This window comes from Panthera leo, chromosome B4 (genome assembly GCF_018350215.1).
Source record: "Panthera leo isolate Ple1 chromosome B4, P.leo_Ple1_pat1.1, whole genome shotgun sequence".
Lineage (NCBI taxonomy): Eukaryota > Metazoa > Chordata > Mammalia > Carnivora > Felidae > Panthera > Panthera leo.
Window position 1 is genome coordinate 117558817 of NC_056685.1, and position 72089 is coordinate 117630905.

General features: G+C 38.6%; 1 long non-coding RNA gene across 1 annotated transcript; it reads left to right on the forward strand.

The window, feature by feature from the left end:
• The first annotated feature begins 36464 nt into the window (after positions 1-36464).
• LOC122223783 lies at positions 36465-48282 on the forward strand. Its single transcript, XR_006204472.1, has 3 exons — positions 36465-36503; positions 47244-47277; positions 48203-48282. It is a non-coding gene; the product is annotated as an uncharacterized LOC122223783 (long non-coding RNA).
• The last annotated feature ends 23807 nt before the right edge of the window (positions 48283-72089 follow it).

The following is a 72089-nucleotide window of genomic DNA, read 5'->3' on the forward strand; positions in this document are numbered from 1 at the left end:
AGAATTGTTGTGCAGTACCAAATGAAATGTTATTTTTCACTATTAGAGGGGAAAATTTATGTATTTAATTCTTTGTACTTTTGGAAGAATATGGGAAAATGGTTCATTTCTATTAGTGGGAATATAAATTGGTACAACTATTTTGGAGGACAATTTGGCGACATCTCCTGTCCTTTTAAATGCACGTACCTTTTTTTTTTCCAGGAATTTTACTTCTTGAAGTTTATCTTACTGATAAATAAAAATATATGTGCAAGGATACTTATTATACCACTGTTTATGATAGTAAATAATAAATGATAATCTTTACAATGGAATTATGTAGTCATGAAAAGGAATGAGATTGATACACAGAAACGGAAAGACATCCAAGAATTATTATTATATTAAATAGTTGAAGAATAATAAATGATAGGCATCATGTATACACACATGCATATATATGTGTGTATACACACATATAGTTAAGTATATATAGACATAAAAATATGTAGTACCTTGTGTGTAACCAGCTTAATATGCTTCACTAACTTGGTACACAGATGAATATATCTCTGTTGTTTTTCCCACTAATTGCTTGTGTCCACCTTCCCTAATGAAGTGATTTATGCAGTGCAAAAGGGACACGTCAGTCCAGCTCCCAACACCAGGGGGCGCCAGCACAGCAGACTCTTCTCAGCCCTCTCCTGGCCTTCTCATTTCCTGTCTAAGAAGTACTGACTGGTCCTGGCACCAGCTGCCAGGTGACACTCACTTGTCCATGCTGTTGGAATGCCTCACTCCCCCAGGATCCTGAGAAGCTGTGATGGCCCATGTCTGTGCTGTGGAAGGATAGCTGCTTTTAGTTTGCACCCACAGGCTCAGTCCTTACTCTCCAGATCAAAGGCCAGTCTTAGACACGTTCCCTGCAGAGCCATTCAGTGGAGACCCTTGGCCCTGCTGCTGAACTGATACCCCCTTTCCCTCCTGGTGAGGCCTCCATATCCTTTCCTTATGGAACCACCCAACCAGTTTCCCTAACTTCAGGCAGAAGTTCGACTCTGCATTTCCTCTTTCCCAGAAGACAATAGAGACAGAGATCTTTTCCAGATTGGTCCATCTTCTCTTCACTTTCTGCATATCAAGGATAGGAATGGCTTTTGCTAAATCGCACAGGCCTGAATTGTCTCCTTACACTCTCATCCTAGGGGACTCTTGTGTCTGCTGGCCTTGCATTTGCCTAACTACAAGCAACTTTTTCTTTTCAGAATGAAGAGCTCTCCTTCAAGGTGACTTCTGGATCTGCCTTTTCAAACAGGTGACAACTTGGGGGATATGGATACTTATCCCTGCCTTATGATGCATTCCATTTATCTAGAATGTGAATATTTCTCATGCACACACATTTTATATTTATTTTTTTGTCGATGCCTGTATGTATAGAACCTTTCTGGAAGAACACTCAAGAAATTATTATTCTGTTTATATGAGGAGTAAGAATGGTGTAAGGGGGAAGACTTCTATTTTCTACCTTATCCCTTACTGTTTTGCTTTGATTTTTAAAAAGTTACTTTGTAATAAAAATTTTAAAAAGGCAAAGATAATTTCAAAAAATGAGAAATGAGAAAATATATTTCCCAGCATATGACAAATATTTAAAAATGATTATTTCCTTTCTCTAGCTGTAACTGGCAATTTGTCACCCTGTTATCTGGACAGGAGAGGCTGAGCAGGTCTAACATGTCCAATATTGAGCAAAGTGTTTCTCCATGACAGAAATATGAGAGAAGGGTCAAAAAGGACTTGCACTGTTTCAAAGTCGGCCAGTGTATATGAGTATTCTTTATCACAGTCTTTGCATACAGGGCTGCCATGTACAGCTGTGTAGGATGTGCACTGAATAAAAGTGTCACACCAAGGGATATGTTCATATAACAGACATAGTAAATTGGTATGTTTATCACTGCCTTTACCTAGAAGTTAAAAAAAGTATCCTGTTCAATAAAAATTATTATATTATGACAATTTCATACAGATGGAAGTAAAGCACATGGGTGCTGTAGAGGAGGTCTGTCATGACCCACTGCCAGAGTGATCATCTCCAACAATGATGGAGAAGTCCATTGTCTCCTCTTCTCTGACTTCCATTCACTTTCTTAGTTGTACTGTCATCTGCCACTGAATCCTTCTTCTGTCAGAGAAGGAGAAGAAAACAGAGGATGGCATATACTTTACTCTTCCCTGAGCCCTTTCCTTCTCAAACAAGGTACATTCAGAATTAGTGGATGCGTTTATTGTCATTTTCTGTGAACCAAGATAGAAGCTCTCCTGTGGTCCTTGCCTGTATCAGAGTTCTCTTAAATAGTATGTAAGTGAGTTTAAACAAGGTGATATTTTCGTACCTTCAGACACAAAATCTTCTACTTTCAAATTATTGTTGACTTTGAATGACAAGGAAGCTCAATAGGATTGAGAACCTTTGCTTGAGTTTATCATTTAGTGTATTTGTCAAAACATAAGACACATTGTTAGGACACTGCTTAGAACTTTCCAAAGCATGTTATTTTAATACATTGCTATGTATTAATATTTGTATATGTTGTTTAACTTTCGGGTAATTTATTTGTAATGGAAGCATTGATAGTTGTGCTTATGTCTTCATTGTGCAAATTTTGGTACTCAGGGTCTAAAAGACAAAATGCTACATGAATACCTATATTTTATGCATTAAAAGGAGTACAGTTCCAAGAGTCTGCCTTGCACAACTGTTAGTCTTATACAGGTACAACAGTTTAGTACTCTGGTAACAAGGCCCCAAAGTAGGATATTAAATAGATATGAGGTTATATCAATTAAGACTGTCAGTTGTAAGGGATAAAAACTTAAGTTGAACAGGCTTAAGCATAAAGGGAATTTATTGGCTCCTACAACAGAATAGCCCAGAAGCAGTGAAGGTTTCAGGACTGATTTGATCCAGAGGCTCAAACAGTGTAATGAGGACATAATCTTTCTTTAGGTGAGTTTCATTCTCAGGCTTTATGTGCCAGTAACACAACTGTAAAAAGCTCTTCTCCCTCAGTCTTATTGCATCTCTGTAAGACTAATCATGCGCCCATTCCTGAATCAATTACTGTAGCCAGAGAATATGATCTGTGTGCCCAGGAATGAATCACATACCCAAACCTGGAGCCATGGGGGAGTCAACTCTTCTGTAAATTCATGGTCTGAGATGGGAGGAAAGGTTCGTTCCCCAAACGAATGTTGGGATGTGGGTAACAGAAGAAAAGGCACAGGGAAGCAAAAAGAAACAGTGCCCACTTCAAAGGTGGAGAAGTCTAACCAAAGGAGGCTGGATAGTCTACATTTCCAGATGAACATTTCTCTTTAAGGTGTATAAGAACAGAAATAAAGAACAGCAGCTTGGGCATGCCTCGGGAATGTGCATTGGCATCACTGGTTATGTATGTCCTTCTGTTATGCATTCGTTGTTCATTAGATTTACTTAAATCTTAGTGACCTTTTTGTCTAGATCTGATGGAAAGCACTTACAACGTTTTTTTTATTTTTAAAATAATTTCCCTTTTTAACTTCTTTATTTTTTAATGTAAACATTTGCTTTCCCACCCTCCCCTCTCCCGCAATGCCCCTGCCCCTGCCCCATCCATCATATGTTTCTGTTGAAAACTTGGAAAAATCCCATAAACTCAAAAGAGATGAACAAAAACCACTCAGACTCAGCAACCTAAATATTTTCACTATTATCATCTTGGCATATTTCTTTTTTTTTCTGTTGCTTTATTTTGCATCAGAAATTATATGAATGATTTGGAAGGATTAATGAAATAATGATAATTCTCGGCTAGTAGCTTGGTATCTAGATATAAAGACTCAGATATAAAATGTTTCAAGAGCATTTAATGTATGAAAACAAACCTCAAAAGACAACTGCATTTTCTGATGCTGTGTTCTATCCTGCAGGCAAGACATTATTCTTTTTCAGGATATGAAAGGTTATTTCAGTGATATTGGCTTAAATCAAAGAGTCAGGTCAATCTGTCATATGTCCCTGAGTTTTCCAATCAACAGGATTTACAATATTATTAATCACATTTTTATGTTATTTTATCAGCTGTAGAGGTTCTGGATAGGGACCCTGTGAGAATATACAGTGTGTCATACATTTTTAATACACTTGATATTAGACCTTCCACAGACCTCCTTTCCATTCATATTGGTATATTCTTATATTAAATCATTTTTCGAATAACATGAAAGTAAAGCAGGCAGAATTCTGCTTTTACTTCTCTTGATGCTCTTTCCTCCTTTGCAAATGGGATCAAAGGTAATGAAAGGTTGCCTAAGTTATGTTAGCCTTGGGCCCTCATAGCCCAGTTTCTCATACTCATGAAGGGCACGGCTCTCTTTAGTTACTGAACAAGATACAAGTTCCTGTGTTCTTTAGACAAAATCCTGTATTAATTCCTGATGGCTCAGACCTTCCTTTCAATTTTGAATTACTGTTCCTAGGGTTTGGTGACCATTTAAGTAGAGACCATAAGTCATGCATATTTAGATTCATCTGTGGCAGTATTCTCTGGGTGCTACTTAAGCCCAGAATATCTCAACTTCATTCCTGTACCTTGATTTTTATGGCTACCTACCTGAATGCTGTCTCATTCCTGTTTGTTTAAGGCTTGGTTCCTTGAACAAATTCCTACGTGTTCAATCCCTTAGTACTACAGAATGTTAAGTTGAAAGTATCCTAAAAGGTACCTGATCACGGAATTTGTAAGCTACCAGCATTCTCTTTCTTTCCTCTTCCAACTTCTCAGTATATAACTTCATCGTCACCTACTTAGCCAATCTATAAGGTTCAAAGTCACCTTTGACTTCTTTATCAGCCTCTTCTGTCAGCCCTCTGCCAGCCCCAAACCAGTTGGTGTGAAGTTCTGCCAATTTCATTGCCATAGTGTCTATCAATCTCTGTCACCTACCTGTTTTTCCAGTGCCGCGTCTGATAACAGCGCCCACTCTTCCAGTGGGGAACCAGACCACCTTCATACTAAATCCCTGTGGTTCAGATAGAGTTGACCCAACTTGTCTCTCACTCTTTAAAACACTCATTGTCAATCCATGGGCTTTGTAGGACCTTTGAGAAAAGGTACTCCTCTTTCACTGGGGGTGCTAGTTGGAGCTGCTTTTGACCATTTTTCCAGCACTTGATTAGAGCCTGTCTGAAAGCAGAGCTAGGGAGAGTGAGAGGGAATTCCTAGAGACATGCAGAGGTGCCTGGATCCTACTGCATCAGCCTCCGGATTGATTATAGTCCTTTCTTTCCTTAGTTGATGTGAATTTGGTTTCTGTCATTTGCAAGACAGAGTCCTAACCAATACAGAGCCTATGAGCATGTAAATATACCCAATTTTAGTGAAAAATCCTTCCTTGATCCTCTGTCTTGCCTTCAGCTGCTGTCCTTTTCTCTCATCTCCTTCATAGCCACAACTCTTAAAGGAGTAGCTTACCATAGTTTTCACAGCATCCAGTTTATGCAATTCACTGCACTCTGCCTTCTGCCCCTTCTGCTCCTCAACCCCACCGACATTGCTTTTCCCAAGATCCCAAACTCTCTCCTTAGCAACAGCTCCTGAGTTTGCCATGCTTATTTACTCTGCTGGTGATGTTTGATACTGAAGACTCTTTTCTCCATCTTCATATTCTCTCCATTTTTCCTGGCTATTCTCCTGCCTCTCTGGATATCTTTCTCAGTCTCAGCCTCCTTTGTGGGTTTTTAATGTCCGGGATCCTGAGGACTCTATCCCAGGTATACTTTCCTTCTCACTCTACACCTTTCCCCCTGGGTGATCTTGTCGACTTCAGTGACTTTAATTACCATCAAAATATTGACGATCCTGTATTAGTCAATATTCTCTGGATTTCAATAGACATAGCCCCAATACAAAGTGGCTTAGGTTTAAATAAAAAGAAAAAGATAATCTCTTGGTTTACATATTGGAAATATACAGTGCTTGACCTGCATCAGGTCTGGCTGTATCTGTGTGCTCATACCATAGCATCTGAGTCCATTGCTTCTATCTCTCGTGCAAGGTTTCCTCATGCCCATTTAGAAATCCCGGTGGAGAATGAGAGTTTTCTTCCCATCTCCAGGAATGACTTTGATTGGTCCATCTCTGAACCTATCACTATGGCTAGAGTGATGAGTATTCTGATTGGCCAGATCTAGATCACATGGAGCAAGGGGATGGTGTTAGCCCCATTTGAACTATGCAAAATAAATTCTCTGTGGCAAAAAGTGTCCTGTTACTAAAAAAGAAAGAAGGAGATATTGGGTGGGTAAAGCCATCAGTGTTCAAAATGACTCCCAAGGATAGGATTTCAGTTTAGATCTCTTTCCCAGGCAAGATTGCTGTATAACCAACCACCTAATTGACAACTTTTCTTTCTCAGAGGAGGTTGTTCTTTCTCCCATGATTACTGTTTTGGGAAATTTTTTCACTTCCATGCACATGACAAGCCCAGTATCATCCTTGGGTCTTGCTCCCCTTTCCCTCCATATCAAAAACCAAGTCTTGTCCGTCATGCATTGTAAATATCTCATGTGACAATTAAGGAGAGCCTAGAAAATCACAGAACACCAGTGCAGCCATTTTGCAACCACACATAAACACTAGCCCACCTCATTTCTTGTTTATATAAGAAAAATAACCCCTATTTGTTTAAGCCACCATCATTTGTATTTTCTTTTCCTTGCAGCTGAAAGCATTCCTAATTGATACAGTGCCCCTGCTGTGTGCTCTAATCTGTACACTAATCTCATCTCATATATCATTTATATTTTATTACAATTTGTTATCTAATTTTTTGTCTTCTTAGCTAGAAGGCAAGCAAACTTTAGTGCGTATCTGTCTTGATTGCTGCTGTACCTCCCAAACCTAGCAGAGTGCCAAAAACCAGAGTGCCAGAATAAATCTGATAAAACTGAACCCACATTTTTAGCTGAAGTTGTGTAGTAAGTGAACCTCTAAAGAAGAGACATCGGTAATCAATTTCCCATAGTCTTCACCATTTATATTTTATCCCTGTCATTGATGCCAAGTGTCAGTGGCCACAGCAACTGTGCTTATACTGCTGTCTAGCTTCCGGTAGAGAACAGTCTTTGTTTTTTTTTGTTTTTTTTTTTTTTTTTAGAGAGAACAGTCTTTGTACCTTTGTGACTACAGGTGAGTGATTAAGGCGTAGCTATAGGTACGTGATTAAAGTATTTGTTAAATGAATATGTGGCTTGTACCAGGTCCTATACCATCAGTAGTCTCACTCCCTAGGATACTAGAAGCAACTTAAAGGAGGCAAATGCTAATTAGAAACCAGGTGATTCTGGTATCTGGGGTTACACTATGGAAGTGGCAGAAGGCTTTAAAAAGCTAACTTCTGCTTTTACCCATGCATTAGGTCTTGCCTCAAGTATCACTTTCTTGGGAGGTCTACCTTAAAATTCCCTTTTCTTTGGGGTTAGAAATTCAAATGCAAAACAGGTAATATAGATGAGCATGACGAGATGATGTAAGCAGAAGGGGATCTTAAGCTGTATTCTTCCAGCACAGACACTGTATTTGCATTAAAAACATGGAGAAGTTCATCATTTCCATAAAGAAAGATGCTATTTTTCCTGAAATGAGCTGCTTTCTCCATCTTTCTCTTACTTTCTCATTTTTGGTAGTTCAGTACGAAGACAGTGTCCTCTATAGGAAGTTAGTCAGCAGGGTAAGCACAGTGATGGTGGCCACTAACAATTAGCCTCAATGTCAGGGACAAAGTGTAAATGATGAGGGCTTTGGGAAATTTGCTATTGATGCCTCTTTTTCACGGGTTTATCTACTAACTCAGCTTTGGCTGGAAGTGTGGGTCCAGTTTTGCCAGATCTGATTTTTCAGAGAAGATTTTTATGTGGAACCTATCCATTTTAAAGTTTGGGTCAAATTAAAACAAACAAGTAAACAAAATAAGCTGTGCCAAATACAGCTGGAGTTCAGATCTGAGTTTGCAACCTCTGTTCAAAGAATCAAACTCTGGCAGCCATTACTTAACACACTTGACAGAGTAGGTGATGAGCATAAAGATGAATGAAGTGTTGGTCTTTCTGCTTCTAATTTCTTCTCCTTTCAGTCTGTCTTCTATGTAGTTGACAGAATGATATTTATAAAATCTAAATCGGGTCACGTTGTTCCTACTTAAACACCAGAACTTTCCTTGTCATTCATACCTTTAAGTTAGAATGCAAATCAACTAGCATGGTCTTACCTGACTCTTGACCCACGCATGTATCTCATGGTCCAGGCACGTTGGCCTGCTCACCACTGCCTTGGATAGCTGAGTTCGTTCTAATTTTCTTCTTACAATTCCCTCAGGCTAGAATGCTTTTCTCCTCATCCCAGCCATATTAAATCATGCTTATCCTGCAATTCCATATTAGTTGTAACCTCCTGTATGAAGCCTTTACAGACATATGAGACAGAATTAATGGCTCCCTCTGTCTTCTCACATCACTTTTTCTTATGTCACTGATGTAGCATGGGCTCTGTTTTAATATAGATCTATTTTTAACTGTCTGCCTCTCCAGTTATGTTATGAAACACTCAAAGATAGGGGCCAGATTTGTATCTCTTCTTGAGTAATCTCTTGTATCTTACTGCTACTTTGCTTTTTAAACTTAATTTTTCATGGGCCTGTCAATGCCTTAGCTTCCCAATTAAGTTGGAAACTCACTAGGGTAGAGATTGTATAGCTCATAAGACATCATTCTCTGGTGTACCTAGAGTACATGTTATATAATTATCTTTAAAAAGTGTCTGAATGATTGCATCAAAGTCTTTTGGAAAAGAATAATGAAGATGCTATGTAAGACCAGTGATATGCTCTGTTCTCTTTAAAGTAAATTTATCCTAACGACCATTAAACTGGGCTTGTTATTTTTAATATAGTCCAATTTCATTTTTTAAAAAAACTATAAAACCAGAATTTTAAGTTTTGTAAGGAAATTCTATATTTGTTACATTCAAGTACATGAAACAACAGTGCTTTTTAAATCAGCCCACCCATACTCCATATAACTGTTTTATGAGTGATTAAAAGTTTGCTGCCTTTTGGGCTTAAGAAGACAAAATTTGGCCGTCTGGGTGGTGGCTCAGTTGGTTAAATGTCCAACTTCAGCGCAGGACATGATCTCATAGTTTGCGGGTTCGAGCCCCATGTTGGGCTCTGTGCTGACAGCTCAGAGCCTGGAGCCTGCTTCAGATTCTGTCTCTATCTCTCTCTGCCCCTCCCCCTCTCATGCTGGTGTTCTGTCTCTGTCTCTCAAAATTGAATAAATGTCTTAAAAATAAAAAGACCAAATTTCACCTTTGTTTGCATTGTTCATTTGCTCAGCAATGAATACTTTGTCCCATCTTCTGCCCACATTCAGTACAAAGGCAAATATCATCAGGATATGATTGTTTCACTATGATTATTACTACTACACTGGAGACTCATATCTGTGGTGCCCCTGTTGAACCATCCTATGACATATTCTAGTGTGGATCCATCTTAAAGTAATATATAATGTCTGTTATTTAGGATTCTTTGGTTACAAGAAACAGAAATTGGCTCTGCCCAATTTTTATTAGGTTGTCAGGTATCTCATAGAATCAATGGGCTTGATCTTTCTAATTCTTGAAAATTCTGACTATATGTTATTTTCATGTCTCTTTTTCCTTTAGATAAATGATATCATAAGAAACTTAACCTTAATTTTGAGTGTAGCAGAATATCTCGTCATCTCCTTAATTGGAGAACCTCAACGAGAAACAGCTATCCCATCATAACCTTGTGCTCCTCAGCCCTGACTTTCTTCCTCTTTGTTTTGTACTCCATGGAAAAAATGAAGTAATACCAGGAAAGAAGACTTCTCCATTCTTTTAATAGGCACAATTGTATTCCAGACTGTAAGTGAGTTTCAATTCAAGACTAGTGGAAGGTCAAACTCAGGATATTAATGAGAACCGTATTTTTTCTTCCTTGGTAGCTATTAAAATGATAGATGCCAGTGGAGTGGGCTAGAGGAAACCCACTCAAGACCTTGAATGTTACCGTACATCGTTAAATCTCACACATACACGTGTCACTTTACATGAGCAGTGTAAGTGCAGCCAAGCTAAGGCCATGGCTGCTTCCTTGTCCTGTCTGTCACTGGGCTGTCAAATCCCATGCAAACAAAGAAGCTTCCCTTATTATTTATTCCATGAGGAACAGTGAGGAAGAGCTGGAGCCAGATCTTGGTGGATGCATTCCTGGGCTGGGTTCAAGCCAGGTCAGAAGGGCAGCAGTCAGGCAGCAAAGCAAATTATCCCATGCAGAATGCTGGCCTGAAAGGTGATCTGCAGAGGTGGAGCTCTGTTTACCCAAATGGTCTTGATCTCTGAATCTTACCTTTCTGTCAACCGTTCTTACGTTTGGTGACAGTTTTAAGGGCTGCTGCTTTACTAGACAGTGGTTATATTTGGTATTTGAAATTAGAGTGGGGAAAAAAAAGGAAACGTGTATTAGGAGAGTCAGAGTGAGAAAGTGGAGAGAAAGGAAGAATTTGGATAGGTGGTTAACATGCCATGAGTCCACTGTCTAAGTTGATTCATCATTTGTTTACTCAGTCAACCTTTATGGAACACCCTTATGTGCCAGACACGTGCTAAATGCTGCCTGTGTCAGTGGTCCCCAGGGCTACCCTGAAATTTGATGATTCACTGGAAGGACTCACAGGGCTCAGAAAAGCTGTTACATTTATGTTTATGGCTTATTATATCAAAAGATACACATTAAAATCAGTAAAGGGTAAAAGCATGTGAGGTGGAATCCAGGGCAGACCAGTTCAGGTTTCTAGTTGTCCCTTTTCAGAGTAGTCAGATGGTGCTTAGTTCTCCCCACAATGATGTATGACAACATATGTGAAGTAATATCAACCAGGAGAGGCTCAACTGAGCTCTGTGTCCAAGCCTTTTATTGGGGGGTCAGTCTCATAGGCATGGAGCACCACGTAACTGATCTTAGCTGCCTGAGTCTCCAGCCCCCACAGAGGTCAAATTGATACCGTGGGATGCAGGGCCCAAAGCAAACAAAAACAGGCACTCACCGTAAATTACATTATTGGCATGAACTATCCAGTGTGGCCCAAGACTCTAGATATACAAAGACACTTTATCAGGCAGGATATCACAAGGCTTTAGAGGTTATCTCCCCAAAGCTGGTCAAGGGCCAGTTCTTATTCAAGACAAGTGGAATGTGCAGGGTTCAACACCCAAAACCTGCTGAATTAACCCTTTACTGCACACTGGGGATGGGGCTCTTTCTCCCAAGAGCCCGGAAGTCTCGTTATACAAACAAATACACATACAGTAACACAGCCAATACTGTATTCTGTTACTTTGACCTAGCTTCATTTCTTTATCTTCAATAGCTAGAGTATCTGTGCCTGTAGCTGCTATAGTTACTGGGGATAAAACAGTTTTCTAACCATCACCCCTGCTCTCATGGAGTTTCTGACTCTAGCTGGGGGAGGTAGACCATAGGCAGATATATTAATAGATATATCACATACCAGATCTTATGTAAAAAGTAAAGCAAGGTGTAAGGGGGGGGGGTAGTGGGAGATGGGGATATGGAGGCTGGTGTTTTATGTGGGGTATTGAGAGTAGGTCCCACCAATAAGATGGTATTTGAGCCAAGACTTGAGGTAAGTGAGAGAGGGAATCAAGTGGACATCTCAGGAAAGGATGTTCCAGGTAGAGGAACAGTGGGTATAAAGGCCAGGAGGTAGGAGCATGCTTGTTTTCAAGGAAGAACAAGGAAGCCAGTAGCGCGGCAGCAGAGGGAGGAAGGAGAGTGAGGAGGAGATGGGCTACAGAGGGGTTGAGGCCTGGATGGAGAGATGGGAAGACTTGAGAAGGTATTGAGAAGAGGGGTGGCATGGTCTGCATTATGTTTCCAAAGGATCTCTTTCGTGCCTGTGAGGAAGATAGACTTTAGAGAGCAGGAATGAAAACAGATGAGATTGGGGGAAGGGGGGGAGGGCGGGGGAAGCACTAATGTAATGAGGTGGTGGCTTAGACTAGGCTTATGGTGGCTGAAGTGGGATGGTTAGAAGGAGTCCCAGTCTATATCAATCTCAGAGGTAGAGCTGCAGGATTTTCAGATGGAATAGATGTGGAATGTGGAGGAATGAAGGAAGGAGTAAAGATGACTTTACTAAGATAAGTAGTTTCTCAGTCTGAATTGCCCAATAACCTTTAACGTATAAAATATTTACCTGGTGCTTTAGGATGAAACACCTAAAGATAAAATGTAATTAACACTTAGGTGGAGTTTTATGATTAACAAAATGTTACTTAATTGTTGAGCTATGACTTGGTATATGAATTAATACTTCCATTTTATAGATGTGACATAATGCCAGGAGTCAAGTTCTAGGCATTAGTGAAATCTAGCAGGCATGATTGGTTCAACCCTACATCTTACCTTTTCATGTATGACATCTTTATTCTGTTAGCCTCTGCGTCTTTAGAATGCCTTTGGCTACAGGTAGTAGAAAGCTGAGTCAAATTAGCTTAAATATTAAAAACATTGCTTATGTTACATAATTGCAAGTCCAGAGATGGGATGAGATGCGGTTATGGTATGATCAGGGCTTAAAGACGTCATTGAAGACCCAGGTTCTTTCTGTCTCTCCAATTTTTAACATGGACTCCCTGATAGCACTAATTTTCCTTGTGGTTGCAAATGGCTGCCAGTGGCAATCTGGGCTCCATGCTTTCTTGTTCAAGGAAACTTAAGAGGGAAACTTATCCTGCAAATGTGGGATCAAAGTCTTTCTCATTGGTCTTACTGGAGCACCTTACCATCCCAGGATCAATGGCTGCCACCAGCTAATGTCATGCTCCAATTGGCTTTATTAAGCAGGATCTATCCCTGAATCTGGGAAGGAAATCACCATCCTCTGACTCATGTATGTGGCAGGCAATGGGCACAGTTAAAGCAAAGGTCCTAAAGAGCATGCCTGGAACATTCCAGAAATGACGAGATTAGAGTGGCTGAAAAGAAATGAATTGGGGATTGAGTAGTAGGGAATGAGGTTAGAGGGTGAGAGAGGTAGACAATGTAGGACCCTGTCATATAATGAAATGGGAAGCCATTGCAGGGTTTTGAAGAATGGCATGAGCTGACTTATATTTTAAAAGGATTCCTTTGACTGTTGTGATAGAAATAGATTATAGGGGGCAAAGGTAAAAGTAGAGGGACCTACTCAAAGGCTAATGCAGTTATCCAGGCAAGAGGAATTGGTGGCTGACACAAAGGTGGTAGCAGTTGAGGTTGTGAGAAGTGACTGGATTCTGGATATACTGTGAGTGCAGAGCCAACAGAATTTCTGAAAAGATTAGATGTAGAGTGTGACAGAAGGAAAGGTCAAGGGTGTCTCTACTGTAAGATGGAATTACCATGAACTGTAACGGAGATTTAGGTAGAATAGGCTTTAGAGTTCTGTTTAGATATGCTGATTTTGAGATGTCTTAGATGCCAGAGTAGGAGCACTAAGTAGGCAGCTTGTTGTTCAGAGAAGTCAAGGCTAGAGATATAAATGGGGACCTGTCTGCACGCACATGACATGTAAATCCATGAGATTAGGCAGGAGCATGGAGGGAGCCAGAGTAAATGAAGAAGAGGACCAAGGACTGAGCTCAGAGGCACTTTACATCTATAAGGTTATGGAGGAGGGGGAGGAACCAAGATGTGACAAGTGACCAAGAGGAAACTTAGGAGAATGTGGTGCTCTGGAAGCCAAGAGCAGAGGGGGCAGCATAGAGGCAGAAGTCACGAAGGTGCCACAGGCCACCATGGGGAGGTCTTTGATGACCCCGACAAAGTGCAGTAGAAGGAGCAAAGTCCTGATTAGAGTGGTTTGCTATCATTATTGTTATTTGACTCATAAAACCACCTTTTAAAGCTCCTAACGTAGCTACTCAAGGCATTGAATGTTGGTAACTGTGTATACAGAGCTCTCTATCCCCCAAAACTCAGGCATTACAATTCTACATATCATTTTACCCCCTTTTATTGGAGTACTTTCCTTTTGATGGAGAAGCTTGCACATATTGCTGTGGGCAGTAGATTCTTCTTGATATCCAAAATGTGAACAGAAAAGATAGATAAATGAAAGGTTTCTAATACTGAGGGCTAACATTAAAAAAAAAAAAAGTTTTTTTAATGTTTTTTTTTTTTTTAGTTCCAAGAGACAGAGCGTGAGCGGGGAGGAGCAGAGAGAGAGAGAGGGAGACACACTTAACCGACTGAGCCACCCAGGCGCCCCCTAGAGAGGGAGACACAGAATGTGAAGCAGGCTCCAGGCTCTGAGCTGTCGGCACAGAGCCCAACGCAGGACCCTCAAACTCACGAACCGTGAGATCATGACCTGAGTCAAAGTCAGATGTTCAACTGACTGAGCCACCCAGACGCCCCAGTGAGGGCTAACATTTATTAAGAACTGTGATAAACACATGACTCTTCCATTTGGCAACCTAGGCAATAGATACAACTATTGTTCCCATTTTAGACACAGTGTAGCTAGGATTAGAGAGGTTATGTTACGTAGCAAAGTTTTCATTGCTTCTGATGGTAAGATGGCAGACCTGTGATTTGAAACAGGTCTTCTTTATATAATTAGTTCTCCTGATATTACGAAATCTGAATCGCAAAATTTAGTTTATGTAAAATGGATGGTGCCTAATAAAATTGTAAGAGCTACAAAAACCCCTGTTGAATTCTATCGAACTGAATTACATTATTGGGAATATTGAGATACCCAAGCCGTGCCCAGCTTGCAGTATCCTTTGGCCAGCTACCCGTTTTCCCAGTTGAGGTAGTTTCCTCCCTTCTCCCTGTTGCACCAGGCAGACACGATTTCAGGTTGCCTGGTTTAAAAGCAATTATACCTCTAGAGAATCTTGTTGCCTCTGATTTCTAAGTGCTGGTTGTTTATAGAATTACTGCTCAGATCCCTTTAGTTCGAAATGAACATGCCAATGAAACTGAAATGAGAATCTGCACTTCTAAATTGGATTATCGGCTTCCCTGGTGTACCAGTTTGCACCATTCCTCCCTCAGCAAAGTTGCCAGTGATTCTCAGCAGTTTAGTTTTACGGCGTATGCTGGATGGCTGGAGCTAGGTGCATCTAGTTAACTTATTAGTTATGCTGTGTCTTGGGGATGACTGTTGCCACAGTAACAGACCAACAGATCTTCCTAACCTTTTTAAATAGGTTCTAAACCTTTTCAAAAAAAAAAGAAAGAAAGAAAGAAAAGAAAACTATATTGAGAGGAGGATAAAATCCAACTATACATTCTAAATTAGTGTGCTTCTGTAGGGGAGGAAAACTTTTCCCTTCTTGCCTTCTAGGTTCTTTGGCTGGTCTAATTAATAAATAGACACAAACAGATTAACATGGGAAAAAACAAATTTAATTTTGTATACATGGGAGCCCCAAAGATACAGGCACAAAAGAGGTGACCAAAGCAGGCAGCTTTTATATGTTTCAAACAAAGAAACAATAATTTGAAGAACTGACAAAACAAAGGGGTTTGGGCTTGGGGTAGCTAATTAGTGAGGTAGTAACGAGGTTTGTTTATATAGCTTTCTCAGCCCTGGAATTCCTATCTCTGGTGATAAGGATGTCTCTCTACTTCCTGGTATAGAGGAGGTACATTTCACATGAGAGATTTGTTTCCTGCTTTCGGGGGTCAGGGGGAGAAGAGAAGGTCAGTGTGTACTTCTTGCACCTACATTTCTTAAGTAACTTTAATTCAAAATAATCAATATGCCCAAGTGGCATATTTAGGGGTGGCATATTTTGTTCCTCTTCACTCCAGGGCAGAAATTTTTAAAAACCCAACACACAAAAAAACAGAATTTTCTGTTGCTTTTTTTCCCCTCTTTCTGCTTGGAAAACCCTTGTCTGCATAAAACAGAGCTGAAATCAATACGGCTATTTTGAGGCAGCAGTTCATACAGCATGTTTTCATCGTTAACTATTTTTGTTTGGCACTAGCATAATTGACTAATGTCAACAGAGCTGGGTTAGTGTTTATCAGTTAACTGCTGCTACAGAATTGTACAGAGGAGACAACACAATGCAGTGTTTTCATGAACTTGATAAAAAGAGTAGGTGGGTGGCTTAATTTCCCCTGAATAGAGAATTAAAGGAATTAACAGACTTTATGGAACACAGTAAGATTAGCTTTCAGGTAAATCAGGCTTGGGTCTAATTTCAGACAAATTACCTTTTCATTTCTAGAAAAGGATTTAACTAAAGGACTTGTTGAGGATGCTTTTTTTTTTTTTTTTTTTAATACATTTCCTGTGAAGTACTTTATATTTATAATTAAATACTAAGAAAAAACTCACTATATTCCCAGGATTTTGAAAAAAAAAACAATATGGAAAGACACTGTGGCCTGATGCCAAAGTTGAAGAAACCAAACATGTGGCTAGATAAGTGGCCTGAAAGCTGGACCCCAAGATCACGTGGAGAATAATTTATGCTCTTGTGTGGTCAGAGGGAAGGATGCTGATGGATGCTGATGATCCACACACCATCTTGGCCATCCGCTTGATTGGCACATACTCTTTAGGGAGCAATTTGCCTTCCCTGGCAAGGGAAATAAAAATATGGCAACACATTGGCAGCTGCTGATGAGAACGAGGAGGCCAAATGGGAAAAATGGAATATGTTATATTTACTTAGCTGGTTTTAGACCGGCTTTAAAAGATATTGTGTATCAAATGCCGCTTACCCTTCCAGAATAGAAAATGTTTTCCTTCCTTTAAAAATAGGAACTAAAGCGAAGGGCTCTATGCTCACTAGTGAGCTTAGATTTACCCCGTGACTCACCACACCCCTGCTTGCTTACCCTGTTTTGCCTACACACCGAAAGGGATGAAGCCCTCGGCTCAACCCTGACTGCGCATCAGAATTGCCTGGATAGCTTTCAGAAATCTTAAAGCCCACATCAAATTAATCAGAGTCTCCAGCGCTCTTATTTAAAAAAAAAAAAAAAATCCAAGGTGATTCTAATGTGCAACCAAGGTTGAAAACCATAGGTTTCAGGATCACACTCTCCTGGCTGCCCAAAAAGGGCAGGACAGGTGGAGGTCTTCATTGCTTGGAGCATCCACTAATTATGGGGAGAAAGCATGTTTTGTAATGAGAATCAGAAGAAAATATTTCCCATGTACATGATGTACAACTATTTTAATTAGGAAAATACTTTTAAATAGAGATAAATTCTGGGAAGAAGAGGCGATAATGATAAATGCCATTTGTTAGCACTTAACTTTGTCCAAGGGACATGAACAGATACTTTTATGTGGTGTGTCTTTCAGTCTTCATAGCAAATCCAAAAGGTAGCTGGATTTATCCACTTGACAGATGAAGAAATACAGTCTCGGGGAAGAATAAGTTAAGCTTACACAACTAGTGGATCTGGAGCCAACATCTGGCACTGAGAGGTTCCCATACTGCTTTCGTGATACTCACTGCTCTTCCCGCAGCCTAACTTTAGAGAGAAGCTGTGCAGTCCTCGGCTTCCTCTATTTGAGCATCTCTCAAAGCCAGAGAAACACTGGTGCCATTCTGCATTCTTCATGTTATTTGAAATTGCCTGTTTTCCTCCCTGTTAGTCCCTCTTCACTTCTATTTTATTTTCCTATCGTATCATATTTCTGCTCTTTTCGCTTTCCCTGCTAAGGCCAATATTAGAATATTTAAGTTGTACATTGCAAAAGCTGTTTTCTGGCACATTGGATACTTTTTTTTTTTTACCATTATTTTCATACATTCACTCACAACACACGTTTCATTAAACGGATGGGGAACTGAGGGGAAGCGATCTCATTGTTTCTCTCCATGAGAATGAATGAAGTATTTTCCCCAATGTAAGAATTTGACCGTACATCTCCCATACTGTAAAACTTTGCTGTTACTGAAAGGCTCCACACTATAAATGAGGGACAAAAAGCAAAAGACCAAATTCCTCCCACACTGTTGGTTTCTGTAGTTGGCAATTTGCACACCCTGGGTAAGTGCCTGCTGTTTGCGTTTGTCTGGGGAAGCACACTGAGATGCTATGGGTATGCCCTAAAATGATGATTTGAAGAATGATGTGAAATCGAGGTGGGTCCTTGTGCGAGACTTGATGAACAATGCCTTTGTCTGCAAATGGATGATTAGCCGCAACTGAGATTCCTGTTTCCAGTATAGTTCAGGAGAAGACCTATTACAACACCAATAAGCTGCATCCATTTATATAGCGTTGTGGCAAATATAATTGGTGAGTTTCTCATTTTTCCATGTTCTTCCTCCCCCTGACTTATTTACGAGTGTTACACAGTAATGAAAGAGATAGGCTGTAATGAACAACTGCTATGTGGAACATTTTTCCAGTGTTGCTAAGTTTCTTTTCTTTTGGACAAAATTGTACCTTTCTTTCTCCCCCTGCTCTGTATTTTGATGAAAAGAACCCCAGAAAGTTGAATATCCATAATTAATACATGTTTACCATGCCAAATGATTTCTTGCTAGAGAAAACAGTGGCAGGACACAGTAAAAGAAGGGCTTCAGTTCTGTGGCTCTCAATTAGCAAAGCCACTTTAGTTACCTATGTAGAGGGCTGGTATCTTAAATAGCTGTGATTTGAAGTAGGATACCACAACTGAGTTTATTTGAGTTGGATTTCCTGGGATACTCAAGGCATTTACTGCATGTCTCGGTTCTTTTCTTTTCTTTTTTTTTTCTTTTTGACATAATTAAAAGGTACAGGCAAAATGGAAACAGATCTGAAAAAAAATAATTACACCAGCAGCTACAAGTTTGAAAAGCCAAACCAAACAGTACAGTTGTCCAATATGGCAATTCCCGTTGGCATTCCTACAAAAAGATTGATATTAGTCACCATTTTGGAACATTGGCTTATTCGTACTTCCTACATTGAAAAAAGTTCAGACATTTTTGATGGAAATCAGAGGTAATGTATGGCTTGCCTCAAGAATGATAGTTTTGTATCTGTTCCTAGAAATCATTAAGCCTCATCTTCTCTCTGCTATATAACCCCATGTTGTGCCAGAGCCATAGAATTTTCATCCTGCTCCTTTTTATTTGTGGTATTTATGCGTTTTATTGATTATGTGACATAATAAAACATAGCAAGTCAGAGCCGTATGTGCTATATATTTTGTTCAACAGCGATACAGAATGTTAGGGCTCTGCTCTCCACTTGGAGAAACATCTTGCTGGGATATAAATAGATTTATAATGACTGCTAGGCTGTGTGCCTGCAAAATATCCTGGTAGGTAGCTCATTATAGAGCTAACATCATTAATAAAATAGCTGAAAAATTTCACAAGTACAGGAATATCTTTTATATCAGTAGCTGTAAGGAAAATACCTAGCGTATGCATAATTTGAGACTCATTTTAAAGCTATAATTTATCATCATTATCTACATATTATAATGGCAAAACAGGTTTAATTGCTTTTGACTGGACTGGCATGATGATGAGGAAAAAAGTTAGTAGCAGATGGCCCCACTGTCAAAACTGCGTCTCTTAGCCCAAAATAAAGTAACAGACTAAAGAGAGGACGTTTCTGGTTTCTAGCTCCAGCTTATCTTGATAAGTATGAATTAGCATTTTCTGGTATTATAATTGTCTAGAGAAAAGTAGAAATAGTAATTATTTACAGAAGGCTAAAATAGCTGTGAAATTTAACTATAGCAGGTTTAAATTGTCTAACATTTCTGGATTAACAGAAGTATTTACTTTTGGTGTGATTTAGTAGCTTTCCAAAATATTTCCATTCCAGCTTTACAATATTAAATTGCTGGCATGTGGACACTGTAGAGCGTGTCCTGTTGGTATTGCATCGTATTTATTCTTCAGACCCTCCTATCGCGTTCTCCATTTTGTTAATCATATCAGTGACCACAATTATTTTGTTTGGAATAACCAGCCTGTATGTGAAGAAATAACTTATCCAGTGACCCTTACAGATACACCCTTTTTGTATCTCACTGTGCTTGAAATTTCAGTATAGCTACATCAGTTACAACATGAAAGGGTCCTCCTATTTTAAACACAACACAGATGGATAAATGTGATTTAAGAAAAAAAGTCCCACCCTACCCGTCATCGAGTTCCTCAGCAAATCAAAGAATTTAAGATCAAATCATAAGAATTCAAACGATAAAATTGCCAAAAATTAAGTCTTCTTCTTTGTCTCATAAGACTTTGGTGGCCTGAGAACACAATTATCAGGTGGTAGATTACACTGTTGGCTGGTCAATGCAAGTAAATTAACTGCTTCAGCTGATAGAAGAGAAATGCCAGCTGTAGCAACTTAAGTGAAGGTGACATGCTATCTGCAAAATAATGTGAATTCGAAAGTGCAGTTTAACCCCAAAGTAAAGAGGAAAAAAAAGAATGGAGCAATCTGCCAGACTAAAATAATGTGCGACAGAAAAATTATTCGGAAAGGGAACTGGTTATAGAGATACAGATTTATTATTTGGTTGCTGTCATGATAAATTTGCCTCAGCTATGCCCATACATGTTACAGTATTCATGTCTGAGATGAGTGGAGATGTTGCAAAAGGCTTTGCACAATTCAAAATTCATTCTGAAAATATAAATGAATAAATGCTTTCTCTTAAGAGTGTGTACGCACACACACGCGCACGTGTGTGCATGTGCATGCACACACATGTATATTTTGAATTTAAAATGGTCAGTTAGTGGATTGAGATGCCCACACAACATAAGGGATTTGGGAATATAAAATGAGGTTATTATTATTGTTACCTATTTGTATAAATGGTTTAGAAAGCCATTGCAATGGCCATAACATGGTTATTTCTGATCTACTACTACCAAACAGTGACTTTCGACCCTAGACACTATGTGGATCAACATTAATTATAAGTATTGCTCATTGCTTGTTAGTAACATATTTAACCTAAATAATTCAATTGAATCTAACCACATTTTTCTTGGTTTTGTCTTCACATATAGCAATTTCTCTATTGTGTGATATATTCATCATGAAGTAGACTTAACTAAATGTTATGAAAAGCAAAGGATTGAGAGGACATGTAATTACTTTTGGTATAGGAGAGAAATGAGATAATGCTCTAGCTGGGGTTCCTGGAGCCTCTCATGCTTGGGAAACCATAATTTTTTGGCATGTTTGGGGAGAAGACTCACAGTTTGTTTGATAGACTTTCATTAACAAATCATACTACGATCTTCTTTTCTACTGATCTGTTTTCTCTGAGAAATTTGGCGCATATGGCTCCAGTCTGGACAGTTCCAATGATAAGAAGCTTGCTTCTGCACTTTGAAGTTTTCTGTTGAATGATTGTTGTCATTCCTTAGCAGAGTTTATCTTCTAGTTGTTCTTGGGTATCGGCTTTCCTTGTGGAACTGTCTGAGGCACCTGTGGCTCCACCATTGTCTTCGTCTCCTCACCCTTTCATTTTAACTAAACATATATCCTGACTCCTCTTTTTTCAGTCACTTTTGCCTGTAACACAAAGGCATTTTATGTACCTCCCACCTAAAACACTGTATTTTGCATTAAATGCAGGGGATGAAAATGAAAAAAAAAAAAAAATCTTTTTTTCTCGATTCATTTTAGGTTCCTTGGCTGGGCCGTTGCAAATTGGACTGAGAAAAGACAGATCAACAGGAGAAAAACAAGTTTATTAACACATGCATCACACATACATGTGGGAATACTCAGTGGTTAATAACTCAAAAGAGTAGTTAGAACTTGGGGCTATATAGCATCTTAATACAAGAACAATAAAATTATAGAGATGTGACAAGAAAATGGAAGAGGACGTAGAGCTTCTAGAGGCAGCAAATTGTGGGGAGGTAAATATATATGGGGAATCTAATAGTAGATAAAGGCTAGTTAGTAAGATTTGTATGTGTAGATTCATTCTTGGTGCCATCTTGTCTCTGTGTTAAGGCCGTCCCCTGCCTGATATGGGATTTGAGGGAAAGGGTGGTAGGAAAACACCATTCAAAACGCATTTATGTTCTGTTTTCCAGTAGATAGGAGGAGAGTGGAGAGCTAGTTCCGTATCTGCTTTTTCTCAATTCCCTTCAGCGCAAAACAGTCAAGATGCCAAAGTGGCATATAGTGGGTGGCATGTTCTCCTACCCTTCACAAGTGATAGAATGACAAGCTATATTCTACATATGTATCTGTGTCCATTTCTGGACATCTTAAACTTTGGTTTCCAGGCATCAAGAAGATCATTTCAGGTATATTCAAACATAGTATTTTGTGGGGCATGAATCCACAGTAACAGCATTGTTACCTCCCTCATCATCTTCATTGTTTCATCCTTACCACAGAAATTAACTGACAGCTTATAATATGCATACACTACCTCAGTATGTATGATCACATTTGAATCAGCAGCTCAGGGATGTAGATGCTTTTATGATTCCCCAATATCAGGAAACCAAGGCTTACAGGGTGAAAGTGCCTAAGGCTACACAGTAAGAGTGACTTCAGATGCCAGCCCATATCACTTGGACTCCAAAGTCTATGCTGTTAACGACTAACCTTTGCTGTTGTTTTAGGATTTCAGAATTTGGGTTCCTTATCATTAAATGTAATCATATATTCTTAGTCCATATACAGTTTTTGGTGTTACCATCATCCTGGAGCTGTGGTTTTTGGTGTTACCATCATTCTGGAGCTATGATTTTGTTTCTTTTATTTGTGAAATATATGCATGTATGTAACTTATCAATTCACTTTTATTTAGACTCTCTTTACAAAATTGAAAACAGTTTTTAATGTTTCTTTATTTTTGAGAGACAGAGCATGAGTGGGGGAGGGGCAGAGAGAGAGGGAGACATAGAATCCAGTGGGCTGCAGGCCCCAGTTGTCAGCACAGAGCCTGATGCGGGGCTTGAACTCACGAACCACGAGATCATGACCTGAGCCGAAATTGGACGCTTAACCAACTGAGCCACCCAAGCGTCCCTATAGTTACAAAATTTAAAATGACAGATTTTCCTACAAATAGCCTCTTTCATCTTTAAACTTATCTTAAATATATAGGACTGGTTAGAGTCATTGAAATGACAATAAAAGCTTATTGGGAAAAATAAAAAGAAACGAAAAGTAAGACCATGAAAAGGTAGAATAGTAAGTCACATCTTTTTGTTTTATTACAGTGGACTTGTTTTATGTTTTGAACAAATTGGAAACAACAATCAAATTAATGTAAAGCAGAAGCTATTAGTGTTGGGGGCAAGACGAGGAAGTTTTACTATAATAAAATCTATTTCATCTAACTCCTGAGTGGTGATTTATAATGTTCTCCTCTAGAACAATACAAAAAGAGCATTTTGGAACCATGCTGTTGGAAATGCACATTTTACCACTGTAATGTATAATTATAACCTACTATAGCAGCTTACATTATCCTTTAAATATTTATCCCTTTGAATAATTGGATTTAGGAGATTCGAATTCATTTGGTGAATATGGCATTAATTTTTCATATTTTTTGATAGTCTACCAATCGTTCACTTGCCTAGCATCTAGTAAATGTAACTGAATAGCATGGAGCTTTACAGCAAATTATTCATCTTTCTGGATCCTTTTAAATATTTATATCCAAAATAAAATACCCATTACAAACTAGAAAAATTCAGTTACTGACTTACTTCTGGTGGCTAAAAATTAATTTGACTAGCCCTCTGTTTTACTTTCCTTTGTAGTTGAAAGTAATGGTTAAAAATAAATGAAGACAATATTACATCAAAACCATTCCAAAAGCTCAAAGAGGTTTATAGGCTGTTTCCATGGTACCCAGTGTGGCAGCTCACCAACAGAGTTTGGCAATAGCCGCCTCAACAAAATGGGCCTAACTTTTGTTTTCTACAGGAACAGTCAGACTCCAAAGGCTTGTGTTGACAGGTAATGAGATTTAATTCATAAGGGGACAAAAAAAGGGGGGGGGGATATCCATATTCATTGCTTAATCAAATAAAATTCTTTCAGAGGATTCTGGGAATTCTCTCCAGTTGCTTCCAAAGCTTCCCTTTGATAGCTGTAAACAAATTACCTTACGAATAACTTCTTAATCAGGGAAAAGATGCACAGTTCTCTACTTGATCTTTCCCTTTGGGTGGTCCCAGCCAGAGAGCACAGTCTTCCTCCCATAGCTAGGCCTCTGAAAAGCCATATAGCATTACTCTGACAGCTGTAGACCTCTTTTTTGTTAGGATAACAAACATCCTGTGTTGAGGACAGCATCGAGCCAGCTTGCAGTATGCCCAATTAGAGAAGCTAAAATCTCATTTGTTTCACCATGGGAGCCCCCTGAAAGCACACCGTTTTGGCCTCATTACAGTATTTTTAACTTTACAAAAACAATTTCATTATGGAAATTAAAGAAGCTCATTTGGCCTTAGCGTGTATACTGAAGTTAATAAATTCCAGAAGTATTTCAACTGCCACAGCATGTAGTTTTGTCTTCACTTAATCACAGCCAATGGTTGCTTTGTAGAAAACATGGATCCAAAGACAATTATCATTTTCATTTGTTGTTTGCTGTGCTTTGATTAAAAAACAAACAAACCTGCAAGAAAATATTAACTTCAACTGTGTTGGAATAGAATGGATTCCTGAAATTGGTGTCTTTGTGGATATGTTGATTGCACAAATACATAAGCTTGGCATGCTCTGTTTATGTGTAACTTCTTTGGAAGGTACCCACAACCTAAAGAATGAAATCAAAATAAGATTTTCTAACCACCTAGTGCATGTGAAGTTGATGTTAGATGTTTAAAGAAAGTGCTAAGAATTTCCACAGTTACTATTATTTGAAAAGAGAGGGATTTTGCTCCTTCAAAAGCAGTAGTTGGCTTTTGATATTCCAGCTAGAGGGAAAATACAGTAGTCCTTCCTTATCCAGGGTTTCACTTGTTACCTGTGATCAGCTAAGGTCATCAGCTAAGCAGATGATCTTCCTTCTAATGAATTGTCAGAAAGTCAGTAATGCCTATGTCATTCACCTCACTTCATTTCACCATGTAGGCATTTTATCATCTCATAGCATCACAAGAAAAAGAAGAGTGAGTACAGGACAATAAGATAATGGGACAGTGAAAGAGACCATGTTGCCATAACTTTTTTTTATAGTATACTGTTATAAGTTGTAATTGTTCTGTTTTATTATTACTCTCTTATTTTGCATAATTTATAAATTAAATTTAATTCCTTCCTTCCATCCTTCCATCCTTCCATCCATCCATCCATCCATCCATCCATCCAGCTATGATCTCTATCTGGAGAATAGCTGGATAGCTACTGATAATGTTCTTTGTAACATAATGTCTGTCTGAGTAACTTTTATCAGTGAGTGCTTTCCATTTGATGCCTCCTCTATAGGGGTGTGGAAGAACTCATAAGTGATGCAAACCTAGGAGAGAGTAGTTCCATTGTCAGATGGTATCTTTCTTCCATGAAGATAATTTTGCTGCCTCACAGTGGAAAGTTCTGTCAGTGTCTCCAAAAATGTTACTAGCAATTTAAGCTAAATATTCATGGTGTTTCTCTTATCCTCAAAGAGAATGAACTGCAACTTGATATAATAGAAAGATAACTAAGTTGGAGTCAGAAGACTTGAGTTCTGGTCTAACTCTGAGTATTGGTTAACTATTGCTGCATAACATATTGTATCAAAACTCAGTGGCTTAAAACAATAAACATTTATTATTTTACACACTCTCTGCAGATCAGAAATTCAGGAGTGGCTTCTCTGGATGGTTTTGGTTTGTGTTCATTTTCTAGGGTTGTTGTAACAAAATACCACAAACTGAGAGGCTTGAAACAATAGACACTTACCAACTCACAGTTCTGGAGGCTATAAATCCAGAATTAAGTTGTTGGCAAAGCCATGCTCCCTCTAAAACTCTTAGCGGAAGACCCCTTCTTGCCTCTTCTATGTCCTGATGTGTGCTGGTAATATTCGGCATTCTTCAGTTTGTAGATGCATCACTGTTGTCCCTGCCTCCATTATCACATGACTGTCTTCTGGTAGGTGTCTACGTTAACTTCCCTCTGTCTGCATCTGTCTGTCTGTTCCAATTTCCCCTTTTTATAAGGACACCAGTTATGGTGGATTAGGGCCCACCCTAATGACCTCACTGAAACCTGAGTGCATCTACAAACACCCTACTTCCAAATGAGGTCACATTCACAGGTACTGGAGGTTGAGACTTCAACATGTCTTTTTGAGGGGGATAAAATTCAACTCCTAAGAGGCTTCTTTCCTGAAGCTGCAGTCATGATGTTGGCCAGGCTGCAGCCATCTGAAGTCTTGACTGGGGCTAGCAAATCTGCTAGCCAGTCACGGCTAGTGTGAATCTGCCACCGCCAAATATGTCTCTGTGGTGTAAGGATTGATTATTTTGAGACCCAAAGACAAGGGAGAAGCTCTGAAGACAGAGAATAAATTCCCCTTTTGCAACAGATATTTACATTTGTAAAAGAAATCTCCATTTGTAAGGATCTCTCCCTTTCTGTACCAGGAAGAGAAGGATGACTCTTAATCACAGAAGCCTTAAAAATGGAGAAGGCATAGATTTAAATCTGAATAACAAACCTTAACCTTGTTTACTATACTTTTCCTGGTCACCTTTCCAAAGCTTGCCCAGAAACCCAACTCCCTTTTCCTTTGTTTTAGCCCAAGTGGGGATTTAACTCAAGTTCTAACCACCCCTTTGAGTTACTCATCCCTGAGTTTCTCCCATGGATATATGAGATGTACATGTTAATAAAATTCTGTTTTTCTCTTGTTAATCTGTGTTTTGTTACAGAGTCCCAGCTAAGAACCAGGAAGGGTAGAAGGAAAATATTTTTTTTCTCCCCTACACTGGCATGTGGATGCTGGTTGTCTCAAGAAACATCATTTTCCCCCCTTTGGGCCTCACGAGAGGCTGCTGGAGGCTCCTCACAATATGGCAGCTGACTTTCTTCAAAACAGGCAGTCCAAGAGAAGGCAAAGCAGAGGTGGTAATATCTTTTGTGGTCTAAATTTAGAGTCCTATACCATCACTTCCACCACATTCTGTTTGTTGGAAGTGAGTCACTAAGTCCAACCCATATTCATAGAGAGGGCAATGAGACTCTCTCCTTTGAAAGGAGGTGTGTCAAAGAATTTGTAAAGATATTTTAAAATCACCCTACTCTGATATTCAGTAGCTATGTGATCTTGGAAAAGCCATGTTGTATTTGGACCTATGACATCAAATCAATTATCCTGAAGTTATGAGTACTATTTGGCTGTTTTATATACCTGGATAACCATAGTCCCAGCTGTAGAATCAGAGCTGAGAGGGCCTTAAACACCCTTTCTTCTAAATAGTTCATGTTGCACATAAGAGTTATAATCTCAAAGCAACAAAGTCCTTTTGCAAGTATTTCATCTACCTTTCTAGAATGGTTGGATGAGAGATTTCCCATCTTCAAATCAGGCCTATGGGAGTGCTTTCCTATTCTATCAAGCTCAACAAGTCCATTTTTGTCCCTGGTGCTGGGAGTAGACATGAAGTTCAACCTTTGGATGGGGTAATGGTCTCACTAAATTTATAAGTCAAGGTTAAGTGAAGAAACAAAAACACTAGATATTTCAAGCACAAATGGATTTAATACCTGAACTACAAGTTTTTACAAAATCAAGGGGTAATGGTTAGTTTTATATATCAACTTGACTGGGCTAAGGGATGCCCAGATAGCTAATAAAACATTTCTAGATATGCCTGTGAGGGTGTTTCTGGAAGAGATTGACATTTGAGTCAGTAGACTAAGTAAAGACCCCCCACCACCACCACCACTACCAATATGATATCATCTAATCCATTGAGGGCCTGAATAGAATAAAAAAGGTGGAGGAAGGACATATTTGCTCTCTGCCTGAGTTGAGGCACCCATCTTCTCCTCCCTTCAGACATTGGTATTCCTACTTCTCAGGCCTCAGACTAAGACCAGGACTTACTCTACTGGCGGCAGATCATGGGACTTCTCAGTCTCTATAATCTCATGTATATGATTTTAGAAAGAAGGGAAGGAAAGGAGGGAGAAAGAGTTGGAGGGAGGAGGTGGGGTGTTTGAATGAACCTAGAGAGTTATGAGGAGAAAACACACAAATGTATTGTTTCTCTGGAGAACTCTAATACACAGAGGACAAGCTGGAAAGGCAGAAAGAAGTCAGTAGGGCTCTAGCAGACTGCTGGGTGAATGTTCAGCACTTAGCTATAATCTAGGCACCAAAACACTGCTGTGACAACTGCCATATACCCATGGAGTGGGCCTGCATAGAATGAAGTCCACCATTGTAAACACTGTGTTTGGAGGTTGCTTTAGCAGCCAGCCACACCCACAGGAAGATGACCACTACCTCACTATGCTAGTACAGTCTTAATCTCTTAAAAGTGTATCTAGTTAGCAAACAATTCACACTAAAAAATCCTAGCTGCAAGGGAGTCTGGGATATATCCTTTTACATTTTTGAAAGTATGCAAATAGAAGTGAGATGAAATGAAGATTGAGAGTGCCAATGCAAGGTCTTACCACATCATGCAATCCAACTCAAGACTTAACGATGACCACAGTCACATACCATGATAACTAATTTTTGTGGCAATGACCTGAAACTTTGCTTCCACTACCATGCCCCCAGTCCCTTCCCATGAGTGTTAGTCTCTCAATAGTTGCTAGTGATTGTGAACCCCCCACCTAACCACCCACTAGCTGGGTTGCAAAATTTTGAAGCCACAGACCTTGTCTGACATTTTCATCACAGCACCCCCAGCATCTGATTCAGTGTTTTTGCTTATGAAGAACTCAACACAAATCTGATACATGAGTGAAGAATTGAGAACTGTCAGTGAGTCTTCAGGCTCTTTGTGCCTTCTTGTTGGTGAGGATAGGGGGTGCAAAGCATTTATAAGGAGCAGAACTTCCCTCAGCAGCAGAACCAGTGCAGATGTAATTCTGAAGAATGGTCTGTGGAGGCTTATGTAATAAAGAAACTGATTTTCAGTTTGGTTGTCTTCAAAACATATGATGGTCAACTATCTGGGTCAGTTTAGTTGAAGAGTTCTCTTATTGAGTGCCATTATCCTATACTTTGAAATTTCACTTAATCCTGGATTGGTTTTTAACTGGCTTGTGATACCTTTTTTAATGGCATGACTTATTTATCTGCTTTTTACTTATGCGTCTTTTTCAGAGTCTGTCTATCTTAAAAGGTCCTTTGTAGGAGACCAGGACAGTCATTTAGTTAGGCCTTGTGACCCAGTGTTTCATCTTCAACATTGTTAATTACAATAGTGCTATAAAAACAAACATATACCAAATAAATCCTCCTTGGGACTATATGCCTAGAGTAGTTAACAACTTAATTAATGGTCTACCCATTTTCACTTCAATTAAGATACCTCAGCATCTCTACCTTACTTCTGGACATGGTACCATTTGCATTTGTGATTTCAGTGACCCACAAAATATGTGTTTCTGGTCTCATAGATGCCTCTTCCCTTGCTTCTCCCTTATTTACCATGTGTTTCTATTAAAAGGGAAAAATAAGAATTAAAAAAATAATATTCTCAAAATGTATATGATTCAGACTCTAAATCATATCAAAAGGATTTTTCAGGGGCGCCTGGGTGGCTCAGTCGGGTAAGCATCTGTCTTGGGCTCAGGCCATGATCTTATGATTTGTGGGTTCGAGCCCCACTTCAGGCTGTGTGCTGACAGCTCAGAGCCTGGAGCTTGCTTTGGATTTTGTCTTTCTGTCTGTGCCTCCTCTGTTCATGTTCTCTGCTTCTCTCTCAAAATGAATTAATTTTAAAAAAATTTAGAAAACAAGGATTTTTCATATATATGCCACATGAATCAGTTCTGTTTTATTTGTCTCTCCTGTTTATACTTGAAGCTTAGGTATTTGCATTAGTGGTTCCAGAATTTTACATTGGAAGGGTTGAAGAATAGAAGTCTAGCCCATGTTTTTATAGCTGTATGTATACTGGGGGAAGAGGTATGTGCATATTTACATATGTGGGTGAGTGCCAAAGAGTTTTTTTCTGGAAGTTGCATTTACATAGCAAGCATGCATATTCTATGTAGGTTGTCTGTTCTGTTTTGGCTTCCTCTGGAGAGCTGGTGGAGATTTGGGGAGAAGGTATTCAATGCCCCTTCAAGCCATGCCATGGTGTACCCATTAGGAATTTGATTTCAGCCCCCAGAAAAATAGTACTCTGAGTCTGAAAGACTGGACTTTGCATCTAACATATTGATGCATCTAACAATATGCATCTAACATATTGATAAAATGGAAATACTAGAATTCTAGAATATCAGAACTGCATGAGACTTTAAGAGATTTTCCAGTTTTATTCTCTCACTTTACAAATGAGAAAACTGGGGTCCAGAGAAGTTAAGTGATTTGTAGGAGAAAAATGAAAAAACACAGTTGGGAGAGTTGATCCATTTTTGGAACACCCAAGCTAGATGAATGTACTTTCCATTACAGCTCTACTGACTCCAATGTTACAAGACAAATAGCCTTTCATTGTCTTCCATTGCCACTCAGCAGTGGGAAAATTAATTCAAAAGGCCTGAGATATACTAAACATCAATAGTCTAGGCCTATGAGTACTTATATTAACTCATTTAGGAGAGACAGGCTATTGATAAATAGATTTGGCTGCTGTGGCAAGTGTAAATAGCTTCTTCATTGTCTTAGAGGTCAACGATTCTTTTTAAACATTACACATACCTCCTGAGAGATACAATTATCGCTCCTGGACATTACTGAAGAATTTGAGGCTTTGAAGAAAGTTTAAATAAAAATCAAAAGAAGGAACTAATACTGTGCAGTAGGCAGTCCACCCTATGTGCCATGTGATTCCTAGGAGGAACATTGTTTTATAGATCAAGGGTTCCACGTTCATACCCTATACACCAATAAATCTGAAAAGTAAAGTTATTTTTTTTCCCTCTCTCTCTCTCTCTCTAAACTGAGGCTGAATTTCAAATAGAGGCATTCTCATGATACTAAATATTTTTTAACAAAGTGGTAGAAAATATCATACAAAGCAATCATCAACCAAATATAAGATTTTGACAAGTCACTTAACTTCCCTAGTCTCCAGTTCTGCACTCATATAATTAAGTTCTTCATGCCTTCAAATGAATTGAAATAAACAGTGATTTATTCATTCATTTACTCACTTACTCATTTAACCATCCTTCAACAAAAAATTGAGGCTCTTTGATGATTTTTATCTAAAAGTACCCTGTTCCTTATCTCACAAAGTGAGATTGTATTGTAATTATTTCCTCCTGAACCTCTCCTGCTCCCACCAGACTGTAAGCCCCCTGAAGTTAGGCACTATATCTTTCTTACTGATTGACAAATTCTGAGTACCCAAGAGACTACCTGTCACATAGAAGTTATTCAATCAATTGAAATCAGTGAATGCAAGCATATGTATGTATATATATATATATATATATATATATATATATATATATATATACATGCGCTAACATACCAGACACAGAGAGAAAACCACATAGACAACATTCATGGCTGTCAGTTACGGGCTATAGAAGAAATATACATTCAGTTTTAAGAAAGCAAAAAAGGAGAAGCACTGATGCTAGCTTGATGGAATCAGGAAGAAAGTATTAAATCTCTATAAAAACTGGGAGGAGAGAGGTGCTATTCTAGTCACTTGTATAGGTGAGGGAAATGAAGCTCGACACTCTTAAGACCCAAGGATCTCACCATCAGAAAGTACTGAATCTGGTTCTTGAATTCCTGTGTCTGTATCCAGACCTTTCCCCTGACTCTGTTCTGTCTCTTTCTCAGAAGGTCCATAAATTCCTCTTTCCTAGGGATGTGGCCTACAGCTCTGTGAGCTTCTGAATCACTTGAGGTGGAGGAGGTTTTGTGTTTTGTCTTTGAGCTGATAGAATGTTTCCAGGCTTATTCTCCTGTTTCAGGTGGTCCTCCTGAAGGCAGGCAGTCTGACAGGTACAGCACTCTTGTATTTCTAGTCCAGATTGTCCACATAATGGCCAAGACTGTTATTTTTTTTATTTTTATTTTTTAACCATCTGGTATGTATTGATTGATGGATCCATAATGTGCCTTTTCTCTTCATTCCATGTTTACAAAATGAAAGTATTTAAATCCCCAAAACAAGATTAGTGTTTCCACCTGCTTTCCTTGTAATTTATATCTTCTGTTTGGATCCCTCATGCTTCAGATATCCTTTCAGTGGTTTCCGAAAGGTTACTTCAATGCCATTGGTTACCCATTTAATGATGGCTTTTCTGTTTTCTATCCACTGGATCAAAATGCTAACGGACCTTTGTCTCTATCATAAATCCCATCAAAGTGTTTACATCTACCCCCAAATCGCTTTTAAATGCAAATAAATAAGTTCAGCAGACACAAACACCACGTGGATCGTTAACTGCAGCCTGAAGACTGTTCCAGTCGTTAACTGCAGCTTGCAGAGATTCTTGACAAAAAAGAAAAAAGAAAGAAAAAGTGCGGATGGTCTCTTTAATGAGGTTTTCCCTCTCATTTATCAAAGATGGCGTAGCTTTGCCCAGCTGGCCTGGTTTGAAAATTGGAAGATAGCTTAATCCGATTCACACAGAAGACCTTTCTAGCAGGTAAAGAAGTACATGTATTAAGGTGTATGTTTCTTTGATTTATTTTTTTTAAGCCATGCCCTTGACATGGGTCATCTCTATGATGGAGATGATTAAAGGACACAAAATATTTAGCCATTTGAGTCAGTGCCCTATTGAGTAGAAAATATATTTTTTCTTTCTGATTATTTCTCAAATGTCCTCCCAATCAGGATTGTTGGGCAAGTGTTAGAGTGGACTTATGGGGCTGGAGAGCCCTTAGAAATTCTCCAATTTGAATCCCCCATTTCCTAGATAAGAATCCTCAGACATCTACACCAACCCAGTGTCTTGACCACCTTCTAACAGATAGGGGCACTGGTGGAACCAGAAAGCAAGTCTTCCCATTCTTGACCAGAACCCATTCCCACTGCTTTATAGTGATAAAATAGGCATGAAAAGGGTTACAGTATTTCCTTCTTTGGAGGGTGAAATACACAATACAGTTGAACATCTCTTTGGCTTGGTCTGTTTAGAAAAGGTTGCACAAAAAGTCCAGCTCAAATGGGCTTAAATGAAGAAAACAGAACTTAGTGGCTCCTCAAACCTCAAACTCCAGGGCTTAACATGGACCCAGGCCTGTCTTAAGTTCTAATCTCCTCCATAGTGGTGGCTTTACTATAGGCTCCCTGCAGTGACTAATGGCTGCCCTCAGTGTCACGACTACATCCTCCCAGGTTCAAACCCAAGGCAAAAGAGAACTACCTTCTTACCCAGCGGTTTGAACTTATCATTCCACTTCCAAACTTATCATTATGATCCAGGGGAGTGCGATGCTTTCCATGGGCAGGCCTGAATCACAGGCCCTCCTGTGGAGCTGAGAACTTCATCAATTCTAATAGAAGCATTGAAAGTGAGGGATAAGATGATTCTCTAGAGGAATACTGGGGTATGTATACTTCAGAAAGGTTGAATGGATGTGGACAGAACAAATAACAAATAATTGTTACAAATGGCATTTTGTGAGTCTTTTCAGAAGTCAGCATCTTCCTTCTCTTTGTTCATTTGTACATTTCTGTCAGCTTTAGCCCAGCAGAATCATAAATATGCAAAGAATAGTTAAAGTCCTGTGGGAAAGAGTATGCTTGAATATGATAATGATCCTTTCATTAAAATGTGAGTTATTATTTTAGAAAAAAAAATACATGGTGAAATTTGAAAGCAGTAACTTGAGTTGACCGCTAATAGGCTACAGAACTCCGGGTGCACCGGCAGAGGTCTCTGGAGCAGAGGAATTTCTTCAAGCTCTGCTGAGTCTCTCTTCCCCACAGCACACATTGTGCTCCTCAATGAATGTTACGGCAGTATAGTGGGCTTTTTGGCATTCGACTGTGCAGAGTTTCCTGGTTGTTCTTCTGACCCTCCTCCTCCTCCTCCTCCAGCACACGGGGAACAAGTCACCACACACTGACTGAGAGACTTTCTGTCTCCCTTTTCTTTTCTGTCTGGTTGCATAGGTAAAAGGAGTTTAGATCTAGTTTGACCTTAGAAAAATCCAGTGGGCTTGACAGGAGTCTTCCCGGTCTTTTGTAGTATCTTTTAGATCCCCAAGTCTCTTCTGGTTTGGTGGGGTACACCCTCTAAGTCTTGGTATTTCTAAGACTTTTTTTCTGTTTGTCCTGAGGACGAGAGGAAGGACTTGTGTGGCCACAGGGTGATGTACTCTGAGACACTCCGTTTGGGAACTGATGGGGCCTCTGGAAAACGGACCCCATCCATGTCTTCAGGATGAAAGTGGCTTCGTATGCCTGGGGTCCATGCTACTGTTTGTGGTATCCCTTTCAAATGCAAGGCTGAAAATGAGTCATTTAAAATCCCACCTGGAACTATTCGAACAGGTGTCTGTCCATGCTGATGAGCTCTCATTTTCACACTCAGAAAGCCCTCTGGAATTGGAATGGATAGGATAGTGTTATTTAACCCATTCAAATATCCATTAATTAGCAAGGATGTCTATGTGCTTCTACCACGCATTCTGCTTGTTAAGTAAGCTTGTATGCAGATAATATTCTCCAGCTAAGTTGACCCTCGATGAGTGAGAGATTGGTTAGAAGCTGAATACCATAGTAGCAACCCAAAGCATCTTTACCTGTGAAATCTCTCGTTTGGGCACAGCATGAATATACTTTTAGTATTCAGCCAAAAATGGGAGATTTGCTTGAAGCCTTTGATTAATGCAAATAATTGCTGCACTAGAGCAGCTCTGATGCTTGGGAGGCCATTATTGGTGCACAGCTGCCATCACCAGGAACAAGCTGTGCATACAAAGATGATACATGGACTGATTCTGTGGCGGGGGCATACCGAGTGCCCTGGCGTTTGGTCCGGATAACTCTGAGGGTTGAACAGTGTGTGCGTGGGCGTGGGGGATGCAGGTAGCTGGGGGAGAGTGCCAGCAGAGGTGGTAGAGTAAAATGGGCCTAAAGGAAATGTCTTCAATAACAATTTCTTCTGTTATAGTTCCGGCACATTATAGTCGATCTATTTTGTCTTAGATTCTCACAATGTGGTGGTAAGTAAGAGAGTATTCATCGTCTCCATTTTACCACTAAGGAAAATGAGGACCATGAATATTAATGACTTGTTCAGAATCACAGTGATGACAGTTGGTGGAATTGGGACACAAATCAAGACTGTCTGAATCAAAGTCCACTGTTCTTCCTGTTCTACCAAGTAGTACCAGTGGTCTCTGGCTGGACCTAAGGATGTATGTGACTTCATCCCTTAAATATCATGACTGAAGTGATGGGGCATGAGAAGTAGGTGAAAGGTATACAAATTCTGTATGAATATTGAATGCTGTGCTCAAAAATAAATACCCAATTGGCCAGATATGAACATGATTATGTATGAAATATAGGCTTAGTTGCATGGGTCGTCCCTGTACAGTTCTTGGCAAATACCTTGAAACCTACAAGCTGACTAGTCAGTCTGTGCAAAATGCATTTATTTTTGGAAAAGACTGATATTAATCAAATTTGCAGAGACCAGGATGCCAAATTATTAGTTTATCATAAGAAATATAAGTTTGGGGAGGGTAGAATGACCCAGTCTCTTCCTGTGCTTGTGCTTCACGGGATGATTTTTTTGGTGTGTGTATTATTTGTTCACAGTTCTTCCTTCTTTCCCTGCCGTTGTCATGATTGAGAGCAAAATATATTTATCTGCTCCCACTGACTTTGGGCTTAGCCCTGTGTCCTGACTTGGTCAATGGAATATGAGAGGGATACTGTACAAAACATTCAGCTCAAAGTTTTAAACGTCCCTGTGTGGTTTGTCTTGCACTTGTATTCCTGCCCTGAATAATGAAAAGAGTGTGCAAGTAGCCATGCTCCTTCAACCTGAGTCGTGGAATGAGAGACACATGGAATAGATCTAAACCCAACCTGGAGTCTAAAACAGAGCAACCACAGCCAACCCAAAGATCTATGAACAAGAAACAGGTGTTTGCTATTGAAAGCTTCTGAGGTTTTTACATTGTTATGGAGCATTGTGTAACAGTAGCTAGCCAATGTAGGTGCCAAGTCATAATCAGAAAGGTATCCTTGAGCATGGGATGGGATGAGATGGTTCAAGGCCTCAGCCTCATTTATATCCTCCTGGGGGACATATCTACCACCCGGTCCAGATGCGTAAGTCTTGGATCTGATTACCTTCTCTCCTGAATCCCATGATAGCTTCCTTTTCCTTTGTTGCTATGGCTTACTAACTCCCCTTCTGATCAGCCTAGTCTTTTGTTTGCTTGTTTGTTTGTTTGCTTGTTTGTTGATAAGAAATATTTTTAAGTGAATTCATCTATCTCTTTTATGTTTATTTTAAATTTTTAGTTCTAGAAAGTAACCATGTTTCTCTGATTTCTAGTTGGATAAAAGTTTGCTTCATTTGAGCCTCATTGTAGCAATATCTACTATAGTTAAGTCCAGACCATTTGGTAGGTGTGAAGGAAGCCTCTGCTAAGCTACAATCATGGTTAAAATTAAACTACAGTTAATACTAGCCCTTTAAAAATTATTATTTAGAAATAATAATATCCCAGTAGCAATTAGCACATCTAATACTGGATCTTGTTTTCTAAATACCATTTCCCACTCAAAGCAACCAGAGCTCATTAGAGAAGTGACTAATTGCACATTTGAGTCAAGGAACAGTATGAGCAGGGCATGTTGTGCTAGAAGACAAAGAAACTCTAAAGGCTAACAGGAGCACTTCGGAGAACTTAAGAGGCTTCCTTGAGGCTTCCACTGGTCCAAATTTATGGCAGTGTGAGCATCAAAAGAATAATGATTATAATTACATATAAAACATCAAATAAATAAAAACCATGAATCCAGACTAAGCAAGAGTCCTTTGATGATATTGGAAGTGGTTATTACAATAAGCTCTTTACATTGAAATGCAGTGGTTAAAAATAAGAAAAAAATAATAAAAATAAGGGATTTACTTTATGCTTTTTAGGAAGAACTACAGTTCATCCTAATTCATCCCTTATTGTTGAGGGAAAGCTCTTCTCTACCAAAAAATAAAAAAAAAAAAATAAATAAATCCCACAACTAAATGCAGAAGAATGGTGGGATTAGAAAGTCATCATTCTGTGGTCTCCAGTGAAAGTCTTGATTTGGACCTGGATGCTAAATGGATGAGAAAAATCATCAGGTGAGAGGTTGTTGGCACATGGGGTATTCGCCTGGTGCCAAAAGAGCAGCCCACAGGTTGCCGATTGCAAAGGGAAAACATAACTTTATCATCAGAAGATGTGGCAAGGATGATACACATACTCTCCTTAATACTAGGACAGCCTAACTTTATGTGTCTGGCTGGTGATGCAGTCTGAAGACACAGTATTTCCTATAAGTACTCTTGCCCAAAATATTTAACCTGAGCCTAATCAATGTTTAGATCTTAGTTCCAGTTGATAGTAAGTGAAGGGAATGGAGAAGTCCGTTAAACAATGCTGTGAGGAAACATTAAGTCAAATCTGAGATGTAAAACTCTCTGCCAAGGAGATGTTAAGGTCTTTTCAAAAAGTCAGTGTCATGAGCAAAACATAAAGGTGGATCTACTGTTGTAGAATAAAGAGACCAAAGGCACAGAGCAAATGCAAATGCAATGCGAGAACCTTGATTTTCCATGTAAAAAAAAAAAAAAAAAAAACTTGAAAAGTCATATTGGGCATGATAAGAAAATGAAATATACACTGGATGATCAAAGATATTATGGAGTTATTGTAATTTTCTTAGGTGTGATGGCAGAATTATGTTTTTGTAGGAGAATGTATTTTTTAGGAGCTGCATACTCAAGTATTTATGGGTAAAGTGTTTTGTCATCTGCAATTTACTTTCGACTGATCTAGCAAAAAAAATATGTGTATATTTATAGGTAAAGGAAACATGAAGAATATAAATAATTGTTGAATCTAGGTGTCACTTAAATTGATATTCATTTGACCTAATTCTTAAAATTATTCTATATGTTTGAAATTTTTTTGTAATATAAAGCTGGAAATAAATAGGGACTCTGCTGTTTTTAGTGATTTTAATGATTTTGAAATGTCTATATTGTTGACAAGCTCTTCTATTAGATTTTAGTCAAGTGTAAACCACATTAATGCCACCACTAATAGTGTAGATTTGTCTCTTATAGAATGTATTTCTTTGCTATTAATAGTAATTTCCAGGCAAGATGAGCTGTGAGGAGATCCATCCTTTAGTAACACTGGTTTATGTTTTGTTTTTCTGTAACTGTCAGAATCCAAAAGAAAACCCATGTAGCCCTCATGTCACCACTGATCAAGTTTGAGAGAATGTCATATTTCTTTTCTCAGAACCGTTTGAATAAGTCAGATTCCATGTAAAAGAAAGCTTGTTTGCAAAACTCATACATTAGAGCCCTCATGCACCCTTTGGGGATTGAGGGGCTTACTGAGCCCCCTCCTCTTTTTTTTAATGGGCTTAGTATTCAAGTGATTTGGTTTAGGGATCCAATGAGATAAAAAAAAAAAAAACAAACAAACAACTAGGAAAATTCATTCCAGAAATAAGGCAGATCAGGTTTAGTTTTCATAACATCTGAGGTGCCTTGGCGTAATCCTGATTGTAAGATTCTGCCCTAGCAAACATTTCTGAGCACTGTGCATTAACTAGGGCAGAAGAGTCTGAGAGGAGGATGTCATGTTTTTCCATCTGTGTGATTCCTTCAGTGCTTTCTCGTGTATGGTCTGCATTTGTGTGTGCGAAAACATGTGTGTGTTTGTTATCCATATATATTCCCTTCCAGATCTTACTCCTCACCCTCCACCCCTTCCCTACTGCAGCAGAACTCAACTCACTCATTCTCTCTCCCTCCCCCTCCGCCCCACTTCCCTTCCAATAGCTGGACTCCAGCTGTCAATCATTATATGCTCAAGCATTCCTGAGAGTTTGGGCTCCCATCTTGGCAAGGCTTTCCTGTCACTCAGCTTAGCTGGGAACTGGACTTCCTGGAGAAAATTGAATCTGCAGACAGTCCAGAAGGGCATGGTTAGCCTGTTACTGCTGCTCTGCTGCTTTGAGTTCCCCAGCAAGGAAAAAAGAATTCAGAGGTGGAACCTCTGGGTCACGTAAGCAGAGGCTTTCAAGTGAGACCTAACTACTTACAAAAAGAGGCATCGTGAGGATGAATCACGGGGTAATTTTCTTAAAACAAACAAAAACCAAACCATCCCAAAACACAAGGACCAAGTTGCTTGTATTATTTCATTAGAAGTGGTTATTTGCAAAAAAGAAATATTGGAAAGATAAAACAGAAACTCATCTCCTCATTTAATGACTTTAATTTGTTTTTAAACCCTTGCCACTAAGTGAAAAGTCATTAAAAACATTTTTTTTTCTGCTGAGTTTAATTGGAAAAAGTTGTGATGCATTCCACCTAACCCAAAATACCCAAACATTATTCACAGGTAGAAAAATATTATCAATTGAATAATATAAATAAGTTTCTATTAACTCTTAACAATTTGAAAGTAAATAAATGTCATTTATTTAAAACATGGAATGTAGTGAAGTTTTATTGTAATGATTACTCACCAATGAGAAGAGAAGATGGATTGGGGTGCCAGGAGATCATTCTTTGGAAGATCATGAAAAGTCGGGCAGTCAACTTCCAGATGGGCAGACTTCTGGTAGTAGGGTTGTCTCGCTCTCAAGTTGCACATGAAAATAAAATTATAGCATTTACAGAACTCTAGGGCAAAATCAAGCTAAACATGAGAGCGCTGCAAGACATATAGAATGGACATGCAAAACACAGTACAAAGTCAGAAAATGCTACCTGTTCATCTCTCTCACTTGGTATATGAATACAAAGTAAAATGGGGTTTATCCAAATATATCACACAATACAAACACATTCCATATGATATTCTCTGACCAGAAACCACCAAGTCAAGTAAATTAGTGGGCTTATCTTTGTCTAGAACCATAGTGTCAAGATAGCCTTTCTTATAGCGCATTTATTTGGTGTCTTTGGCTGGAAATGTTGATTTATCAGCAAAAAGTGAGTTGTTCAAAAGTTGTGTGGTTTTTCATGTGCCTTCATGATGAAGCTCCTGATTAACTCAGTGGCTGTTAGGTGAACATATGTATGTGTCACCGTTGGTGACAATATCTTTCTTAAAATGTGTTCAACTCTTTTTTTAGTTCACTTGGGATGATAGTAGCACTTATTAGCTCCCTCATAAGATTGAAACTATAGTTGAAGTATCTCTACTTAGAAACTTCGTTTAATCATAAGCACTATGTTTCCTCTATCTTAGGGGATGTGAACATGAGTGAAACCAACAGAGCCCTGTTTCAGAGTCATCTGACTAGTCTGTTGAGTTCCCAGGGTCTTGATCCTCCAGGCTGTTCCGCTGGCTGCCTACGTACCTGGTATATAGCAGAGCCTCCCCCCAAGATGATTGCATGAGTAAATAAGCGTTGGCCAGAGCTCTTTGCACCTGTTACTCAGAGACTTGGCCTTCTCACCTACCTTCACTGACCTTTACCACTTGGACTTCCTGTCTGATGGTCTGGGTGGTTTTGCTACTTTCTGCAACTCAGGGCTCGCTGTGGGGAAGCAGACTAACTTCATTTGGAATTTCATCCGCATAGAGACAACCCTGGAGGGAAACAAAGACCTGTACTTCCTACACTCTTTCCAAGACATGGAACATCTAACAATCAACTGTTTACATCCAGGCAAATTTCCATCAGACATTTGGAACTCAAATGTCAAAACCTGAATCCATTATCTTCTCCCTTTCTGTCATTCCTGCTCTAACATGTTCCCTATCTAGGGAAATATAATCACCATCTGGCTGGTTACCTTAACCAGAAACCTGGGGGTTATTCTTCCTGAATGTTTCCTAGTGTCTTAATCCCCATTAATTCAATTTCTGCTGATTCTGCATCCCAAGTATCTCTGGTACCCTTTTTCACTTTCCTACCTGCGCTGCTATTGCCTTTGTTTAAGGCTTCTTCACAACAGCAGTAGCTTCCTATTTGCAATCCTATAGGATTTATCTTTCATTTGTTCACTCATTCATTCATTTAGTCAATAAATACTTATTGAGGATTTACTATTAGCAGGAACTATTCTGAGCACAGGGCTTATAGCAGTGAACAAAATAAACAAGAATTCCGGCCCTCATGGATCTTATCTTCTGGTGGGAGGAGACAAATGATAAAAAAAAAAAATAGGTAAGTTACATAGTATATTAGAAAATGATAAGTGTTTATACGATAAAGCAAGGAAGGAGCATATACAAGTATTGGGGAGAGAGAGATGAGATTTTAGATAGGGCAGTTAGGGATGGTCTTTCTGCAAATGTGGCATCTGAGCAAGGCTTTGGGAGAACTAAGAACTGATCGGTGCAAGTATCTGGGGGACAGGTGTGATTAAGAGGAAAGAGGTACAGCGTCCACCCGTGGAATGGAGAAGACAAGAAGGGAGAGCGGTAGAAGAGGTAAAAGTTCTTAGCGACCGTATCATATAGAATCTCACAGGTCATAGCAAGGACCTGGACTTCTGTTTCTCTGGGATAGGAGCACTTGGCCATTTTGAACAGATGTGACGATCTGAGTTATGTTTTACCGAGATGAGTTTGGCCATGCTGTTGAGACTAGACTGTAGGAAGAGAAGGACAGAGAGGGAGGGAACCATTATAATACTCTAGATCCCAGAATGATCTTATTAACATACATATCCAACCACGTCATCCTCTGACTCAGATTTCTCCAATGGTTTCCCAACATGGATAGGATAAATTGAAATTTCTTTGAATAGCTTCTAAGGTTGGTCATGATTTAGTGCCTTCTACTATTTTGCCCCATCGTTTGCTAATGCTGCCTCCCATCCACCGTTCTCTGATCTGATTTACCATCTGATAAATGCTTATTGAGTCTTTAAGTTACAAATGCTTCCTTTTCTGTGAAGATTTCCCTGAATTTACCCATTTTCCTATCCTACATTCAATTTGAACACTTGTTTCTTTTAATACTAATGCTTTTGGTTCTCACCACTATAATGTGTACTTTCTGACGTCAAGAATTTGCTTTTCATGGGGCGCCTGGGTGGCTCAGTCGGTTAAGCATCGGACTTTGGCTCAGGTCATGATCTCACAGTTTGTGAGTTGGAGCCCTGTGTGGGGCTCTGTGCTGACAGCTCAGAGCCTGGAGCCTGTTTCAGATTCTGTGTCTCCCTCTCTCTCTCTGCCCCTCCCCCACTCAGGTTCTGTTTCTGTCTTTCAAAACTAAACATTAAAAAAAAAAGAATTTGCTGGGGCGCCTGGGTGGCGCAGTCGGTTAAGCGTCCGACTTCAGCCAGGCCACGATCTCGCGGTCTGTGAGTTCGAGCCCCGCGTCAGGCTCTGGGCTGATGGCTCGGAGCCTGGAGCCTGTTTCCGATTCTGTGTCTCCCTCTCTCTCTGCCCCTCCCCTGTTCATGCTCTGTCTCTCTCTGTCCCAAAAATAAATAAAAAACGTGGAAAAAAAATTAAAAAAAAAAAATTTGCTTTTCATCTTGTTACATAGAAATGACAAAAAAAATAAATGAATGACTTTAATCATGGAGTATGTTGGCTTTCTATATAGAGTTCAGGGCAGGGGAGGTGGAGGGAGAGTGGAAGAGAAGTACTGGATGTTGAGATCATGTGAATTACCAAATTCTCTTTTTTAATCTTAGTCTTAACAAATTCAAGAGGCCACTGAAATCCTTCTTACCTGGGGGTGGGGAATGGGATTTACAAATGCTACCTCTATCTGCTAATGTCATTTCCTCCTCCCCTTTAAAAAAAGTCCGATCCCTTTCTATTGTTCCTTGTATTCATCCTATACCAGAGTTCTCTCACTAATACCCCAAGAGATAAAGAAAAACTGAAAAGGAAAAAAAAATGACTTTTATCTAGCTGCTACTTCATAATTCCCTGTGGTTATTTATTTATATATTAGTTTTGTTGGGGGAACAGATTGTCCTAGGCATCTAGACTAGCATTTAATTTCATGGTTGGGTTAAATGTTTGTTTTACTCAAATCTCTAAGAATGCTGTTTTATAAGACTAAAGAAACACATTTCCTCTAAATCTTGTAAACCATTTTCCCCAAAATATCAGCTTCTAAGGTGTTTCTCTCCAGTTGTTTCTGCATATTTATTTTCTTGTTGCAAGCCTCTCAGTTGAGACTGGAATTCACAGCATCTCCCCACAGTTTCTTCAATAACATTCATTAAGATACTCTTTTGTCTCATCATGCAGATCATTAATGAAGCTGTTAACTAACACCAGAGTTTCACTGATTCCTGGGGCACGGCCACCAGACACCTCTGTAATGTCACACATCGCCTTTATCCTTGGTTTCTATGTCACTAGACCTCAGCTTTGAGCCAGTGTAGAATGCCAGAGTTCAAATCCAATCCAATTTGAATTCATTTTGCAAGTAAGACTTTATTAGATACTGTATTAAGTGCTTTACTGAAATTAGGTTATGTTACATCTTCATTTTCTCTCTCTCTTTTATTAATCATGAAATTCCCACTGCCTTTTTTAAAAAAAGAAAAAGAAAAGAAAAAAAAAAGCAATTAGGTTTGCCCATCTTGATTCAGTCTTAAAATCCAGGCTGCTTACTGCCCCTGGTTCCATTATAACCTCAATGCTTCCAGATGCTAACTGTCAGGCTCCCTCCTCTTGCATCTCTATGAAATCAGTGCCGGATCAACTTCTATCAAAACTTCACACCTCCTTAAGCCTCAGTTGTTTTTAGACTGAAAGTCCCACCTGATTAACAATGCTTGGCACTGGAAGTCTCCCCAGAGACATCGAATAATGTGGTTTTCAAAGTGCTTTTCAGGAACTTCTGTTTCCCCAAAGATGCCTTAGGGACCACAAGGGAATGATAAAGCAGAAGCTCAGAGGAGAGGGTTCCATCCCTGCTTTCACGAAAGCAACAGTTTTTCTGTGCCTTATGTATTAGTGTCCCATGCAGGGTTACCTCTAGTTCTTATGGAGCCTTTGTGCAAATTAGAAAATGTCACCCTTCCTCTGGGTGCAACAGAGTGACCATGGTTTTTACAATATTTGATTTCCAAAAGGGGGCTCTGCTGCTACGAGTTACTTTGGAGAACGTTTAACCTAGGCCAACTTCTTATTATACCAACGAAAGACAAAACCGTGATGGACTTTTCACCATTCTACAGCAAGGCAGTGCATTCGGCTCCTTCCATCTTGATTATGTAAATATTTTTGTAATTTTTAGTGGATAGGCAGTGCACTGCTGCCTTGACCACACATTCATGCTCCCAGATAAACGAATTCATTCAGCACATATTTATTGAACATTCACAAAGTCCATGAAACGTATATTCTAGAGGAAGAAGACAAGTAAAAAACAAAATCATACATAAATGAAATGTCAGGTGGTATAATGAACTACAAAGGAAAATGAGGCAGAATAGGGGAGTGCTATTTCAGGTATCCCATAGAACAGTAATCTCAGAGTGGAGAATTTGTCTTTTAATTTTTAATTTTTCTATGTTACAAAGTCAAAAAAAAAAGCAAACATATTCCCCTTCTTCACTTAGTGTTCATAATATACTGCAATAATAAAATATATACAAAGCATACAATTATTTTTTATTCATTCAATAAATTTTACTGAGTAGACACTGAAAGGAATACATGCAAACGAATAAGATGTGCAATAAAAACATATTTCCTGTCCTCAAGGAGCTTGGTGTCTAGTGATAGATTTCTATACATTTAAACATTCCAATGCATTCCTATACATTTAACCAACTGCAACATATTTCATATTGAAATAATTGTTCAAAGGTCTTTTGCAATGAATTTGAAACAAATATATTGTATTAGTCAACATATCGACTAGTAGTATATTGGATATATAATACAAATATATTGTGTTAGGGCTCTCCAGAGAAACAGAACCAATAAAATGTGTGTGTAGATAATAAATATTTATACATCTATATATATACTTTAATATTATATGTTAAATATAATTGTATTAATATTTATAGATATTATATATAGTTATAAGCATATTTAAATATATAAATATATATTATATATGGGAGGAATCTATATATTATACATGTAAGAGAGACAACAATATTTATCATATATAAATATTTATCATACAATATTTATCATATACAATATTTATCATATATAAAATATATGTGGTATATGCACATGTGTATATATGCATATATATAATATATATGCGGTATATGTTGTACATATACATGTATATATGACATATGTGTGTGCACATTTATGTGTATATATAAAACTTGTGTGCATATACACAGATAACATATATGTGTACATATACACACATATATATAACGTGTGTGTACATATACGTGTATATATAACGTGTGTACGTATACGTGTGTGTACATGTATGTGTATATATATGTATATATATGACATGTATACGTACACACACACACACACACACACACACACACACACATACACACACAGATTTATTGTAACAAGTTGGCTCATGCAATCATGGAAGCTGGCAAGTCCAAAATCTGCAGGGTAGAGTGCAGGGACTGGATGATGTCTGCTAGCAGAACACTCTATCTTCCTCATGATAGGTCAGTCTTTTTCTCTTAAGGTCTTCAACTGGTTGAATGAGGCCCACACACATTATGGAGGATAATCTGCTTTGCTCAGAGTCTTAATATAAATGTTAATCTCATCTGAAAAGTACCTTTACAGCAACAGCTAGATTAGTAATTGACCAAATTATCTGGTTAATGTAGCCTAGTCAAGTTGACAACATGATATTCACCATCAGACATCTTCCTACCATTTTTTTTGTGGTGCTCAATAGATGTTCGGTAAACAGTTTTAGCACTGGCCTCAGCAAGTGACAGGTTTGTGGACAGTGTAAGTTGTAGCCCGTAGCCAAATGATGGGAATGGAGAAAGGGTCTGATATGTTTCAAGAGAAGGCACTGTCCAGGAGCTCAGTACTTCCCAATCACTAACTTGCTTAGGACATGCCTGGAAATCTTGTTAAATGCAGATTCTGATTTCATAGGCCTGAAGTGAGGTCCAAGAGTGTCATTGTTGATAAGGGATGCTGATACCATTGGTCCATGGTCCACACTTAGGGCAGCAAATCAGTAGAATTTTCAAAGCTCTAATTTTGGCAAGATGGATGGGATATAGCCTGGGTTCTATAGTGGAAGAGGGGCCCTCTGAATTACGATTTCAGAGGTAACAACACTTCTCTGTAGTGTCTGTTTGAAGATAGTGGTTATCAGACTGTTATGTCTCATAGTAACTTTGGGTGCTTATAAAATGTAGACACTCTGTGTCCAGAGCTTGTGACTAAGTGTGTCTAGTTTAAGGCCAGGACTCCCTGTTAACAATAATAATCCTAGAAGATTTTGGTGCAGATATGGGACTACCTTTGAGAAACACTGGTTTAAAATTTTAAGACTCAGAAAAAAACCACAAGTATATTTTTTTGGAAAAATCTTTGAGTCATTTGCAATCATGTTTGGTAGAAAAAAAAGTGGAAGGGTGGAAAATAGATTTTGGCCACTTTAGAGTTTTGCTGAGGATGAGAGGATACAGAGCCCTGGGGAAACATCAGTCTAAAGCTAGATATATGGAAAAATTTCCTAGCCAGACTGGATGTTGATTCCTTTTCCACTCCATGGCTTACTCAGGGCAAGGACAAGGAATGGTCCCCAAGACTTAGATACAGAAAGTCTCTGGTTGTACTGGTTGTAGTACTCAGGATTAGATCTAGCTGTGATATAATGGTTAATGGTTATTTCTAGCTGAAATAGTGGTTACTGAGATTTTTTTTTCTCTTATAGGAGAGAAAAGGAAGGAGAAAAAGGAAGTCTGGCAGTAAGTTGTACTATGGTGTGGCTGGGACGGGGACTCCAGAAAACTCAGGAACACAGACTTCTTCTATCCTTAACATATTGCCTCATGGTGCAGTATGGCTGCTAGAGAACCAGCCATCACTTCCCCATCTGAAGCAGCAAGAGAGTGGAAGGATTGAAGAAGGGTATATATTTTTGCTTTTAAGAAGACTCACCAAAAGTCCCATATAGTATTTATGTGTACATTTCAATGACTGTAATTATTCAAATGGCCAGTTTACCTGGAGTATGGGAAATATCTCCCTGTCTTCTACCTTATTTTGGTATTTTCTGCTAAAACTCTAGTGTTCTTTCACAAAAGTAAAGGGAAGAATGAACATCGGGAGGCAGCTACAAGTCTTTGCTATAGGAATTGCTAGAGGTTAATCAGTCCGTAGAGATGCCAGAGGGGTGGGTAGAAGTAAGAAGGTAATTAATGAAATCACCTAGGATGGAATAATATATAAAAAGGGATTCTGCAGCTAATTTTGCAGTCATTCTGGCCTTTATTCATTTATTCAAAAAATGCTGACGGAATTCCTTCACCGTGCCATGCCCTGTACTTACTGTTCAGTGATACAACTGTGAATAAGGTACGGTCCCTGTCATTCAGGGGCTTTATTTCTAGTGAGAATTACTGATAAATTTACAGGCTATTACAGTGTGTCAATTGCAACATTAGTGCTAAACAATGGTGTGGAAGTGGTCCCTTGGAGTGATATTCAACCTGGTCTTGGGGATCAAGGAAGATGTTCTAGATGAGGTGAGGGGTACACTGAGAGCTGGGGGGTGAGGAGGAGTTAGAAGGAGTGTGTGCATATGTATGTGTGTCTGTGCTTTTGTGTGTCTCTGTGTGTGTCCGTGTGTTTGTGTGTGTGCACACATGTACATACCTGGGGCTGTTCCAGAAGCAGAGAGGTGCCTTGCACTGAACGTGGAAAGATGTTAAAGGGATCCAGTATGACAAGCTGCAAAGAAAGTTGGCCAGATCCTGAACTGCAATATGCATGTGCATCTAAACCAAATGGTAAGCCAGGGAGTGTGTGTGCTCCTGTGTGCAAGCATGCTCACCTAGGTGCTTTCATAGAAAGCCTTTCATAGAAAGGTGAGGTTTAGCTTGGGGTAAGGCTCAGACACACAGTTATTTGCACGATGAAGTAGGTAATCATATTTTCAACATTCTCTGTACAAAATAAAATAAGTAGATGATAAAAGACTTTTCATACATAAGGGATCATGGTCCTGTGATTGTGACAGTACAGTAAAGGGTCAGGGTAGGGAGATAGAGCAAAATCCAAACCTGCAACCTTGTGCACTTTTTTTTTTAATCTTTATTTTATTATTTTTGAGAGAGTGAGAGAGAGACAGAGTGAGAGCAGGGGAGGAACAGAGAGAGAGGGAGACACAGAATCCGAGGCAGGCTCCAGGCTCTGAGCTGTCAGCACAGAGCCCGACGCGGGGCTCAAACTCACAAACCGTGAGATCATGACCTGAGCTGAAGTCAGATGTTTAACCAACTGAGCCACCCAGGCGCCCCATGCACTTTAACATGTATGCATGCAAAAAGGCTAGAGTAGTTCTTTTAGGGTCATTTTTCCAAAAATGGAATTTTACATTCAAAAGAGCAGGAAGAGCCATTGAAATCAAGGATTAATTTCTTTTTAACGAAACCAAATTTGAAAAATTAAAAATTTGGTGAAAAGTGCTTTAATCATTGAGGTCTCTCTGGTCCACTGCAGTGGATTCATCACAAATCCTAAAAACCTCGGATGGAACTATAGCATACTGATAAAATTTATCCACAACCCCAAAGATGCTGTCATAATTAAGCGGTTTTTGTTTCTCCTAATGGAGTTTGATGGTCTTAGTTTATCAGCAACCTTTGAATTGAATTAACAACACGAAACTAATTAATCCTGGTATACCCTAGCAATCCACTTAGAAGTGGCATGCAAAATTCAATTAAGTCCCTTTGCCTTTTATGAAGCATGCACACTCGAGAAGCTTCGGTTTACAGCTGAGAATTAGGTAACAAACAAACAAAAAAAAGAGCTTGTCATGTTTTTCAAACCCAACTTTTGAAATTAGACAATGGGTTTTAGAATTCTCCCCTGATTTGGAAAGTTGGAATCTAAAAGAACAGAACAAAAACCCTCCCTCCCTGAGCTAATCAGCCCTTTCCTCTCTCGCCTTTCCTTAGATCAGAAGAGAAAGATGATGGTATGTGCCTCTGCCTCGCTGGCCCTAGTTTGTCACCAGAACCTTATAGTTCGGGCTGTTTCTTGAATGCTTTTTGCAAACTCTTCTTTTCCTGGCTTCTGGCATGCTCTGTGCTGTCAGTCTTATTGATTAAAACCCTTAGTGGATTTCAAGACCTTCTCACCCTGTATTGTCACAGATCTACTTAAAATGGATTTTCTCTCTTTGCCAGACCTGCATTTCTCAGTTGGTCGAGCAGATGCAAAGCAGGTGGTTCTGAGATTTCAAATAGAAGCTGTTTCTAGTTACTGGGGAATCAATGGTGGCATTATAACTTCTTTTGTTTTCTTGTCTTTTAACATTTTTATTTATCTAAAAAATCTTTATACCTTTCAGTGTATATGGTTAATTCAAATAAGTAGCATTTATTGCTGTTAATAAAAGAGTATTTGGAAGGGGTAACAATCTGGGCTTTGAACATCTGAGGCCCAATGTGAGAAAGATGTGATAATACACTACAAAACAGAAAATGTGTTGTGTGGCCTACTAGGTGTCTGCGAGGTGCCCATCTTTATTTTCCTTTTCCCCTTCCCAACAGTCCTTGACACTGGAAAAAAATTCATGGAATCTGGTAAATTTGACTTTAGGGTTAGAACCCATGACGTAGGAAGAGTTCGATCATTTCTTCCCCCCGCCACACTGAATGGTTTAGGAACTAACAGTGAGCAAGATAGAATCTAATGGTCCTAACAGAGTGAACCTCAGGACTTCGTTTGGAGTGATGGGATAAAGGCACTCTTCTTCTCTTTTTTTTTTTCTCAAGATGAAATATGCAAGGTTAAGTATGCAAATAGCAGGCTCAGAACTTCTCCTGCCATTTTGCACCAAGACAGTGGCTTCTGGCAAAGCTCATATGTGAAAGAGTCCAGAGACCACAGACTACAGAGAGATTTGCAGAGATTTTTCAGAGGACATGCCGAACCTCTGGGTCAAACTGTACTTGAAGCCAGAGCTATCTCTGGACCTTTCCATTTTGGTGAAAAAATACATTTTCCCCTTTATGTTTTTAAAAATGTTTATTTTATTTTGAGTTAGAGAGATACAGAGAGGGAGCATGCATGCACAAGTGGGGGAGAGGCAGAGAGAAAAGAAGACAGAGAGTCCCAAGCAGGCTCCACGCTGTCAGCGCAGAGCCCGATGCAGGGTTCAGTCTCACAAACTGTGAGATCATGACCTGAGCAGAAATCAAGAGTTGGATGCTTAACCGACTGAGCCATCCAGGCACCCCAAAACAATACATTTTTTAAATGCTTAAGCTAGTTAGGGTCATATTTTATGTTACCTGAAATGGAAAACATTCTAACAATATGGGTCAGCTTTTGCTACATAACAAAACAGCCCAAACTTCAATGGCTTATTAAAAATAAATAAAATAATTTATTAATATGGTACGACTGCCTAAGAGTTTGGTTAAGGTCAGTTGATCCAGGCTTATTTCTGCTGGGCTACTCTGTTGATATTTCCTGGGCTTGTTCATGAGCCTACCATGGGCCAGCTAGCTTGTTCATTCTTCTGAGGATAAACTGGAACTGTGTTTGAGTCTGAGGATGGCCGAGGCCACTTGCTGGCATTTCTCCATTCTCTGAGTTTCTCATTCCCTGGGGACTAGAGGACTAAAAAGCTAGCATAGTTTTGGTGGTGGTGGTGGTGGTGTGTGTGTGTGTGTGTGTGTGTGTGTGTATGTATGTATTGGCCAAAGCAGATCACATGACAAAACCTAGCATCAAGAGGTGAGAAAATAGACTTGACCTCATTAGGGAGGAAGTGCAAAGTCACATGATAAAGGGCAGGGAAAGAGGAGTGAAAAATTGGGGCCAGTAGTACAATCTGCCACACTGATACATGATTCAGGCACCAACATTTATTGCTGTCTTGATAGCTCAAGATGGTGAGAAAACTATGTTGTAAAACTATATAAAAAGTTGTTATGCCAGATGTGGCAACCATTTCACAGCTACCCTATGTTAGGTAATCTACACCTATATTTGTGGCGATTTTTCTTTCAGTGAAAAAGCAAATTTAATTTTGAGTTCTGCTTTGGCTTCTATATAAGCTGGTCTCTGTTCAGATGTGAATTAATCATACTCTAGATTTAAAATTTTTATTTTCCCTGTATGTGCTATTGATTTAGTGATTGTAAAAACTTTTTTTGTAAAAATGACACTTTTATGTATTTATGGAGCTTACAGCACACCTTTACGTATGCACCTATTTGATTTGTTTTACTGGGAAAAGGCACAGATATTGAAAGTCTTGGAATGAACTTTCACCTTCCTCATTCAGTTTATACTCAATATTCTGCTGACATTATGAGTGAAACACTAACAACAACAACAATAATAATAGTTGATGCTTATATCATAGCTGTTATGGGCCAGACACTGTCCTAAAGTGCTCTACATAAATGACATCATTTAATCTCACAACAGCCTTATGAAGCGCAATTATTATCCTCATTATACAGACAAGGAAGCTGAGGTACAAAGTTAGATACCTGGTAAATGACACATCTGGGATTCAAGCACAGTTTGTTTCCAGATTTCATAATCTTAATATGATCAGAAATGGCAACTGAAACACTTATTTTTCTCACCCAAATTAGTAACCACCGTCATTAAAGTGATTATTAGAAAATACAAGGCAGTGTGTGTTTTCAAGCATCTATACCACAAATTATGCTTCCAATTGAATGCTGTCTTTCAAACATGGGGAGGCAGTCTCCTTTAGTCCTAGTTTGCTGCCTGTGGGCACAACATTTTTACATTTTCCTTGAAGGAGATATCACTCTCCCAGACATACATTTGGGAATGCTTGTTAAAAGTCATTCACGTTACTTTGTAGTCACGTGCTCGTATTTCACTAAGGTCAAAAGTTGACATCTAGAAAAACAAGAGATGACAGAAGAAAAATATTAACTTTATTGAACTAATGAGATGATATGGTGAGCTGACGGATGTGATAGCAAAACAAGAGTTTCAGAGTATTTCTTAGAGTCCCTAGCTACAGGTCAGTGATAAATATGTCAGTTACAAGACTGGGCCTCATCTGCATTTCGCCGTGAAAGATTGCATTTTCAAAGGACTCTTTTTAGGTGTTACTGTCTTTGATTTATATTCCATAACGTCTAAGTAGTTGGCTTGATAGAAGAGTTGGAAGTTTGCCTCAAACACCTATCATTTTGAAGCCTGTTGCATGAACAGTCTCTAAAAGCAAGTACCATTATCCTGTGTACCTTCATAATAAGGACATTTTGACATTTTCCTAATAAACTATTGATAAGTGCATTGAGAGATTAAAAGAGCTATGTCACTGCTATTATCGAACTTTAAGCATCTTGTAGTTCATTTTTTTAATGTTCACTATTATTGTCCTTCTTTAGATCATAGAAATGATGAGAATTCTCTATGTTCATTAGAATTTGTATCTAACATGGTCTTTGAGCTTTTGGGGCTTCTGTGGAAAGTACCAATTATCAAAGAGAAGTTCAGGACTTTATATGAAATGTTTATTTTCTCTGTCATAACATTTTTAGAGATCCCCCTCTTCCTCACTCCAGAATAAGGATTATATCAAGAGATTTTAAAATATAGCTTTCCATCATGATTATTCTTTCAGCTATATCACAGTTCTATATATCATAGTTATTGTTACAACTATGACCAAACTTCCCTTCTAGAAGCTTCCCAATTTTCTCTTAAGCACATTTTACAAATCGTTTTAAGGAACCACCCCCACTTCCTTGTGGAAAACCGTATTCTGCTCCACAGTTGCAATTTACCATATTCAGCCTCTACTTGGGTTTTACCACCATAAAACCCAGGTCCTGGGGATTTAAATTACAGATTTATGTGTCTTCTTATTCATTCTGATTTCCTTTTTTTTTTTTTTTTTTTTTTTTTTTACTGCCTCTAAGCAATTGCCTACCTTGTTCAATGGTACATTTATTACTATGTCTTCTTTTATTATGGACTCACCTTCCCTCACTTTTAGACATTCCACCCCCCAACCTTTTTTTTTTTTTTTTAACCAAGATCCAAAGAATTCTCCTAAAAATGTGAGGAAGAATAAAATCCTCTGGAGATTGAGTGTATACAGGAATTCACCTAATTAATAAATGCAACTTTAAAAATTATAGATGACATGGGAAAATGAAAAAGATTGTTTTCTGTGATAAAATATCCTCTCCCCTCTGACCCCTGCCCTGCCAGGTATACGAGAGTATAAAACAGGGGAAAGAAAGTAGCCCTCTCATCTCAACACTGTCATCTTGTCATTGCCATTTTAGGTTGTAGGTTTGACTCGGACACTGGCAGTCGTCATTATGAAATATGTGGATTAGAGAGAGAGTGACAAGAGCCAGTGAAAAGATTCTGGGTGTATCAAGGAGAGGGGCTTCTAAAAGCTCTGCTGCTCACTAAAAAAGGCTTTTGTTAAAATGGAAATCTCCAGTCATCTTTGAAATAATTGATTGGCAAATACAATGAGTGACCTAGCTGAACCAGAAAGAACTTGAAAAGTACCAACAACAAAATTATATCCTTTTAGCCAAATATGTTTTCTTTTCACTGAAATATGATTGACTCATAATAATGCTAATTATGCCAAATTATCATCTCAATTATTTTACCCTCACAAGAACATTTCATCATTGTGGTGTTTATCAGTTATCTAATAATAATTTATATTCTTTCCACTTTTTTCAAAGAAAAGTTGCATTGGTTTAAACACACTACCATAGTTTGGTGAGATATATAATTATTAATATTGGCTTTTATTCGATTGTAGGCCTTTGATGAGTTAGGACAGAATTTCTCTGAACTCTTCTACAATAGGTTCTATCCAGAGACTAGTTTAAATAGCATAACTAGGCCTCTGTGGGAAGGCCACCTGTGGCTTGACTCGTTAATTGGGAGAATTGAATTATCTTTTTATGGGATGAAAGTGACCAAGGGCCTAATACAGAAGCAATAAGAAGAAAGCATCAAGCCACTACTATAGCCTCAGAACTGCTAAAAAACAAACAACCCAAAAAACAGAAAAAAACCCACAAAACTTACAGATTATTACAAGGGAGAATTGCACCTTAACATCTCTGTCATGTGTTCAGCTGGTCAGCCTTTGAACATCTCCAGACTCAAGGTTAAGTCAGTTGACTGAAATAGCCCTTCCCCTCAGTGGAGAGTCCTTTTCTCTGAATAGAAATGCTTCTGGCTCTTAGTTCCAGCTCTACCTCTTGGTGCCACACAGGACACATCTAAAACCTCTTCGACATGACAGGTCTTCAACTTTAATAATGATACTTAACATTTGTAAAGCATTTGCTCGTGGACAAAGTGGTTTCACATACATTATCACATTTAATCCTATCAGCGGCCCTGTGACATAAGCATAGTTAACCTCCAATTCACTGAACATTTTTCTCCTTCTGCTGTCTCATCTTCACTTTCCTCCAAACCTGTCTCACTCAACTTTCGAGTCTTTGAAAGTCCTTCTGTTCCGGCTGCTGCCCTCTGAATTCTTTCTCTCTTTGCTGCTTTTCTTTGTTTAAAAGCATAACTCTGAGAACTGGATGTCCTGCTTTATGCTTAGTGGTCACGAACCGTGATTTTACCTACTGGGCCAAAGACTGTTCTCTAAGACAACATGATACTGCATTTGTGTTTTCGGCAATGCCCTCTTAGGAAGGATCGATCTGGGCTTGACCTAAACCAGAACTTTTAAGAGGTTTAATCATGTGGCTGCTAAGTCACCTTTTCCCATCCTGTACTTGTGAAGGCTTTTTGTTTTTCTTTTCTTTTGGTTTTAATTCTAAAACAGCACCCATTCATTTCCATGGGATCTGGAGTGAATGGACTGTCCACAGTGGACAAAGGCAAGTATAACCTGAGTTCAGGTTTCTCTTGTGTCACTAATTGTCTTTCCATTTCAAGTAACAGCAACCTCATCCTTCCAGTTGCTTAAGCCCAAAAACTAGAAATCAGACTTGACTCCTTTCTCAAAATTCCTACCAGTCTCATCTTCAAACATTCCTAGAAACTGATCATTTCTCACCACCTCCATCATCACCTCCCAGCTTCAGACACCATCCGTTCCTGTCTGGATTGCCGTAACAGCCTCCTGTAGTCTCCCCACTTCTATGTTTGCCTCTCTGTGGTCTATTTTCTTTTTCTTTTTCTTTTATTTCTTTTCTTTTCTTTTCTTTTCTTTTCTTTTCTCTTCTTTTCTTTTCTTTTCTTTTCTTTTTTATCTTCTTTTCCTTTCTTTTCTTCTCTTTTCAAGAGAGACCCAGAGAGAGAGAGAGAGAGAGAGAGAGAGAGAGAGAGAGAGAGATTGAGATTGAATCTTAAGCAGGCTCTACATTCAGCACAGATCCTGGGATCAAGAATCAGATGCTCAACTGACTGAGCCACCCAGGTGCCCCTCTTCAGTCTCAGTCTATTTTTTATACAACAGCTGGAGTGAGCCTTTTAAATCATGTCAGAACATATTATTCCTCTACTCAAAATTCTCCAGTGTCTTATCATTTAATTCAGAGAAAAAGGTAAAATATTTACCATGCCTCCAGGGGTCCCACAAAAACTGTGTCTTGCCTCCCACTCCCATGCTTCCTTCTTTGTCCCCACTGACTTTCTACCTTGGTCATTCCATCTGGCCCTGGCCTCCTTGTCCTCCTCAAACTCACTAAGCCTGGTTTTCCTTCAGGACCTTTCCACTCATTGCCTCTACATGAAACCCTCTTCTTTTGCTTTCAGATCTCTGCTCAAAGAGGAGCCTTATTAGAGGACCCTTCTCAGACCTAGCTGTATAGAACAGTACCCCCAATCCTCCACAGCCCACTTGATTTTTCTCTGTAGCACTTTCCACTGCCTGCCACATTACATTGTTAAAAGATAAATGGAGGCATATTAAAATTTTTAAGAGTTTATTTGAGCAAAATTATTTCGCTTGGGGCAGCGCCTAACCAAAAGTGTGTGAGGGTGCTCTACCAACAGGTGCTGAGGGAAAGACATATAGAGAAAGTGTGCACCCAAAGAAGGATGTTACTGAATTTGCTATAGCTTAATGTCTGGCTAGCTGTCTTGACTGGTTGTCCTCAGGTTTTGATTTCTTAACTTTGAGGAATTTACAGGCTTAGCTTTCTGGTTGCTTACATTAATTTCCCCAGCACTACAGCCACCTCAGTCTAATGGCTTCTTGTTTAATTAATTTAGCAACATATTCACTTGGTTTCATTACTTATTGTCTGTCTTTCTCAATTAGAATGGAATCTCCTTATGGCCAAATCTGTTTTGTTTACGGTTGAAGCCCAACATCTCGTATGATGCTTGGTATTTAACAGGCACACAACAAATCACTGTCAAATGAAAGAATTTTCAGAATATTGTTACCTTTCTGACTTTGGCTTCCTCCTTTGTTAAAAAAAAAAAAAAAAAAGCATTTGTATTAATTTCCTGGGGTAACAAAGTACCACAAACTTGGTGGCTTAGACAATTGGATTTATTCTCTCAAAGATCTTGACACCAGAAGTCCAAACATCAAAGTGTCAGGAGGGTTGATTTCTTCTGGAGGATCTGAGGGAGAATCCTTTCTGTGTTTCCCTCCCAGCTTCTAGTGGCTACTGACAAGTTTGGTGTCTTTTGACTTGTAGATGCATCACTCTATCTTTGTGTCCATCTTCACATCACCTTCCCTGAGACTTATCCCCTTCTCTTCTAAGAACACTTTTGTCATTGGATTTAGATTCATCCTGATCCAAGTTGATCATGTCTCACGATCTTTAACTTAATTACATCTGCGAAGACCCTCTTTTCCAAATAAAGTCACATTAACAAATTCTGGGTAGACATATCTTTTGGGGAGCCACCATTCAATCTGCTACAGCACTATTGTGAGGACTACACAAAATAAGTTTTATGAAAGCTCTTCATGTAATTTAATGTAGTATTCAGAAGTGAGTCATTATGTTAAAACATTTCATCCTCTCAGATCTGATCTACTGTTCTAGTCTATTGAAATATGTTTCAATACTAGTTTTACCATCCAGGGTATCCATTGGCCTTCCTAACTCCAAGTCATTAGTAAAATTGCAAAATATGTTTTCTATATATTCATCCCAGTTATTGATTTAAAAGACATACTGGATAGAACAGAGCCGTAGAGAGAGCAGTGAGGTCTGAAAGCAGACTGCTCATCTAGATTGGTGTGGGTGGGTTAATCAGTACCTTTTGGGTCTAGGGCTTTATCCAGTTATGATTCTTCAAGGTACTTCCATTTGTCTATTTCTCCATATTATCCACAGTACTTTATGATATTCTGTTGACTGGTTTGTAGAAATATAGAGATAGCTGACCCATCCCATTTAATTTATTTATTTGTTGATTTATTCATCCACTTATTCAACTAGGAATCATTGAGTGCCTACTAGGTGCCAGGCATTGAGGAATTGGCAGTGAATACAAGAGACGCTGTCCCTATTTTAATGGAGCTCATCATCACTCATCTCCTGGTTTAGTAACTTGATTTAGCATAAAAACTGTGTGTATGTATTGGGTGAAGGAGAATGGAAATGAAGTCAGTTAGTCATGACTTTTTGCAGCCCATGCTAGCCATCACTGTTCCTTTTATAGGTGTTTCAGACCATCCCAGTTAGCTGGTCTGTCTGGATTCCAGCTTTCTTCTTACCGTGTTTGAAAATTTGATGTGCATTTGTTGTCCTTCTGTCTCAGAGTTTGTATTTAGCTCTCTGATTTTTCAGATTCTATGAAGGTTGGTCAGTCCTCTTGGACATTTTTCTTGGTCCTCTGAGGCACAGTTGATGCAAGGCAGCAGACCCTGGATGCCCTTTATTATAGCCCTAATATAAATATTATTTTAAAGATAACAACGACAGCTGTAATTTATTTAGCAATTCCACCGTGCTAAATGCCTAACGAATATTATCTTTTTTTTTTAATCTTCACAAATTTCTCCTATGAAAGATGCATTTACCTCTGCTTATAGAACAAGAAGCTGTGACAGTGAGGGGTTAAGTCGTTTGCTCAAGGTTACACAGCCAGTGACTGTCAGAGCCAAGTTCAAACCCAAGGCTCAGATTCTTTCACCACTGGGCTATCCTGCCCCCATTCTTTACCTTTGATCTCAGAGCTCTTTCACTCCCTCCTACTGTTCTTTTTTACTGATCTATGCTCCACCCCTTTCAGTTTGGAAATCCCTCACTTTTACAGAGCCGCTGTGTTCTTCCTCTTGGTTATCCATCGAATTAGACCACCAGCCCAAGGCAGAAAGCTGCTTATCCCTGTCAACTTCATGTTCTGAATAAAACTATAAAAGCTTCCTTTGTTGTCCCTCACATTTTTCTCATCAAGCCTCAGTTCACTTGGGGCTTTCGCCTTTCTGACATACTTCTTATAAGTCCATGCCTCTTTCATCTGGTTAAGAGCCCTTCTTACCATCTTTTGAATATTTCCATTTGAAAACCCGAGTGTCTCAGAGAATTGGCTTTTTAGGTACTTCTTTTCTTCCTGATGGGATTTATTTGCAATTGTATGTCAGAATTACTTTTTTTTTTAACTTCCCACTTTTCTTGAGTAATCTCCTTTTTAGCAATTTATAGTCACAGCATCACCAGCCAAAAAAAGGTGTAGATATGTACCATGGGTTGAGCACTCTGTTCAGTACAGAAGTCTATGAATCTGGTCCCTCAGTCTCTTAAGGAGGTATTGTAATGTGTATGGCATCATATACTGACATACAGACTAAGTGTCAAATGTGTGTTTAATCATGAAGATGCTGGGGGAGAATAGATGTGGGCTGGAGCAGTAGGAGAAGCTTCATAGAACAGGAAGGACTGGAAGGATAATAATAGAGTATATATAACATAAACCCACTTAATCCTTCCCATAATGCATTGAGTTAAGTATTTAGAGTGTATTCCTGTTCCAGATAAGACAGTGGAGGGTACTGAAAGGCTAAAAAAATTGTCCAAGGACACACAGCTTGTAAGTGTCTAAGCCAGGATTTGAACTTCATGAGTATGACTCTAGAATTTAAATTCTTAACTGCCAGCTTTTCTGGGAAGCTTCTCGATAAGGAAAGAGGAGGGAATAAGACCCACCAGATGAGGAATGTTCAGGACTTATTTGGGGCAACATTGAGAAGAAGAGTTTTGGTGAAGGATCTTTACTTTTAATTAGAGGAAAAGGATGAGGGTTATGAAAGCATTATACCTTATAATACCCGTACTGTAAACCAACTGATCCACAATGTACTCGGAGAAAACAACATGGGATCTCACTGAAGCCGAGTTCTGATAACATGACTAGAGTTATTCTATGGAAAAAAAAAATCAGAGTGGCAAATGACAGCAAGCAGTGCCAATAGATGCCCCTTGCAACTAATCAAATGCATTCAATGTGAAAAATCGTTAGAGTACATTTTGACATCTTGGGCCATTCTTATGCTCACAGATAGCTGTATTGTTAACAACATTGTCATTGAAAAGGAAGAAAAATGACACACATAACAGGTAAAAATAAAACCATGTGAATGGTGTGGAATTTCTCAGAAAAATGCATTTGGAGAAAAATCAAAGACACCTGTTCCAGCATTCAGTTATTAAACACCTTGAATATAAAAAAAGATGACTTTGAATGTCAGTTCGCTACCTTGTCAGCTGGTTGGACCTACCCCCAATAGGAAACTCTGAAAATACTACTCTTCTTGTGATCTGTCCCATGTTTTTCATAGAGCATTAAGTTGCTTTCTAAGGATTTCTAAATACTGGGTTGCTGACTGGGCATGATTATTAACAATCAAAGAGTCCTGTTCACAAGTGGAAGGGCTGCAGTCCTGGGAATCTGGCTAACTTCCAATTGGGTAATTACATACAGAGAATCTTGTTGAATCCCCGTTGGAGCTCTAGTTATGAAAGCAACTTATAGGGTGATTTGTAATTGTTCCTGTGGCTGGAAAAATAGTGCAATGCACAGAAAATAAAACTAGCAGTAGCCTCCACTGCAAGGAGAGAAAGCAAACCATCATGCCTACTGAGGAAAGCTAAAGGTCACCCTTAAAGTAAGAAGCAAAGAAAAAGAAAATGATTACTGACACAACCAAAATATAATGCAGATGAGTCCTTTTTTTTTTTACGCTTTTTTTTTTTTAACATTTATTTATTTTTGAGAGACCGAGAGAGACAGAGAACATGAAGGGGAGGGGCAGAGAGGGTGACACAGAATCTGAAGCAGACTGCAGGCTCTGAACCTGATGCGGGCTCGAACCCGTGAACCGTGTGATCATGCCCTGAGCCAAAGTCCGACACTTAACCAACTGAACCACCCAGGCGCCCCACAGATGAGTCCTTTTAACTCTTAGTTTTGCCAAATGTAGTGAGCTACCAAAATATAGAAATATATCAGAGAATGTTTGGGGACAACAAAGTATTTGCTTTTGAATCATTTATACTAGAGATATTGTTTGTTAGGAGTCAATTGGAGTCTGAGTCCTCTTAATTATATTAGGGAAAAAGGCGTTTTCTTTTATAAATTATGTCATCCTAAATAAACATTGCATCAGGTAGATAAGGATGCAAATAACTTTTTTTTGTTATTAAAAGATTTGATAATTTGCATTACCAGATCCCAAACTCAATTGTATACAGGAATTACCTAGGAAACTTACAAAATTCCATATTCCTAGGTCCCATACATGACCTGCTTCGTCAGCAGTTGGGAGTAAGATTTGGTAATCTCTTTATTTTAAAAGCCCCATCTGGTGATTGTGATGTGCAGCCAGGTTTGAGAACTTCTGATGAACTTGACTCGGCTTTTAGACAACTGCTTTCCTTACGAACTAGATGTTTTTAAAAATACCTTTGATTAAAAGAATGCTGGTGACCAGGATAACTTCCCAGTCTAAGGAGAACCAGGAGTCCTAGCAGTAAGTGCTAGGAGCAAGGACATCTGGAACCACAACCTTCTCTTTTAACATGACCTTGAAGTCATTGATGAAGATAGAAATATTTTTTAAAATATCTGATTGTATCTGATTATTATCATATAATGATCATTAACCATTGAGAAACCCTGTTCTTAAATGCATTTCATAGCAGCTTATTGAAAATGTGCTATTGTCAGGGTACCTGGGCAGCTCAGTCAGTTCAGCATCTGACTCTTGATTTCAGCTCCGGTAGTGATCTCACAGTTCATGGAGTTGAGACCCACCTTGGACTCTGCACTGACAACATGGAGCCTGCTTGGGATTCTCTCTCTCTTCCTGTCTCTCTGCCTCTCCCCCACTCATGCTCCCTCTCTTAAAAATAAATAAACATTTAAAAAAAAAAAGATACAGAAAATATGCTACAGTCTTTAAAAAAAAACAAGAGTAGGTAAAGAATTGCAACATTTTCTGTCAAAGTCTCAATGGGGAAACGAAGTAAAAGTTTATCTATTTTTCTTTCAGGGTACATTGTGTTTTGCTTCCACACGTATAGTGTATTTATAGAAGTGATGAAAGCTACCTACCTTAAATTGACTTTGTTTATGAAGAAAGTTTGTTTTTTTGTGGTGTGGAGAAACTCTAGTGTCTTAGGCTGAACCATTGCCGTCTCAATTCATCAGGCCACCTATAACTCAAAACAGTTGTATTCATCAGATTTTGCCAGCTTATTGGCAATGGAAAAGAAAAGTTTATTCATCTTGTTGGATTATGTGATCTCTAAGGTCCTTTCCATCTCTAAAATTCTATTATTCTTTTCTATCCCAATGATAGACAAAGTACAGAAATTCATCACATCTCTCTGGTGTAATAGAAATGAGTAGAATCCACAAGTATTTTAACCCTAAAGTTTTGGTCTTTCTCTTATATTTCACTGGTGATGAACCTTATACGACCTTAATTTTTTTATGATTCAAGAGTGGAAATTCATCAATAGTAGTGGATACAATCAATATGAAGGTGCTGACTGGTGGTAGAAATAAGAGACGCATTATTATTCTCTTGGGTCTTATTCCTAGCTGCTGATGAATAAACTTTGATATTCTATAAGATCCTCTAGGATATTAAATTATATGAAACCTATGGAATATCAAATGGTTATGGCTCTGTTTTTGGTACTCCTATATTTTTTCATGTATCTATTATTTATCTCACTATTTTGCCTTTTGGGAGGCATGTGTCTGTCTTACCACCTAGACCATAGTTCTTTACATTCCCCAGACATAGTACAGTGCTTAGTGCATTTTTAGTTGGCATGTGATATGATGTCTTTTGAATATTAAATGAGCTCATCTGCTTTCAAATAACTGCTAAACATTTTTAAATGAAGTCCCCAAAACAAAAATCCTTTGTTCCTCCCTCTTTTTATGCTCCTCCAAGCCAAAACATTCACAAAGTTATAATGACTTCGGTCTCCTTAAAAGTTTTTCAGAATGTCTCTTTTCCCTTTACATCACAAGAACCAAATGCCCATCTTCCTTCAGCTAGACTATTTCGCAAGCCTCTTAACTGGTTTCTAGCTTCTAGTCTTTCTCCTCTCCAGTCTGTAGTGCATCCAGTTACCTAACATATGCTCCCCTATGTAAACCCTTTGTCTAGCCTATGAGACTGTTTATCACCTGACTCCTGCCAACTGTCTGTCTTCATTTAGTGTCCATCTCCCACATGAGCGGTTTGCAACAAACTACTTCCCTTTCCCTAAATACTCTGTGCCTCTGGTGCCTCCATGCCAGGGCTAGAAACAGACACAGATACTAAACAAATAAATGGGCATGGCTGTGTTCCAATAAAATTGTATTTACAAAAGTAGGCAGGGGCTAGGTTTGACCCAGGAGCTATAGTTTGTTGACTTCTACTTTGTGCCTTTGTATTTGTTGTTCCTTCTGCCTGAACTGCCCTTCCATTCTTATTGCACACCTCATTGTCTACGCCTCCAATGCCATTTTGAACTTCTAATTTTTCAAATGTTTACTTAAGCACTCTTCCTGTGGGAAGCCATCCTGAATAATGCTCACTCCTAGAACATGTGATGCATACAGTTGATACTCATTATTCATGGTAGTTACATTCTATAAAGTTGCCTCAAACATTGAATTAGAGAATTCTGAACCATTGCTCCTAGGGGAAATACAGCGTTAGGTTCCTGTGAGCCTGAGATCACAACATTTTCACCAACCAATCAACATGTAACCTTGTTTTATGGGTGGTTTTTGTCAATAACACCATATTTAATATAGATTGTTGGTTAATTAACAGTGAACTAATGGCCAGCATCAGTATAACTCATGCCTGAATGAAGTTTATCTGACATGCTTATTTTCCCTGTAAGGCACCTAACAGCCTTCTTGCATGTAGGAACACTAGATAGCACTGTAGCATGTGGGGGCCTTTTAAACATCAAAATCACCAACAAAAGCACAAAAACATGAAAAATCTGGCACAAAATTGACCACAAAAAGGACAATTACTTGCAGTTTGAGAGTGGAAACAAGAAGACAGAGAGTTCTACCGTCAAATGTGCCTATCAGGCAACTCAGATTTTTCATAGCTCTGCACATGTCTGTGAATGGCCACAAAAGCACCATGAGTATTGATTTTGGGGTTACACATACATTTTAGTGAATAGGGAAATTCAAAAATACAAAATTGGTGAGTGAAGAGGATTGACTATGTCTCCATAACAGAATTAAAAGAATAGATGGCTAGGTCCTTGTGAACTAGTTGATTTATTTTCTTCTTCCTGTCATCATAGCCTTAGAGCTTAAATTAAAATTTGAATATTTGTATGAAGGAAGGAAGGAAGGAATATTTGTATGAATTGAATGAAATATATTCTGCTCAATGTTTTCAGTACAGGCTCTGTATATGTAGGAAAACATTAAAAAAATTTTTTTTCAGGATTTACTAAGTGATTAGTAATTCAACTGCAGTACATAGGGAATGATGTTGCTTTTTTCTTATTTAATGTCTTCATTAATGATTTTCAACAGGCAGTAAACAATAAATTAATGAAATCTGCAGATAATACTAAATTAAGAGGTGCTGAAAGTACATGGAAGAGTACTGCTGTAGCATAAATGTACTCAGAGAAGTTAAAAATATGAAGCAAATCAGGAATGATGCAACTAGAAAAATACAATGCAGAAAACCTAGCCAAGCAAATTTTAAATGTCCCAGAAACCTCGACACTTCTGCTTATTGATTTTAAATGACCTGTGTATTTATTAATTTAACATTTATTGAGTGTCTATTATGTGCCTGGCTAGTGCTCTGTTCTGGGGATATTGAAGTGAATAAGACATCAAGAACCCTGCCTGATGGAGTTTATGTTCCAGTAGGGAGAAAGAAAAGAGGGGTGAATAGTCAAGAACCTCTAAGTTTAGTGGGGAGGTGATATTAGAGTTGAAACATGAAGGATGAGTGAAGAGTAAGGAGGAGAAATACTACAGAGAGAGAAAACTCAAAGGCAGAAGCCCAGAGGGGGGAAATGGGCGTGGCAGGATACAAGGACAGAAAAGGAGGATGGCTGGAGCTTACCTTTGGGGTGGCCTGGAGGGCAGAGATGATTTAAAACCAGTGAAAGACCAGGCAAGGCACAGATTATGTAGTGCCCTGTGGGCATTGCAAAAGAAATTGGATTTTATTCTAGGTGCCAAGAGAAACCATTGAAGAGTTTTGAGAAAAGGGAGAAACATTTGACTCATATTACCTGATTGAAGTAGGGCACATATATAGCAAGGAATTGAATTAGGAGGTTGTAGCAGCAATGCCAACAAGAGAAGATGGTGGCTTGGACCAAGACCTATAGAGGGAAAGGTGGGGAAGGATGAGAATCTGTTTGGGATACTTGCTAATGGATTGGCTGAGAGTGGAGGAAGGATAGAATGATAGGATTCAAGGATGAGTCCTACGTTTTTTACTTGAGTGACTGGCAGGTTTCAGCAACCAGGAGCTGGAGCTACCAACTGAAGTAGTGTAGAAATTGATCCATTGTAGATATATTCGACGTGTGGTGTGTATTAGACATTTAAATAAGTTTTCATTGTGATTTTAGTTTGCATTTTCCTCATAACTAAGGCTGTAGAGTGTTTTTTCTTGTGCTTGTTGCCCATTCGTATATTTTCCTTTATAAAGTTTTTGTTTAAGACTTTTGCCCATCTCTTTGGGGTTATTTTGCTAATATTTATTAATGATTTTTGCCTCTATATCCGTAGGGAAGTTGGTCTATAGTCTTCTTTAACTGAATGTCTTTGTCTAGTTTTGGTATCAGGGTACTACTGGCCTACAATTTACTTATTAGTTTTCATAATGTATCTTTTCATGAGAAGGTTTTAATTTTAATGATTTCCATTATATACTTTTTTTTATGATTAGTACTTTCAGGTTTCTAAGAAATCTTTGCCTATCTTAATGTCACAAAAATATTCCCCCTTTATTAGAAGCTTTATGATTTTAGATTTTTTTATCTACTCAAATGTATATTTGAAGATGGTATAAGGTTTAGGTCAGGATTTATTTATTTATTTATTTATTTATTTATTTATTTATTTATCAGACAGCCATTTTTCCCAGCACCATTTGTTGCAGACTTTTTTCCATTAAACTGCTTTATTGCCTTGGTTGAAAATCAGTTGAACATATAAATATGGTTCTATTTCTGGATTCTGTATATTGTTCTTTTGAACTGTTTAAACTTCCACACACCCAAATCTCATTGTCCAGATTATCGTAGCTTTAGTTAATCTTAAAGTTAGGGAGTATAAGGCTTTCAACTTTTTTTTTTTTTTTTTTTTTAAGATTGTTTTGGTTGTTCTAAGTCCTTTGCACTTCTATAAAGATTTTAGAATCAGGGGCGCATGGGTAGCTCGGTCGGTTAAGCGTCCGACTTCGGCTCAGGTCATGATCTCGTGGTTCGTGAGTTCAAGCCCTGCGTCGGGCTCTGTGCTGACAGCTCGGAGCCTGGAGCCTGTTTCCGATTCTGTGTCTCCCTCTCTCTCTCTGACCCTCCCCTGTTCATGCTCTGTCTCTCTCTGTCTCAAAAATAAATAAACGTTTAAAAAAAATTAAAAAAAAAATTTTAGAATCAGTTGTCTGTCAATGTCTGTGGAAAGCTCTGCTGGGATATTTATTTGAATTGTGTTAATTTAGTAAGTGTCATGTAACAATATTGAATCTTCTAATCATGAACATTGTAAATTTTTTATTTTGAACCTTTTTTCCCCAGCAACATTTTGTAATATCTTGCATTAATTTTGTTACATTTTCCCTAAGTGTTTTATATTTTTGATGCTATTTTACATGGTATTTAAAAATTTTCATTTTTAATTGTAACTGTGTATATATTTTATATTGATCTTATATTCTGAAATATCATTAAATTCAGTTATTAATTCTAGTAGTTTATGTTTTTTTAGGTTTGCTGAGGCTTTCTACATAGTCATGTCATCTGCAAACAAAAATTTTATTTGTTACTATTCTCTAGATAACCTTTATGTTTTTTGGTCCTGTTACCAATACAATATCTCATAGAAGTAGTGAGGCTTACTTTATTTTTCACAGTAGTTGAAAATGGTTCAGTCTTTCACCACACAGTATGATCTCAGCTGTAGGTTTTTTGTATATTATCTTTATTAGATTGAAAAAGTTTTCTTCTAGGGCACCTGGGTGGCTCAGTCGGTTAAGCACCTGACTTCAGCTCAGGTCATGATCTCACTGTTCGTCAGTTTGAGCCCCGCGTCGGGCTCTGTGCTGACAGCTCAGAGCCTGGTGTCTGCTTCAGATTCTGTGTCTCCCTCTCTCTGCTCCTCCCCTGCTTGTGCTCTGTCTCTCTCTCTCTGTCAAAAATAAATAATGTTTTTTTTTAATGTTTATTTATTTTTGAGAGAGAGACAGAGACAGAGACGGAGACAGAGCATGAGTTGAGGAGGGGCAGAGAGAGAGAGGGAGACACAGAAGCCGAAGCAGTCTCCAGGCCCTGAGCTGTGAGCACAGAGCCTGATGCGGGGCCCGAACTCTCGAACCGTGAGATCATGACCTGAGCCGAAGTCAGATGCTTAACCGACTGAGCCACCCAGATGGCCCTAAAAAATTTTTTTTTTTTTTAAAGAAAAAGTTTTCTTCTATTTCTAGCATATTGAAAATTTTTGTCATGAATGGGTGCTGAATTTTATCCAGTGTTTTTCTGCAGTTACTTTGTGATTATATGATATTTTTCTTTTATCTGTTAATGTGGTGAATTTCATTGATTAATTTTCAAATATTAAGCCAATCTTGCTTTCCAGTAACAAATCACCCTTCATATATCCTTTTTAAATATTGCTAGGATCACTTTGCTAATATTTTAATGATTCTTGCTTCTATGTTCGTGAGGGAAATTGGTTTGTAGAATTCTTTTTTTATGATGTCTTTGAATTTGGACTTAGGGAATACTGACGTCATAGAACAAGTTGGGATAGGTTTCTTTTCTTCTATTTTCTGAAAAATTTTTGAGAAATTGGTGTTATTTCTTCCTTAGATCCATCTGAGCTTAGATCTTACTTTTTTATTGTGGTTAAAGCCACATAACATAAATACCATCTGAATCATTTTTGAGTGCACAGCTTAGTGGTGCTAAATGCAGTCACGTTGTTGTGCATCTGTCACCACCATCTTTCACTATAACTCTTTTCATCTTGTAAAATTGAAGCTATACTTATTTAAAAAATAACTTCCCTTTCTCCCTTCCCCCAAACTCCTGGCAACTGCTGTTGTATTTCATCTTTATGATTTTGATTACTCTAAGTACTTTATATAAGTGAAATCATATACTCTATGTCATTTGTGACTGGATTATTTCACGTAGTGTAATGTCCTCAAGGTTCATCTATATTGTAGCACATGTCAGAATTTCCTTCCTTTGTAAGGCTGAATACTATTCCATTGTACGAATATATCACATTTTGCTTGTTCATTCATCTGTGTGGGTGGACACTTAGGTTACATACACATTTTAGCCACTGTGAATAATGCCGTTATGAAAATGGGTGTGCAAATATCATCTCAAGACCCTGCTTTCAATTTTTCTGGGTATATACCCAGAAGTAGAATTACTGGATTATTTGATAATTTTGTGGGTTTTATTTATTTATTTATTTATTTATTTTTTTTTAATTTTTTTTTTCAACGTTTTTTATTTATTTTGGGGACAGAGAGAGACAGAGCATGAACGGGGGAGGGGCAGAGAGAGAGGGAGACACAGAATCGGAAACAGGCTCCAGGCTCGAGCCTTCAGCCCAGAGCCTGACGCGGGGCTCGAACTCACGGACCGCGAGATCGTGACCTGGCTGAAGTCGGATGCTTAACGGACTGCGCCACCCAGGCGCCCCTGTGGTTTTTATTTGTTAATTTTTATTAAGTTTTTTAAAATTTCAGTACAGTTAACACAGAATGTTGTATCAGTTTCAGGTGGACAATACAGTGATTCAATAGTTCTATTCATTATTCAGTGTTCATCATGAGTGTGCTGTTAATCCCCATCACGTATTTCACCCATCCTCCCCCACCTGACTCCTCTCTGGTAACCATCAGTTTGTCCTCTATACTTAAGAGTCTGTTTCTTGCTTTGTCTCTCTCTCTCTGTCCTTTATTTTTTTTTTTTCCTTTGCTCATTTGTTGTGTTGCTTAAATTCCACCTATGAGTGAAATCATATGGTATTTGTCTTTCTCTGAGTGGCTTACTTTGGTTAGCATTATACTCTCTGGCTCCATCCATGTTGTTGCAAATGGCAAAATTTCATTCTTTTTATGGCTGAATAGTATTCCATTATGTATGTGTACCACAGCTTCTTTATCCATTCATCAGTCAAGGGACAGTTGGGCTGCTTCCATAATTTTCCTACTGTAAATAATGCTCTAGTTAACACAGAGGTGCATGTATCTCTTTGAATTAGTGTTTTTGTATTTTTTTGGTAAATTTCCAGTAGTGTGATTACTCGGTTGTAGGGTAGTTCCATTTTTAACTTTTTGAGGAACCTCCATACTGTTATCCACAGTGGTTGTACCAGTTTGCATTCCCACCAATAGCTCATCAGGGTTTCTGTTTCTCCACATCCTCTCCAACACTTGTTGTTTCTTATGTTTTTGATTGTAGCCATTCAGATAGGTGTGAGGTAACATCTCACTGTAGTTTTGATTTGCATTTCCCTGATAATGAGTGATATTGAGCATCTTTTCATGTGTCTGTTGACCATCTGGATGCCTTTAGAGAAATGTGTGTTCATTTCTTCTGCCTGTTTTTATTTATTTATTTTTTTATATTAAATATAATTTACTGTCAAATTAGTTTCCATACAATACCCAGGGCTCATCCCAACAGGTGCCCTCCTCAATGCCCATCATCCACTTTCCCCTCTTCCCCACCCCCCCTCAACTCTCAGTTTGTTCTCCATATTTAAGAGTCTCTTATGGTTTGCCTCCTTACCTCTCTGTTTCTGTTTTTTTCCCCTTCCCTTCCCCCATGGTCTTCCGTTAAGTTTCTCAAGATCCACATATGAGTGAAAACATATGGTATCTGTCTTTCTCTGGCTGACTTATTTCACTTAGCATAATACCCTCCAGTTCCATCCACGTTGCTGCAAATGGCAGGATTTCATTCATTCTCATTGCCAAGTAGTATTCCATTGTATATATAAACCACATCTTCTTTATCCATTCATCAGATGACGGACATTTAGACTCTTTCCATAATTTGGCTATTGTTGAAAGTGCTGCTATACACATGGGGGTACAAGTGCCCCTATACATCAGCACTCCTGTATCCTTTGGGTAAATTCCTAGCAGTGCTATTGCTGGGTCATGGGGTAGATCTATTTTTAATTTTTTGAGTACCCTCCACACTGTTTTCCAGAGAGGCTGCACCAGTTTGTGTTCCCACCAACAGTGCAAGAGGGTTCCCATTTCTCCACATCCTCTCCAGCATCCGTAGTCTCCTGATTTGTTCATTTTGGCCACTCTGACCAGCCTGAGGTGGTATCTCAGTGTGGTTTTGATTTGTATTTCCCTGATGAGGAGTGACGTTGAGCATCTTTTCATGTGCCTGTTGGCCATCTGGATGTCTTCTTTAGAAAAGTGTCTATTCATGTCTTCTACCCATTTCTTCACTGGATTATTTGTTTTTCGGGTGTGGAGTTTGGTGAGTTCTTTATAGATTTTGGATACTAGCCCTTTATCCAATATGTCATTTGCAGATATCTTTTCTCATTCCATCGGTTGCCTTTTAGTTTTGATGATTGTTTCCTTTGCAGTTCTTCTGCCCATTTTTAAATTGGATTATTTGGGGATTTTGTGTATGTTGAGTTGTGTAGGTTCTTTATATATTTTGGATACTGACACTTTATCAGACATGTCATTTACAAATCTCTTCTCCCATCCCATAGGCTGTCTTTTAGTTTCATTGATTGTTTCTTTTGCTGTGCAGAACCTTTTTATTTTGATGTAATCTCAATAGTTTATTTTTGCTTTTGTTTCCTTTGCCTCAGGAGACATATCTAGAAAAAAGTTGCTACACCACTGTCAGAGAAATTACTGCCTGTGCTCTCTTCAATGATGTTTACAGTTTCAGGTCTCATATTTACATCCTTAATCCATTTTGAATTTATCTTTGTGTATGGTTTAAGCCAGTGGTCCAATTTCATTCTTTTGCATGTAGCTATCTATTTGTCCCTACACCCCTTGTTGAAGAGGCTTTTCCCCACTGCATATTCTTTCCTCCATTGTCAAAGATTAATTAAACCATATAAATGTGGGGTTGTTTCTGGGTTTTCCATTCTAGTTCACTGAATAGAAATGTGTCAGTTTTTATGCTAGTACCATACTGTTTTCATTACTACAGATTTGTAGTATAACTTGAAATCTAGAATTGTGATACTTCCAGCTCTGTTTTTCTTTTTCCAGATTGTTTGGCTATTTGGGGTCTTCTGTGGTTCCATATAAATTTTGAGATTGTTCTAGTTCTGTGAAAAATTTGTTGACATTTTGATAAGGATTGCATTAAATCTGTAGATTGCTTTGGGTAGTATGGACATTTTAACAATATTTGTTCTTCCAGTCCATGAACATGGAATATCTTCCTACTTATTTATGTCATGTTCAGTATCTTTCATCAATGTTTTATAGTTTTGGAGAACAGGTCTTTCACCTCCTTGGTTAAGTATATTCTTACATATTTTATTATCTTCAGTGCAACTGCAAATGGGATTACTTTCTTAATTCCTCTTTTTGTTGTCTTATTATTAGTATGCAAAAATGCCACAGATTTCTATACATTGATTTTTTTTTATCCTGCTACCTTACTGAATTTATTTATCAGTTTTAGTACTTTTTTGGTGGAGTCTTTAGGGTTTTCTATATATAGTATCATGTCTGCAAATAGTGAAAGTTTTACTTATTCCTTACCAATTTAGATACCTTTATTCCTGATTGCTGTGGCTGGTAATTCTATTTCTGCTTTTTTGAGGGAATGCCATACTGTTTTCCACAGAGGCTTTACCATTTTACATTCCCACC